Source organism: Diadema antillarum, unplaced genomic scaffold, assembly GCF_040938485.1.
Source record: "Diadema antillarum isolate AM-2024a unplaced genomic scaffold, OU_Dant_1.0 seq00000079_RagTag, whole genome shotgun sequence".
NCBI classification, from domain to species: domain Eukaryota; kingdom Metazoa; phylum Echinodermata; class Echinoidea; order Diadematoida; family Diadematidae; genus Diadema; species Diadema antillarum.
The window spans coordinates 267,106-339,194 of NW_027271172.1; the positions used below are offsets into that span (position 1 = coordinate 267,106).

The following is a 72,089-nucleotide window of genomic DNA, read 5'->3' on the forward strand; positions in this document are numbered from 1 at the left end:
ACGCCCCTCCTAAATGGTAATGAATAATGCTTGGAACATTGTTTTTATCTGTGTGTGTTTTGTTTTTTCATGAAGAAACTTTCAAACCTGCAGAGGGCAATTTTTGCGGCCTTTAGCACATTTCTTGTGGTATAATGATACTCACTTCACATGCAACATACACTATTATTGTATTAAACATTTTACAAACTCTTTGTGTTCTGAGCTCTTACAATACACATTTACTCATATCAGGCCCTAAAGTTTACAGCAAGGAACAGAAAATGTTTTGTGTTTCTTTGATTTGACTTTGAAATTACCTCAAGCTCTTTAATCCTCTTGGGAGAGATTACTAGAAGACCCAAATTCATTCAAGAAGTAATTGTCAAAATGGACCAAATGCAGAATTATTCTATGCAATTTCACATTTGTGACTTTTTCAAAGAATTTGGGGAAATTACTGACCAGATTTTATCAATAAGAAAGTCTTGCCTCTTGAATTGTTATCTTTCACAAATTGAGAAGAAACTCGACATCCATGAATTCTGCTCTTTACACGTAGATATTAAATTTTACTTTGTAGCTCCCAAAGACAAAATCAGTTTGTACAGTTAGAACATGAGATGCAATCCCATAGATATGGCTTCTACTAAACGAGTTGAGCATCAAAGGGGTCTTTAGATGGAGACTAAGTATTTCACCTTGCTTCAATCCAAGAGATGCTTCACGTACAATAGATACCCCTGCACCTAGGCAGACTCAGAAGTGGGTGCTATTGTTTGGGGAAGCATGAGGAGTGATTTGTAGGACTACACATATCCATGTGGATTTGGTGATCCAAAGGGCCATACTTTTTCTACCCTACTTCAAAGATATTACCACGGATACACCGGCAGGTATATGTAGAATGAGTGGGTACTGTTGGAAGCTGTAATATCTTATATATCGCTATCAAACACACAGACATACAGACAGACAAGCAGACACTACACACACCAACTTCAAGAAAAAAAAAGTTTTGAAAAAGGGGCATGATCAGACAGATACCAGCCATCTGTTTACAGACTTAACATGGAATAGAATGACATGGGCAGATTTAAAGTCATGCAACATAGAACCCAGGCTCAATTTTTCTTTCAATCATGTTTTTTTTTTTTGCTTGTTTTTGTTTTTACTGGTAAGCAAAACCTGAATTCTACTGTACATTCAAAGGTTTGTTGTTATGTTTGTTTGTTTGTTTGTTTGTTTTGGTTTGGTTTGGTTTGGTTTTCAGTTTAAGTGCTGATTTAAGCATCAGTGTAGCCTTACGTTTACATCATGCTCATCCCCAGTCCATACTTTCTTTGCGACCATACCATGAACAATAGCCATTCATGCAGCACCTACACATAGATTTTAGTTCAGATCAACAATCAGTTTGCCTTTTGCTGTTGATCTAACAATACGCTCTCATTAAAAGGGCAGTCACCTCTGACAAAAGGATGTAATAGCTTCTTTATCAGATATGGCAAGGCTCTTCAAAGCAGGAATTTCTCATACCTATTTTGAAGCTACAATTACTGTGAAAAAAAAATAACAGAAGTCCTGTTATTCACACAAAACATTATACTCACAATGCATGGCAGATGATAATCAATCTGTTTCATGCACAGGTTTTGTCACAACTGGTGACTTGACTAATGTCAATGAAGCAGAAAATGTGATTTCTGCAAAAAGAAATGATCAATTCAACTACAGACATGAGGAGATATTGCTCCTAAATTTGTTTATATTTTTTCCCAACATTCTGAAATATCAAAGGCAATGCGACCTGCACAGAGTACAGTGTACAACGTAAGAGATATTTTGTAAGGCATTACTTTTCATACAATCTAAAGACAGATTGTAATCTTGTGCTGTACAAAATCTGGAGCTGGTCTTGGCAATTCCTGTTTTAACAGTTTTACAAACAAAGGAAAAGCTACAACATTTGCCTGGGACAATCCCAGTTTTTATAATCAGTATCAATCTGTAATACTATGGCCTGGTTTAAAGAGTAAATTGCCTAAGAGAGGAACAATTAAAACCCTCTTGCAATGAACTTGAACTAGAGGGCTGGCTGAAAGCAACAGTAAAAAACAAAACAAAACAAAAACAAATGACTTCAATAAAACAGCTATTAGAAGAGTTACATCAGTTTGAATGACAGGAAGTCACCTAGAATTGACATCCGATGCAGCCTTTAATATAGCTTTAGTGGTCAGTTGGCTTTGACACCACATGCATAAGGCCCTACATTATTACCTATATTGTCAATTTGCATCAGCAATAACTCTTTCCCATCAAAAAGTATAAAGCCTATAACACATATTTTACTTAGCCTCATAATTCATTAATTCTTTCCCCATCAGTTTGAACACAAAAACTACAAATAAAATCATATTTTGGGTCAATTACGATTACACAACGGCAACCAATTTCTCTCTGAAGTCACTGCCACTTGGATACTGTAGGCAAGAGATCTATGTGATTTACAGTGAAGGATTCATATTCTTTTACTTTCTAATACTAGGTCTGACTTTAACTTGGTAAAAACAAATAAAATGGGCAGGGTTTTTGCAATATTGTAGGCCCCTACTTGTTTCAATTTTTAACCTTTCACAAACCTTCATCTCCTGTTTCACAGCATTTATTATCAATCAGTCAATCACTCCCTAAGGGTCATTGTCCTTTTATTGTCACACAATACTGAAGAAGGATACTGCATCAAGTTCACACCAATACCTGACAGTACTAGTCTATTGCACATTGTACAGATGTACGTGTACTAGGAATCTGAAAATAGTCCAGCACACTCCCAGTGTGTTCTTGTGTACATATCATGTGCGTGTGTGTGTGTGTTAGTGTGTGTGTGTGTGTGTGTGTGTGTGTGTGTGTGTGTGTGTGTGTGTGTTATATTAGTAAACAGGATAAAGTATGTGTACATGTGTGTCAGCAGAAGAAAAAAAGAGAGAGCACATTCATGCAATTGTACCATCCATGCAAGAAAAATGACCAGTAATGTATGCAGTGTTGGACAATGACATTGCAACCCCAACATGCAACAGAGGGGCCTGGCTGAATGATTTTTTGATTGGCTTTGTTATTTCTGTATACATGTAGGCCCTACAGGCCCAGCAGCATGGCCTAGAAAGTTCTGCTATACACAGCACAGATAGCAAGACAGATCCACAAAATACGAAAGACATGATTCGCAAATTGAATTGGCAAGGCAGTGATTAAAAAAAAAATACTTACGTTGTATTCAAAAACAAATCATAATACACTGTAGATTAAGCAGCCGCTGTATTTCTATTTGTGGGTTATATTACATTATCATGTACAGTTGTATAATGCAACTGTACAAATCGCATCACTGAGATATTACTCTAATGGGATCTGTTCCCTACCCTGCAAGCGTTAGACAAAGGCCACCAACTCAAGTTCTATGGCTGATAGACAGAGCAAAGACAGCTGTGCAATATTCCCAAGAAATGATAAGGGAAACAACAAAACAAAACCCAACGGCATCACACATTTGACATCGGCGACCAAAGTACACATATCAACCATCCAATAGCAAATATGCCATCTAGACCTCTTTGTCGTGCCATCAACCTGCATATCGAGAAGAAATTGCCCACTGCCGGTTAATGGATACCAATTAATTTTTCTTCATCCTCTCTTGCGAGTTTGCCCGGTGATGGGGGGAAAATATTTGTGCTGTGGGGCTCACAAAGTTTGCATAATCATCTACGCTTTGGTTATATCAAATGGTGAAAGTGTAGATTTTACAGCACCTTCATTGCAATGGTGTCAACTTTGCATCGCATACATTGTATATCATCCTCATCTCCAGAATGACAGACATTGATGACAATATACCAAAGGTACTTTATGACATTGCTCTTCTCTCCCCCCACCCCTCCACATTTTTAAGACTTCTGCAACAAGCATCTAAATATGCCATTGTCATTACATACAAGCAGGTAGCCAGTAGTAATGAAAGAGTTAACTAAGTTTAAGAGAGGTGTACAGGTTTCCTGGCCCTCGGTATGGTGGGAAAGCAGACACATGTGCAAATATTGAACTACCGGCTCCATTCCTAAAAGCATTTTTATGAATGCATACTAAATGATGCCAAAGCAACAATACAGTACATTTGTCTACACACCTCTCCTATGGAAGCACAGAACTTGTGTATCAACGTATTTCTGTTTTATTTTGTTTGTCCCATACACACGTATTAAACAAGATATGACAACTGGTAAAGCTTGGTGCAAACTCAAAATCAATTCAGCAGTAAATGACAGCCAGTTTAATACATTGACATCACTTGTTAAAAGGCACTTCATAATCAAGTACCGGTATGCACTTGATAAGTCTACGTGTAGTAGAGTACATGTACTTACACTTTTCAAGTTTAACCAGCATCTATTTAAAGATATGCCTCATTCTATATGAACAGAACTTTCTTTAAATATCATTTTCAACTATGGTCAAGCACTCTGTTTTGTGAGTTGAAATTTGAGAGTCAAATATTACATTACATAGATTACCATCTCTCTGGGATATGGCTTACTCATCAATCCACATTGACTATTTAAAAATGGAAGTGTCAAGATTGGTTAAATACAAAATGTATGTATGTCAACCTGAACTTAGAAAGTGAACTGGAAACAAAAACAAAGCACAGGTTTACTGATCTCCTTGCACTTCCATCAGATGATTGAACATCAGCTCATTTCCTCTAGACAGGTGTAAAGAATGCATCACAGTTTTAAGCAGTTTGTTTTACATATTTATGCAAAGGAAAGGTGACAGAACCTTTGCAACCGACAATGATCACTCAACACTGTCAAAAATGATGCATACTGCCTGTCTGCTCTGCAAGTCTCCCTCTCACTCCCCCTGCCCCTCCCCCATCAAGTTTGGGACATTAACAATCCTCCCTTTCTAACTGAGATGTTTACATGCAGAGCATCAGAGTGTGACATTAAAACAATCTCCACTGACTGGCTGCACTCTGACTAGGGTGCCTACCCCCTTGATGTCAGGCACGCGACACAGCTTGATGTCGCCCTTACATGCCGTGAGAAATGGTTATGGTGACAGGTGAATGACAAATGGGTAATTTGGGAGAGAGGGCTGGGCACACAATCTAAATTTCCTTGTTTCTCGAATCAAGCACTGGATGGTGCAAGGAATATTCTAAACGCAGACTGATCATCTGAATCAGTCATTACACTTAGAAAAGTAGAGGAGATACAGAACTTAAAGGATGAAGAGAATTTTACCTTAAAGAAAACATCAGATCTGATCTCACAATGAAGTCAAGGTTTTAGACAATCACACTTTCTCTTAATAGAATGGAAACAGGTCTAGCAAATCCTCCTCAGTGATACTAATACTTTTCTTTATGATCTCCATAATATTCTGCGTAATATCATCTACAGGACAAATTGCAACAACAGTATAATTTGTGATTACTGCCCTCATGTAAAATTGTATGCTTGCAACAAAATCAAATACAATATCTTTGTTTAAGCCCCTCTTATGAAGGGTTTCTTCTAATTAAAGTAGAAAATGCATTGTCTGATATTCAGTGCATTAATAGATGATAAATTGAATGAAATATCTAGTATCAGCTACACCTGGCAAGGCCGAGGTTATTCGGAAAAAAAAAATGCCCACTGTCATATATCTACGATATCCTCAGGCTTTTATCAATTAGTCATGAACCAATCGATGTCAGGACATTGAATAGAAGGGTATTTCTTGATGAAATGACATGTCTGTCTGTCTGTCAATTACAATAAATCAATCTAATTAGCACTTTAATAATGGAGAGTGTTAACTGAAACAGAATATTATCATCAAATGAACAATGGCTTGCAAGCAATTGAATATTTTCAAAGCATCATCCCATCTTATTGCCCATATCGGACATGTCAGTGTATTATATACTATACTTTAGTTTTCAATTCAATTCAGTTCAATTCATATTTATTTCATTTTGCGATGAGAACATGGACATTTCTCTTTCTTTGGTTTGGTCAGAGAATAAGGTATTAAACTAAGCAAAACAAAGCATAACTGGACCCTTATTACTTTGATATTTATAATATGGACATTGCATTAAATAAAATCAGTCACCTCAATGAGTTCATGGACTGCAATATTAATATCATGCAGAGTCAGTAATTAGGAATGAGACATAAATGCTGTGTTTGTGCTCTTACAGTCACAAACCATCTAAATAAAGCATTGACTGCCTTGCCTTTGGATAGAAATGGAGCATTGCAGCTTTGCAGAAAATTTCAAAGTGACAACTGAGCACACTGTCAAGGCTAAACTGAAAGAATACAATATAACTAGAGTCTACCAGGTGATGCCTACAGCCCTAAAGGCACAGCTCCTTATAACAGCTGCCATGTATCCTGTGTATTTTAAAGTGTCCTTTGTCATAAATGATGTCATCTAACATTAACAATGATTTCTTGTTTCCTTCAGTGAGGGGAGTGTGTGCTTAAATATCAATTCAATGCTTTACTGGTACTTCAATTCGGCTAATTGTGTGTTGAACATATCACAGGTGAACTACTGTAAAACGAGGAATTTTCGCGTGCACTTTAATTTCGCAAATTTCGCGAGCGCCAAGATTCGCGAAATTAAAATGGACGCGAAAGTTCTTGTTTACACTATATGCATTGAACGCCAGTGGCACTTCGCGAAAATTTCATGCCACGAAAAAGGCTGTCAGCTCCCATTCGCGAAAATTTCATGCCGCGAATATATCATTTCTTACAGTTTATTGTTCATTAGTTTACATCTAGAGTCTTGGTAGGCCTACGATCTTGTCATTGAAGTGACCAATACGGGTATTCCCTCTTTGTTTTGGTACTTATGAGTACTTTCTGTACCGGGTATGTGTGTGTGTGTGTGATCCAGTACGGCAGTTTGTGTAACGTTACATCTTCATTTACTGCAGCAGCGACCCCATACAGACAAATACGTACCGTAGTTATGGGTAAACTCGGCCTAGCGGGTAAAGTCGGCTGCCAGCGCGCACAGTACAATTTTATGTACTGTGCGCGCTGGCGGCCGACTTTACCCACTAGGCCGAGTTTACCCATAACTACGGTACGGTAATTTATATGAAGATGTAACCCCGTCGCGGGGCGCTGTAACACAGTACCGTAGTTATGGGTAAACTCGGCCTAGTGGGTAAAGTCGGCCGCCAGCGCGCACAGTACATAAAATTGTACTGTGCGCGCTGGCAGCCGACTTTACCCGCTAGGCCGAGTTTACCCATAACTACGGTACTCAAAAGAATATAATCTGATACGAAATGATGAGATTCTTCATTCTTCATATATAGGCCTACATGTACTATAGAGAGAAAACATCAGAACATTTCCGTCAAGGTTCACAGTACTGTAAGTTAGGAATATTATTAGAATTTCCTTAAATTCTAGTCTAGCCACCCTACTACTAGACCTATTCAAACGTTAGGGGCTAGTTCGGTGCGAGATCTTTTAACCATCGTCGCCTCGATTAACCTGATTCCCTGGATGTTCACCTCGACCGCCCTTTAAAAGCTTTATAGTTTGTTTAACAATAACAAAAGTTACCTGTTCTTTGGATGGGCACTGTGAATCTTCGTTTTTATGGTCGTCTGGAGCTTTATTGTCGCCAGTATTTCCAAGAGGATTAGTTACAGCTACACCGGCAGTCTGAACGGAGTTCGATAAGGGCTCCTGATCCTGGACATTGTCTCCGCCGACATCTCGGCGCGAATTATTGTTGCTCTCGCTCCCAACTTTTCCGGCATTCACAGACGAAAATTTGTCTCCCGTTATCGCAACTCTATCCCGTATTTCACCATCGATGATAACTATATTTCCGATTTCCGTTGCCATCTTCATTGAAAATATAGTCCAAATGAGTAAGGCAGATCACACAAGGAGCAAACAAATTTTGCCTTTCCGAAAACAGTCCCGCAAGCACGTCAGTGTTGACAAAGATTACCGTTTGGTCCGAGGTCCGTGTATCAACAATCACAGGAGTGTCAGAGCTTCTGGATGGAAATCACTTTCATTCATCCAAGGAGAAAACATCGCAAGAATCGGAAACTTTTAAGTGGGTTTCAAGCATGCATGCAAAATGCGATCCTTCTATAGTAGCTATCCTCTCAGTTGTCTTTATTTTCCTCGATCCTAAAAGTTTACGATGAACTCAAGAAAAACAACTCATTAACCTCGTAATGAAAGTGCATCCTGGAGAACGGACTAGCGGCACGTACTCTAGTAATGTGTGTGTGTTCGCGTATCACTAACGATGGATTGTGGTTGTCGGTGATTGGTCGTGTGTTCAGCGAGCCCATGGCCATTCACTGAGAAGGGAAAACGTTATGTGCTTTGCCGACTTGGTGGAAAGTTACATGTCGCCCTCTATGTTTACGTACCATACAGGGAACAGCTGCAGGTGACAATCACGGGTCGACATTATTGTAATATTAGTACTCGAGTATTCAGGAGAAACAATATGCATTTTGTATATGGTGCAATGCAGCAGCTATGGTTGTACACATTATAAGTTTGTTTTGTTCTTACTTTTATCTACTTGCTTCCTACTTGATCTCTTTAGAATCTGTATTATCATCACTGATAGAGTAGCGCTTGTTGAAGGCCAGACAGTTGAAAATTGTTGTTTCACAAATTCACACTATATCCTGGTATTGTTTTTGTTTTTTTAATCCTTAGATTATTCTTGCTTTTTTTTTAATACTACCTGGCAAAATGTAGTGATTTTTTAAAAACTAAAAAAAAAAAGTTTCCCAAACTCCCAAATCAGTGTAAAATAAATTACCTAATGTGAATGTATTCCATACCAAGAAGATTGAATACTTTGTTTTATTTTTACTGGATTTACAGGTAAAGTCTTTACTCATTGTTGACTTAACATTTTTGTCTCTCCTTTTTTTTTGGGGGGGGGGAGGTCTCTCTCTCTCTCTCTCTCTCTCTCTCTCTCTCACTCTCACTCTCTCTCCCTTAAAATAAAAATATATGGAAGATTTGCTTCAAACTGGATGTAATATGCCCGTTAGTTAATACATTCAAAAATTGATTTGGGAATTGGCTACCGATCCTACCTGTGGAAACAGTGATTTAAAACATTTTCAAGATATGGCATTTAGTGCATGGGCCCTATGTGTAGGTCTTTTGTACCACAAAACATCCTATCAAGGGCATATACAATTTTCGCGATAAAGCCTATTTATTTATAGAACACAAGGAGATATCTGTATTTTCTCAGTATAAACCACCGTAAATGTAGATGGTTTATAGTCTGGAAACATTTTTATAATAACTATTGTTCATATTTTGTATAGTTAACAATACTCAACATCGATTTTACAGATTCAAATTTTGACAGTGGTTTTTCTATCCCTAACTCACATTTTAGAACTATTTTAAAGCACTAATGCTGAGTTTTTGGTCTCATCTACAAATGGTAAATTCTGCCTTTAATGTACGCCCTAATCGGAATACATACGTACATGTGATTTATATAGCGCTATTTTCCATTTCACTGCTCAATGCGCTTAAAGGGGATGGCTAGTAACTGATCAGTGGGAATCAGTGGGAATGATTGAGGATGATTGTTCTAATCCTTGTGGGATTCATTTAAGAGTACATTATATATCTATTGTTGTGTGAAAATTATTTTCTTCAGAATGGTCTCATATTCAAGTAATGTGCAGTTTAATGTTTCGAGGTTAGCGTGCCTGGTCAGTGACGGGACATTAATCTGCACATTACTTGAATATGAGACCATTCTGAAGCAAATAATTTTCACACAATTGTAGATATAATTATGATGTACTCTTAAATGAATCCCACAAGGATTGGAACAATCATCCCTCAGCATTCCCACTTATTCACACTGATCGGTTACTAGCCATCCCCTTTAACACCGAAAAAAAAAACCAGACCGAGAGTATAACAATAAAAGAAGAAGAGGAAGAAGAAGAAGGAGGAGGAGGAGGAGGAGGAGGAGGAGGAACAGGAGACGAAAAACACGTCCTTTAGTTATATTGCTACTTTGCACGCGCTTCAATAATATCAAACACTGAACAAAATCTCGCTGTTAGTTTGCAGCCACGTTGTGATGCAATGCCCGTCAAGGCCTGGGCAAGTTTATTTTCTTTAATAAACCACCAACAACTTCGCTCTAAGGACCCCATGAAGAAGCAAGACGTTGATCTTGTTTCAGAGAGTTTCCTCGTTCTAGTTTATACTATATACGCCACGTTTAATATGTAAGAACCAATGAATTAAGAAAAAAACACAATTGTCTGACTGGTACTGGATCCATTTCACTCTGTCAAGAACAAAATTTTATCTGCCGCGACCACAAAAAAAAAAAAAAAAGGTTTCATAAATAAAGGGGGAAAAAAAAGATCATTGGTCGCATCAAGCATACTCCAATGAAAAATACAGTATTTTTTGTATTATAAGAACTTATTGTGAAGATACCGTATTTATTTCTAATTGAGTATCCAGAAGGGTCTAGCTATAAGGATCCTCTTCTTCTGGTTATTTAAAGTCTGCCTCCTTCAATGAGCTGAAGATTTTTCCAGGCTGTGTTATTTACATTATGATACAATTTATTTACAGCATTATTTACAATACATAACAAATATTAAGAACAAAGACTAGCCGCTGTAATCAACCGTTAGTCGGTTATGGAATACACCTACAGATGGCGCTACAACTATTTCCGAGGAGAGGGAATTCCAGCTCCCTACTGTTCTCGGGAAGAACAAATGGCGATGTGATTCAATCTCGCTACAATCATATCTGCCAGGAATGTGGTGAGATAACTCTCGTCAACTGAGTAACCTGTTTGGTATTATAGTTCTATGCCGAAAACGAGTAAGATTGATATTGTGTATTTTGTACATCATGGTTAGCCTGTCATTTTCTCTGCGCTGTTTTAGAGCGGTTCAATCAAGTTCTTGCAGCATTTTGGTGATCATAGTTGAGATATTGTGGTAGCGATTCAGAGTAAATCTCGCAGCTCTTCTGTGGACCATTATTTTCACTCTGTGGTTCACGGCACTTTTTGTGGAGAGGTGAGTGAACTTTATGTGGAGCGAGAGGGTGTGTCACATCCTCGCCATATTAAATGAATAAGAAATGAGACTAATGTACAGCTTTAGGATCTTCAATCTGCATCTCGATCGTAAGATATCCATATATGGAAAACATATCTCACTAACGCGTAAGTTCATTTGCATATCATGTACAATATATTGTAGAAGATAATTCAATGCGGAAAATGTGATAATGAAAAAGAGTCAAATTAGGAATGAAATAAAGGTTTCTCATGTGTTCTAAACGCCATCTTTTTTGAAATTTTTAATCAAATTCTTGTTGAGAATTGAAAATGCAGAGTGTTTGTGCTTTCTTTCTTTCTTTCTTTTTTGTCTGTCCCCTTAAAAAATGGTAGATTCTATTCGCATCAAGGAGCATAGCGCGCATCGTATCAGTAGCGAGCGGCATGCTTAGTATTACGTGCACGTGGCGACCTTGCCACAAATGCTTTATCGATGCGCGCAGTGCTTTTGCCCTGCGCTGCCTCCGTACGTGGGCAATTGGGGCCACGAAATGGTCTAGTTTTATACATAGCATGCATGTATGCATGCATTCGATTGCAGGAAAGATCCTGCACACACACTCTATAATGTATACTGTACATGTACATTATTATTGCAGTTGTTGCAATCAAGGCAATAAGATTGAAGCAGGGCCTACAGCTTTGCTTGATCCTTAGAATCGCTTAGATAAAGATTAATTAGAATCTATATATAGGTCCACCGTTAATCTTTTGAATACGAGTAGTGCATGCTGGAAAGTACTTGGAAACCAGGAAACGTGATTTTTAGCGTCGATTCAATTGTGTACTAACTGTTAGAACTCATCCGATCAAAATGTATGACGAAGAGGTGGCCGCTTTGGTTGTTGACAATGGATCAGGAATGTGCAAGGCAGGATTCGCCGGTGACGATGCTCCGAGAGCAGTGTTTCCATCGATAGTTGGAAAACCAAGGCATCAGGTTAGAGGTCCACTTTCCTAAAATGTTATTTGAGGCCTAGCTAGTTACGTCTAAACGTTAACGATTTGTGTCGTTAGATAGGAATTCTAAGAATCACGTCTACAAACATTTTTCTTTTTTTTTTTTTTTTTTTAACCAACATCGCTGCCCACCGGTCGAGAAGAGGAGTTTAAACAAATTAACGACTAAATGATAGTATTAACGTTAGACCTACGTGTCCGAGATAAAGTCTACAAATTTACATTTCTAAAGTTCCATACTATAGGCTTGAGGCCTAGATCAAGTTAGACCATGATGAACTCCTGATAGTAGTAGCCCTAACGTGACACTTTTTACAGTTTGTAGGCCTAACCTGTTTCTCGTACTGTCGTAGACGTAGTCGTTCTTGAGTCATAGCTTATATCATGGGCTAGACTCGAGCTCTACTAACGTCAACGTTCAATGTTTATACCGTTTAAGTTAGGCGTGTGCTTGCGGGGGGGGGGGGGGACTCGAAGGTAAAAAATGGTGTGTGCGAAAGTAAAACATGGAAGACTAAGTAGATCTAACACGGTTAGGCTTTGTGAACCTAGAACTAGATCTACGTGAGTAGGCGGCTAGGCCTATTTTTTATTGTCTAGACATTAGAACTCCAGAACCCAACCGAGGTGATCTCTCTACTATAACGGTTAGAAACTCCTGTTCTACTGCCTAGTCCTACTAAATACTATACAATCTAGTATAACTAGTTAGAAGATCTAGTCCTAGTATTATTAGAGAGCAAGTGAAAGTCTCAATTTCCCGCTTCCTCTTCTTCCTTTTCTCTTTTTTTTCTTCAAACAAAGCATGTTTGTTTGATTTCTTCTTTTTGTTTCAGGGAGTGATGGTAGGCATGGGGCAGAAGGACAGCTACGTCGGTGACGAGGCCCAGAGCAAGAGGGGTATCCTGACCCTCAAATACCCAATCGAACACGGCATCATCACCAACTGGGACGACATGGAGAAGATCTGGCACCACACCTTCTATAACGAGCTCCGTGTCGCACCCGAGGAGCATCCCGTCCTGCTCACCGAGGCACCGCTTAACCCAAAGGCCAACCGAGAGAAAATGACACAAGTAATCGATGACACAATTTTCATAACATAAACACAACATTAACATAACTAACCCTACATGGATAATATTATATTCTGGACTGTTCAAACATGTTATAGTGGAAACGTATTGCAAACGTGAAGTGTTTGCGAACTGAAAAAAAAACAAACACACAAGCAGCCAAACAATCTAGGGAGGGGTCCACCTCCCTGAATTAAAACAACAACAACAAACAAACACACAAACAAACTTAAACAAACAGACTCAGTTATAGTATTACTAAAAACTTTTGCAATAATAAAAAAATATAATATTGATATAAATGATTCATAGAAATAATCAGCGAAATCATTCTTGTTTAATGAAATTGAAAAAAAAAACAATTTGTAATTCAAATCATGGCATATAAATGTATTATGTATTTCTATCTAGATAGTAGTAAAACTTGTAGATCTGACAGAACAAAACAAAACAAAAACAACCGACAATCAGAATGTTACTGAACTGTGTGCCTGCAACCTGTAAGCGATGCATGCTTTTATGTGATTTTATTGGAAGTTGCAATGATTCTTCGAATTTCAATGTCAACTCACAAAATTACCAGGGGTAAACATTAGATTTTGTTTGCATCGAGTTGTCAGCCCAAAGCATACATACGCTCGACATAAGATAACCCGAAATTTTATGCTTTACCTTGTCATAAATTAACTTGCCTAATATGACGTCATATCTATCCCCCTCCTTGCCAGCTTATGTTCGAGACGTTCAACGTGCCCGCCATGTATGTGGGCATTCAGGCTGTGCTCTCGCTCTACGCCTCGGGCCGTACCACGGGGATCGTTCTCGACTCCGGTGATGGCGTGTCGCACACGGTACCCATCTACGAGGGGTACGCCCTGCCCCACGCCATCCTCCGCTTGGACCTGGCTGGACGCGATCTCACGGACTATCTCATGAAGATATTAACCGAGAGGGGCTACTCTTTCTCCACCAGTGGTCAGTGATAAATCGGCTTTAAGTTTTGATTCAAAAGTATGTTCCCCCCTTCTTTGCTGTGTTTTGTTTTTCGTAATTCACGACAGGTAGGCCTACTGGGATATCGTCCATGAAAAAAAAAAAATTAATTGTAAGGCATGCAATTAGAATGTGCATTACGGCACATGAACTGGTACCAGAACAAAAACAAACTCACAGTGAGAAATAAAGAGTGCCCGATGCAAGATATTTCTGGTAGCTAAGTGATCGAGTTGAGTTTCAAGGGTACTACTAAAAGCTATTTGTCTCTAAAGATGTTATAAAAAAATATAAACATTATTGCGTTTTCTCGTAGATGGCATCTGCTTTTGTTTTAGGTCAGTTGCAGATCGGGCCTACGCAGTTATACCTAAACTCGAATGGGAAGTAGGCCTATCAAGTAGACATGTAAGAATACATTAATTTACGTTTCGTGAAATATGTAAACAAACCTTTCCCAAAGAAGATTTATTAAGGTTGTAACTTATCAAAACAATATTGATGAAAAAAATACCGGTTGTTTTATCTCTCTCACACACACATAGACACACAAGCACACTCACTTCTAATATGCCGATTTTAAACAATGCCTGTATGCCGTTTGTCACACAGCTGAGCGCGAAATCGTTCGCGACATCAAGGAAAAACTCTGCTACGTCGCTCTTGATTTCGAGCAGGAGATGGTGACTGCGGCTACGTCATCCGCATTGGAGAAGAGTTACGAACTCCCCGACGGCCAGATCATCACCATTGGCAACGAGCGCTTCCGTTGTCCGGAGGTCGTGTTCCAACCAGCGTTCATCGGTGAGGGTTTGGGGTTTATTGCGACGAACAAGATGTCTACGCTTTTGTGTAACCTACTGCTAGTTGCGTTTGACTTATGTTGTTAATTGTTTTGGTTTTTGTTTGTTTGTTTCAATTGTTGAAGTTTCAACTTTATCCCAACAGACACAAATAACAACATTGTCTAGTAACAACGGACTTTTGTTACATGACTCCAGTGTGGCGATTAGGACTTCAAACTGAATCACGTGACTTGTCTTACGAAGACATGCAACACGTGATTTTTCACATGAATTAACTATGCGGTCTGCCCGTAGTATTAATCGTACGGAAAGAAGTAGCAGAAGTGTGAGGCACGAAATGTCCGTGATAATCACGGAGAAATAATGAAAAAAAAAATGAATAACGGGCAGCGTAATTCCAGTATTGTGCGATAAATCAGGTGTGATTTCAAGTCTGTCATTCATGGAAAATGTGAAGATTTATTGAAAAATCTTTTTAAAAAACTCGACAAATCTTCCAACAGGAATGGAGTCGAGCGGCCTTCACGAGACTACCTACAACAGCATCATGAAGTGCGACGTCGACATCCGGCGCGATCTCTACGCCAACACCGTGCTCTCTGGCGGCAGCACCATGTACCCCGGCATCGCCGACCGCATGCAGAAGGAGATCACAGCGCTGGCCCCCAGCACCATGAAGATCAAGATCATTGCTCCTCCGGAGAGGAAGTACTCCGTGTGGATCGGCGGTTCGATCCTCGCCTCCCTCTCCACCTTCCAGCAGATGTGGATCAGCAAGCAGGAGTACGATGAGGCGGGACCCAGCATCGTCCATCGCAAGTGTTTCTAGTTGGAAATGGAGAAATACAAGAAAGAATAAAAGAAAAGAAGAAGAAATGATCTCTTCTCAGTTGTGTGCGAGTAGTTAATTCTTTGGTCCAGTCGTTTTCATTTGTTTCTGTGATTTGGTTTTGTTTGTGTTTTTATTTTTTTCCGACTCCTGAATGTGACTATGCTATTTCTCATTTAGGCAAATTGTAACATTTTCTTTCCCTTGCCTATTGCAAGACAGCTTCCAAATAAGCGATGACTTTAGAGGAAAATAAATTTCCTGCAACACACTTTGTTGGCTAAAGATTTGGTACTGACCAAACATATTGACGTAATCTAAATGCATTGTCATGATAGCAGTTATCTTCCTAAGGTCTCGAAGTTAGTGCAAACAACAGATGTACCACATTACAGCTGTTCCAAACCTCGTACCATGACGGCCATTTTCTTTCTTCGTTGGCTTCATGTGTAATTACGTCTCGATCTTGCACTTGTTCCGTGATTTTACATGTTGTCTTTGCATCTGGATAAGTATGATGACGCCAAAGTGAAATATCGTACACATAAAAACAAACAACGATCGACAAAGGTCTTTTTGTTTAAAGGAAAATACAAAAGAAAAAATGAAGGAACTTCCAAGGATAATGATGATAATGACGACGATGATGGTGATGATGACAAAGACGAAAACGACGTGAAGAAGGATTAGGAGTAGGAGAAGGAGGAAAAGATGAAGAAGAAGAAGAAGATGAAGAAGAAGAAGAAGAAGAAGAAGAAAATGAAAATGACACCAACAGACCTCGGCCATATTTCTTTATTATTGTTAACGAAAAAGTGCTGAAATTGGATTAAAGAGAGCACATAGCCACTTACATTTAGGATTTCCGTTGTTGCTTTGTTTCTTCTTTGTTTCTTTTTTTTTCGTGGTCATAAATTGGAGTTTTACCAGGCTAATCATCGTATGTTACGGCTGTCAAGTATACACGTTTTGTGTCGCACACTTTGAAAACTTCTTAGATACAGATTTTACTGGGACTCTGTATGTTTGATTGTATGCCTCATGAAATTTTGTTAATGTTGGAGTAAATCCCGTCATTTCGGAAGCATTTTGAATAAATTCTCAACTTCATAGAATATTGTGTCGATTGTTTTCATTTCATCTTTTTCCTTTTCTTTGCTAATCTTTTTCATTGCCATTTACTCGTAAACTAAGAAATCGTTGAACGTCAAGCAATGTGGGCAAAAATGTATAATACAATGTATCACATACAAACAAATGGAAGGGTTTACATACACAAATGTGTGTGTGCGAGGGAATTAATATAAGTCCTACTTGTATCCGTTTTACACAAAGAAACAAAAATCGGGCAGTATTGATTAGTACTTTATGTATCTTGCAAGGTAACAATGGTATGATAAGTAGTCCTTCGGCTATCTTAATCTTAATTCCTTTAAAAATTGCTAACCTCTGACCTGCACACATAATTATCTTTCCCTGAGAACACTTGTCATAAATATTGCACTGACAACCAATCACGATTAATGCAAGCCTTGTTACTCCTTGTTAGTTTTTCTTTTCCCTGTACAGTTTCCTCCTAATGAGAGCAAATTCTAGGAGCACTTGTGTTGATTTTACTATGAATGGCCTCATTCTACCATTTTGTCTTCAAGCGTTGATACAAGCAAACGTTTCATTTCCTGTAATCTGTAATGAGATGTTAGTGATAGCATTATATCGTAATCATAATAACTCTATCAAAATGAACACAAATTCCTGTCTTCAACTTTAGTCTTTATATACAAATCACAAAGTACAATTTGAAAACTATCATTTGGGTGGAAAAAAAACCACACACACTCTTAAATAATCCATTTTCTTATCTGTCATTGAAATAAATAAATGATATGGATTAATTACAATATCAGCACGTTATTACTCAAACGATTTTGATAGTGTGTATAAAAAGACAAGGCACCCCTACATACATAACAATTTTTTTTTTGATAATCTATTATTTTGCTTTCATTTTCCGTATCAAACGCTCATCTTGAATGTCTGCAAAGAATTAACAATGATCAATCAAACGAAAAGACATAATCAATGGGGTGACCCGGAGATCATAACATACATTACATCTCAAATTTGATATGCACAAACTTACACCTACACAAACACACACACACACACACACACACACAATTACCCTTGCCTTATCCCCACCCCTTCCCCCCTCCGGCAGTTCTGGGGTTCCCACTCACACTCTCACTCTCACACTTCCTTAAATTATCATTATAATGATTACATTTCACACACACACATAATAATACACACACATGTACACACATAATACGAGAGACATACATTTTTATAGAACAGCATGAGCAATTTCTTTTCTTGTATATCAAATCTAACATCATAATTCAATTCATCAAACAGTTTGTATAGAAGCTATATGTATAAATTCACTTGATTTGAGGACAAACGACGTTTTAGTAAGATTCACATATGATGGGCGGGCTTTTGCATTTTGTTGTTGTTGTTGCTTTGGTTGGACAAAACGAAAGTACATTGTCATGTTGTATAATATTCCTATAAAGTATTCATCCAAACTAGTAATGATTTAGATACCTATGACATTTTATAAAACTTTTATACTTTTTCCAAAGTGCGCAAAACTGATGGGTACAATCATAATTTCATCCTTATTGATGTAATGCTTACGGTTGGTTTGACAAACAAAACAACAACAAATAACAAAACAAACAACACAAATCAAACAAACAAACAAACCTAAGAGTCAAGTCAAATACTTTTATTTTACGTTTATTTTCTTCCTCTGGTAAGAGGGGAAATTCTCAACTAATCTGGTATTTTTGTTTGCTTGTTAAATGTGAAAATCAAAGTGAACACGATTTATCAAACAGTTGTAGACAGCGAATTACGGAATACCCAGGGGGTCCGTTCAATGAAGATATCTCATAAAATCTTTACATAATAAATCTCTAGTCTTGTACATGTAACACCAAAGAAAATAATTTCCCCCGGTGGTGGGGAGGAGATAATCTTTGTGTACGTGGGGTATGTATTTGTAAACACTTAGCAGGTTGCCAGCAGCAGCCGTAGATGGCGCTTTCTTGATAAACAGCATGGCAGCCCCTATTGCTATTCGGCGTGAAGTTGGTGGCTTCAAAAGTAAGTCTATTTTTTATTATATTCCTTCATTAATACGTCTTTGTACTATTATTTCATAAATACGTCGCCGATATAGTTGTCACCAAACATTTGGTTTCGTATGTTTGGTTGCATTGTAAGCCGTAATGGGGTCGTGTTCATGTGACCTGGTGCAGCGTTTGACAATAGTCCCGTATGATAGTTTTTTTGTAACTTGCAGACGCAGATGAGACTTCACTTCAGTTAAAGTGAAAACTAAGTTTCGGTAAGTGCTTGAGAACCCGTCTAGCACCATTTCATTTTTGCTTGCAATATATCGAAAGAGTCCACTAAGAAACTTACCTGGCTGACGCGGTTTGCCGGAATGATGAGTCGGTTTGGAGTATTTTGAGAAAAATAATAATAGTAGGAAAACCGACATTTATTCCAGCAGAAGGCTCCAGACTAACTCGCTCTCGGGGAAAAATTCGACCCTACTTCAGACAATTCACACGCAGTAAGTGATCGCCACATTCTACTGGCCACTGCATAATACCAAATGAGGCCTAACTGAATGGACAGGAAAGTGCGTGCTAACGTAATCTAGGCTGTACAAAAGTCCAAAACAAAACAAAAATGACAGCGCGCGGTCCTCAGTTGCTGAGACGCGCGGTCTTTGAAGTTTGTGTTGTTATCAAGCGCCTTTGATTGTTTTAGAGGTGCTTGATAGATGCACACTAATTTTGCATGCGCGCAAAAGAGGTTTTTGATGCGCGCGTTGTAACAACTCGGACCATTACTGCGAGTAGCCTGAACACGAAGCGCTAGTTTATACAGGCCGCTCCCATAGGACAACAATGTACAATCAGAGGACAACCATTACAACTCATCCCGCCGTCAAAGCAAAGCCGAGTTATCCCCGAGTCCGAGTCTAGCCTGACCCCGTTCGGGTAAGTTCTGAGACTGAACGTTTTTGGTTAATATTTCCCATTTTCGTCGTTACCCATCGAATATCTTGTTATTACAGCGTTATTCCGCACATTTCCTGGGCATATGTTCACATTTTGGAGCAAAATTTGACAACTTTTGCAGGCGTACCAGAACTTTGTTTGGGCTTTAAGTTTTTCAGTTTCAAGCAAATTCGCAAACGTAGCTGCTCAATTTTGGGGCTAACAATACATGTGGAATTGATATTTAGTGACGAACAAGAGATCATCAATTTTCAATCTGAATTAGGTACTCTGAGCTCTGCATCATTGTCAATCAGCCCCATCAGGCATCATTCAGAGTCCAGACGAACTTCACGAAGTTTGGTGGCAAGCTACGTCACGTGTATGCAGTGTAGACCTACGGTGTAGACTGCTAATATGGACTTTTACTCGCACCCTCACATATTTTATACAACTGCACAGTCCCACAACCAAGCACAGCACACACAGCATGAATCATGCCTGTAATAATCATTAAGTCTGAAGGACGCCATAGGGCTACCAGAAGAAGAAGAATACAACTAAATTTTGTGTGAAATGAAGGCTACCAATTCTATTGATGTATTATTGACCATAAAGCGCGTTGCCCATGAATGATTTGATACCAACTGAACTGTCTGAAATTCATGTATGAAGCATGCAAATTTAAGTGCAGGCTACAGCGTATTTGCATTGTATTTCCATAAATAATGTTGATGAAGGGTAGCGCCCTTGATAGATTTTCTGGATAGATTGCTAAGCTAGCAACTACATTGGCTTTTGATCATTTTAAGCGATATGTCCTTTGTATGAGGACTGACTCTAAATGTCGTCATGACGTCAGATGAGACATTCTGGCATGGCTCAGGTTTCACAAGGGAATAACTTGTGTGATATTATTAATCATGCTTGAGTTTTTATCCCTAACTTTAAAAGTCTTGTAAAGATAGAATAGCACAATACTACAGTCTACAGAGTTTACATTGTACAACATTCTGTTGTTCGTTTGTTTCTTTTTTATGTGTCAGTGTGTGTGTTTGTGTGTGTACGTATGTGTGAAACTTCACTTCATGCTATGCACATACTGTATATTGGTTTTACTTTCTTTTTTCGTTTGTTTCTTTCTGCAGTTGTACCAGTAAAGTTCAATGAAAAGAGTAAAGCTGGCCATTTGATGTACTGCAAGGAGCACTTGGTGAAAGAAAGTGATGATATCAAACCATCCCACAGAACTTTGTTTGTGGTGAACGTGCCACCATATTGCAACAAGGTTAGTGCTGTCAATTGTCACATAAACCATGTCAGTAGACATGTAGGTTGTAGTTCACTTTGCCTTTATTAAGGTAAAATGCAGATTATGTAATTCCCATTTGTCTTGTGTTTATCTTACCTTCTTGTATGTTTTAGACTGTAAGTACAAACTGTACTTTGTAAATATTTTGCTGTCTTCAAACATCTCTAAATTTTGTTGGCAGTATTAGACCTTGTTTTAATTGCAAACAGTGCATTGCTTGTAATGTTCATTGACTGTGTTATGTCAGTTGATATCATACAGATGAACATTAGACTTCACTCCACACATACAAGATGCTACTGTACATACAATTGCCTGGGCAAGTGAAAAATTAAAGTCGGGCAAGTGTTTTAGAACAATGAGAAAAGATGCACAAATTGGGCAAGCAAAAATGTTTTGATGCCACTTTTCTTCTTCTTTTTTCACTCTCACTCTCTCTTTCCCCTACAAACCCATGAAGCCAACCATGGAGAAGCCCAAAGATAATAAATTGTATCTGTTTAGTGATGCAACACATTGTGATTTCATTTCAGCAACTTTTCAAAGACAAAGACACCTTTAACCTTGTAGTGTAATGAGCATTGTCATTGCCCTATATCATCTTTGACTGGAATAATAAAATAGTTGCCTGTAAAATTACTGATGGGATAACCTAGATAGCCATCAATATATATGATAGCTGGTAGACTGATACTCATAAGGGCCATTGTTAGATGCAGCAAGCAACTTGACATAAAAATAGCTGTTGTATATTTGAAGTAATCATCAGTCACACATGCTAGTCAAGTTGTGTGTCAGTGCTTCCAAGGGAGTTAATTGTTTCTTTATTTAGATACAATTTGTACCTCCTAGATATTCCTGTAAAATCTACATGTACCCTTCTTAGTATTAGTAATCCTTCTTATCCTACAAAAACAGGAATGCATGGAGCGACTCTTTGGTGTTGGTGGACCAGTGGAGTCCGTCAGCCTCCAAACGAAACCGGGCAAAGATGAGGATGAAGTCCTGGAAAAAATTTACCCCATGAAAAGTACCAAGGTAGCTGTCTATTCCCAAGGGGACAATGCCATTCACAATGTGGATTAAATATCTCTTTGTGAATGCAAGAAAAAGACATGTGATACTGGGTATATACAGTGTATGTTACAATAAATCTTACTCCTGTCTCATAAAAGTAGATCCCAATAAAGAGTAAACTGTACTCCCCCAATGATAATAATAATAATAATAAAGGGCATTTATATTGCGCCGCTACTATAATAATATACTCTACTGCACATTACAAAGTAATAATCACAACATACATAAGTCAATAATACAATGAACAGTCTAATACGCAACCCGATGGATGCAAGGACAGCAAAGGTCTCGTGTGAGATATTTTATAGAAATATCTTTATATCGTCGGGTGCCCGTGCATTGGCCGCTAACGCAATACAAATTGTATTGCGTTAGCGGCCAATGCACAGGCACCCGACGATATGTAATTCCCTCTTGTTTTACATTTTGATTCTAAACATTTGTATCTGAGATATAGTTAAATCCTCAGATTTAATACTTTTGGCAACTAGTTTCCATTTATAAGCAATGAGCTATGGACTGGTCATGTATACCAGAATCACTTTGCTGAAAAAACAACAACAACAACAACAACCATGAAAAACATTGTGCTTTCATCTGATTGCATGATAAAGTGTTATTTTTGTAAGTTATGACCACCATTATAATGCAAAGCTGCCAGGTCTCCCTGATTCTACAGGAGGCTCCCTGAAACAAATCCAATACTCCTCATTTCCTGAAAAGAGAATATAAATGCCTCTTTGATTTGTGATTGTATTTTGAGTTTGTGTTTGTTTTTTCCACCTGTTGAGATGCAAGTATCTCCTTGACTGTTCTTTGGCACCTCCCCAACTTTCTAATGTGTGAACGCTTGATTTCTTTCCAAGGGTTTCAAAGTGGCCTATATTGTCTTCAAGCATGCATCGTCCTTGAGAAAAGCTCTGAAGCACCACTACACATCTCCATTTGTCTTGTCACCAGAGGGAGAGAGCTCTATACTGACGGGTTATAAGAGTGAGTTCATCCTTAGGAAATTTTAATTTGCAAAGGAGTAATGTGCATCCCTTTTTTGGGGGGGAGGGGGAAGGGGGAGGTTTGCAAATCTCATGAGTCAGGTGCTATTCGTGAATATTGAAACTTATGAAAATACTAGCTTTGATCCCAACATGAATGTGACATATATACACACATGTATGTCACTGTCCATTTCTGTACTCCATGCTCATGAATTTAATATCTTGCAAAATTGCTGAGACGTATCAATTTTCACACACAAAAAAATTAGACTCACTAAATATATGGTATATACATTACTTAAGTTTGAAAAATTATATAGGGTATCTTTTGTAAATTACATACAATGAAAGCGTACAAAGAAAATATTCCTATGGCATAGAAGTCATGAGCATGTTTTAAAAAAGAGGAGGGAAAAAAAAGGCAAGTGATGATTTTATGTTTATGAAAATTGTAAGGAGCAATGTTTTGAAACACCCTACCCTATGCCTACATCCCACCTAGAGCCCATCACTGAAATATTCTCTTTTAAAGTAGGGCAGTTGTGGGAAACCTCTGGCAGATACCTCTATCTACAATTTTGAAGCATCTTTCTCTACACATCATAAATAACTCTGGAAGAGTTTTGTTGTCAGAAGTTTCCAAAATGGCTTTACTGTAAAAGTGGAAATTTTCATGGTGTTGAAATTTTCACGCATTTTGCGCAACCAGAAACTAGCATGGAAATAAAAGCACGCAAATATTTTTGCTTGCCATATGTTCCTGTGCGTGATGTGTTGATTCCGCGGAATTAAAAACATGAATAAATTCATTCATTCTTTTAAATGATTTACAGAATGTGCATGATTGAGCAAGGTAATAAATGTATAATCAAGAGACTTTATTTACAACAGGCTTTAGTTACAACAATAAACTCCATGGGCCCGGTAAATTCATGTTCATCAGAATTTTGTTGTGTCAGGTTTGGAGGGCAACCAGATACAAAATGGAGCATTCAGAGACTCCAACTCTCCTGTTTCGACGGGAGATCTCCCGCCGAAAACCCATTTTTGCAAAATCTCCCGTTCTCCCATTTGAGATTTAATTTCTCCCGCCCTGGCTTAATATCTCCCGTTGGAAAGGATTTCTTACTTATTGCTATCGTATGTTGCAAAAATAAGCCTTAGATAGCACCAGAGAGCATCTATAACCCTAGGAACTTCGCACACATAAACTTGGAGTCTCCCGTTTGCTAGGGGTTTCAGGCAGGAGAATCTCCAGATCAGAAGGTGCTTGGGGTTGGAGTCTCTAAGCATTGAAGCTTACAGAAAGATTCTATGTTCTCTCTTTCTCTCTCTCTCTCTCTCTCTCTCTCTCTTCCATAATGAATAATTTGTTATATCAGTTGCCTTTGTAACCAGGTGCCACTTCATGTATTTTCCTTTCTTGTCTTTTTTTTTTTTTTTTTTTTGGTGGTGGTGGTGGTGGTATAGAATGGTGCCAAGAATATGCAGCCATGTGGTCCGACCCTTTAAAACTTCAAAAGAAAGTTGATGACTTCATGGTAGAGTTTGACAAGAAGAAACAGGAGGTAAGAGGATTGTATATGTGGACTTCTCTGTCATTCACTGATGAATACTGTGTACAATTTTTTTTTCCTTTTTGCAGTGCTTTTATTTCCTTGAATTTCGTGAATAGGTTATGAATTGCGAAAGTGAAGACGCAAAATTGTTGAGGAGAATGGAATTACAGTTGTAAGTCGCACATGTTATGACAAGTCTTATTCTGGTGCTAACATATTTGTATGCGCCTGCTGAAGCTTTGGCCCCATGCTCAAATCGTTGAAATACTCATAATTCTTTTCTGAGAGATTTGATATCATTTCAAGCAATATTTTAATGAAATGGCGTGTTTGAGAAGTCACACTTTCTTCTGTATATTTGAGTTATGTGGATTTCTTTCCCAGTAATCATGATGATAAGAAGACCAGAAGGCATGAAATTAACAGCTTGCAGAAATATTGATCAACTGTCATTCACTGAAATATCAGTATGTATAGCATACAAATGATGCTCATTACACAGGGAGTTAGTAAGCATTTTCCACTTGATGGTAACTTCAAAACAGTCCCAAACACACAAGGAGCAGTGTGATTCGGATTGTTTCAGGGTTATGGAGGGTGGATAATTTTGTTAACACATGCTTGACAAATGTACAGTATTTGTTTTGTAAAATGTGGCATTAAAGACTGGTGACATGATAGTTCTTGGCCAATCATTTGATTATGATCCATATCACCATTTTTATAAATTATGTCAATGCTATGACAACTGCAATTTTCAATTCAATCCGAGATGTTTTTTACATACATATCTTTTCAAACGATCACAAAATGTGTGAATGCCCTGTGGGTTATTTCTCTACCTTTGGAGGTGCAAGCTTGTTGCTACTTTTCGACTTAAACCTCATCACTTGAGTTCCAAAATCCCATTAAATTTCAGCATCAGTATGCCTACTTTCTTAATTTGATATACTGTATGTGTCATACATTTCACTGTGTTTTTGTTCCCTCGAATTTTGCAACTGGACTAATTATTTGCAAAATTGATAACTCATGAAAATATCACCTCAGATAACAGAAATTAGCATATTATAATTACTATCTCCAAGTTGTAGAGTTGTTAAGTTGTCTCGTAAAGGGATGATACGTATTTGCTTATTCATTCTTGATTGCAATTTCAACACTAGTAAAACTGTCTTGCAACTTCCAATTTGTGAAATGTACAATATCTTGCATACAGTAGATGTTAATGCTTGTGTAGGTGTACCTAGACATGTCTCATTCCTTCTGTCTCTCCATTCGATCAGGAGGAGGAGCAGGCAAAGGAGGAGGAAGGGGTACCTGACGAGGATGGCTGGATCACGGTGACCAAGAGGAGCGCCAAGCCAGTGGTGGCCCGGACGGAGCGGCAGCAGCGCCGACTGCAGGCAGGGAGAAGCGGAAGCGGGCGGAGAAGGAGCTCATGAACTTCTATACCTTCCAGACCTGGGAGTCCAAGCGAGAACGTTAGTTTTACCAGCAATCATTTCCTGAAGCAGCAGTCCTTCAAGCATCATAAATTTGCCCCTATTTTTGTTTCTTGTTATTTCTTTTTGGATAACATTTCTAGATTTAAGTTTACGATGGATTGTGTCATCAGTAAAGTGAATTAAAAAGACTTAAAATACTGCCACATACAATTTCGCTATTACCTTAAAAAATGTTGCATTTAACTGCACACTGTGGACATTCTACTTATAACTTTACTACTATCTTATGAATTTTGCTGTTTTTATTTTTGCATTGATGAATTTGAGCTCTTGTACTTCAAAGGAAGTTCTGTTGAAGTCAATGGAGGTAAATCTTTCAGGTACCCAGGGAAGATCAAGGTTGCCACATATTTCAACATGATTTGCTTCTTTGTACGATGATGTTGATATTTTGCTGAATACAGTATTCATCGCATAATCGGGACAGGTTGGGAGTAGCAAAAACGGCCCCTTTAAGCGAGGTGCCCGATTTCGCGATGAGTACTCACCATACACTAACGGCATACGACATGTACATGTAGTGCACACACACACACACACACACACACACATGCATACTGACGTACTGTACATGTACATGAATACACAACACGCTACCCCCCTCGGCGCGACCCTCCAGCTCTCCCTGCATTCTCGCAATGATGTAGAGTAATCGCAACCGGGTTCGATTCTTCTGTCAAACACGCGTGTACACGTAATCAATGTCAGCTCATAGTCTAGATTCATAAAACGTTACGTATTCGCACATAAATTGAACCCTTCTCATCTTTCACGCTCTCCCTCCCACTCTCTCCCCCATTTCACTGAATACGTAACTGTTCATAGCCCTCATTTCAATCATGTAACTTTTGCCCGGTCACAACTGAGGAAGATTGTGACGTACACACAGATCACAGTGTACAGCGGTATTGAAAGTTGAAACCAAAGACAGTAGATAACAAGATACGAAGGCGCGCGATAACAATGGACTTTGCCCTCAGAGTGTATGACTGAGATTAAACAACGCACACAGCCTGGGCTGTATGAGCGAGGCATGTTTTTTATTGGATGTGAGTCGAGTAGGAATTGCAAGCGAGCACATGGCTTTGCTTATGTAGGGGAGAAGAATGTTCGCGAAGGCATGTGCTTTGCAATGGCATGGATACTTATACACGGCGCTTTCGCTGCTATGCATGTACATGTACTGGATGGACGGAGGTCAAAACACACCAATCCGAAGCTTGCTTTGTAAGTTTGTTGTAAAGGACAACTGATACGGAATCTTTGAAATATTGTTGTGGTATTTTGGTAGATTTTTTGTGTAAAATATTAACAAAATCAAAGATCGCTTGAAGAAAAATTGTCCCGTTTATCAGAGGTCCCCGCCCGATTATCCAGTGAAAATAACGTGCGTTGGAAATGTTTCTGGGAAGCGTATATCATTTAAGCGAGGATCCCGATTATCAGATGCCCGATTATGCGATGAATACTGTATTGTGATTGTTTTTTATTTGTTGTTTTATTTTTATTTTTTGCAATTTTTTCATTTCCTCCATCTTTGTTGATAAGTTTACAGTCATCATAATGTGTGATGAATGAATTGGTTGTACTGTCAGATTGACATTAAAAAGAATTGTGTCCAGGGCTTGACACTAACTATTTTTCTGTGGGGGACCGTGTGAGCCACTAAAATCTTTAGATCCCAAATTTTGGTGTCCCGAAAAAGAAATGTAGGGGCCCAAAATACCTTTTACAGAAACATAAGCATCCATTTTGAATCTTGTGAACCTGTTATAGACGGGCTGATTTTGTTACAATGCACATTTCTCATAGACCCCTGCTCGAGTACACTTGGGACTCATCCTTAAAGGGTTAAGTGCCTGACTGGGCCATAAAATGATAACCTTTTTGGAAATTTGGTGGCACAGTGTAAATTTTTAGTTGTCCCCAGGGCCACTAAGCTACTGCTAATGTCAAGTCCTGGTGTCTGCCTAGCCTCTTCCCCATTTGCTGTAATCATGCATTGTGTTTTATTCCTGTTACATTGTACACAGTGGCAGTTCCAGCTTGCCCTGTAATGCCAACATTTATTTTTTGTTTGACTTTCCACAGACATAGCTGAGCTGAGGAAGAAGTTTGAAGAAGACAAGCAAAGGATATCTCAAATGAAGGCAGCGAGAAAATTTAAACCGTACTGAGAGAAATCGAACCATATTGAGAGAAACCAAGCCCAAGAAGTGGAGGGGAGCCTACCCATGTGGACTTTGGAATAGTGCCCTGAGAGTTCTAAAACGATTTGAGATTTGTTGAACATTTCACAAGGTTCTCTTGTAACAAATCATGTTGGTCAACATCCTTGGGTGCTTTTAGAATGTTATGTCTACATTCAAATGTCCAAGCGGTGTCATTACAGTGTTATTTTAAAGATCTGAAACATTGTGATATGTTCGGTGCTGTACTCACAGATATTTAGAGAATCCATATAGACAGTACATCAGTTAGTCTTCACATCCCTTCTGCTAGAGAGAAATCTTCCACTATGTGTCTGTGGGAGACATGTGGTGTTCTTTGTTCTGGCTAGCTGAAGCTGTTTGGAAGCTGATATTCTCCTGTACAACCTTCGAGTTCATTTGAAAATTGATTTTGTAATGAAATCTTGCAAAGAGATACTGTACTTTCTTGAGAGAACTTTCTTGAGAGACCAAAACAACCACTGTATCAAAACAACTATCCTGTTATTTGGTTTTACTATTAAAGTCGCTGTACTGCAACTGAATTTCATTTGCTTGCATTGAAGATTCTTGTTATGCAAATACATTTTGTTAGCCACTAGGTTGTGCCACCAGTAGGAAACCCGTATTCTTTTTATTAAAACACAAAAGAAAGAAAGAAAGAAAAATGTCTTGTAGTGGGGTGGGTGGAGAAATTATTCAATTTACTGTCAGATCACTGAGGAGCGAGTCAGTCCGTATGTGCCAGTACAATATAATCATTTAAAGATTGACCATGGAAGCTGAATGACAAGATGAACACAGTATATACAGTGTATGCACAGAAGTGCTTTTCTTTTCTGGTCCGACCACAGCATGATGCGCCATGTAATGTATGCAGCCAGCGTATTCTTCTGTGCTCGTGATCTTACAGTTTTTGTACAGTAAGATTAACCATCTCTGTCATCTGCGTTTGGTATCTTGCAGCATGTCAAGAGCTCTTCACTGGCCTCCTTTCTATGGTCTCGTGCATCTTTTCGGCCTGCCACCTGTTATCTGGGTCTTCCTGGATTTTGTTTTCCATGGATAAGAGATTTCACATTGTTTACCCGTATGTTTGATGGACTGGTTGGTGATGTTAAATTCCTCCTTGTCAGCCTGTGACTTTCCTGATGGTTCACAGTAGCAGTCAGTACCCCTGACTCCCATCGCCTCTGGGCTCCAAAACTTGTCAGGTCGACTGGCTTGTTAATCTGCATAACTCTTCTTGTGTGCATGAGTTCCTGAGGCGACAGTTTGAACACGATCGATCCATCCTATTGGAGTATGACGAGCTGTATACAGTGCACTCCCGTTACAACAAACTCGATTATAACAAAATTTTGTTTTAACGAGTAAACTTTTGGTCCCAGAATTATTGCCATTAAAGTCTGTGGTAAAAAATTTGCTTATAACAAACACAGTTATAGCGAAATTTTCATTATGACAAAGTCTTTTCCTAACACCAGCGACAAAGAAAAACAAAAGAAATGTGCTCAGTTATAACAAAATGCGGATCACTTTTGTAAATATGTAGCGGAACAATTCATAGCATTTCTAGCGTCTCTGCATGGGCGAACGCTTTAATCACTGTGTGTTCACTTCGTGTGTCACGCACAGTTTTTGAGTAAACTTGCATTATTGTAATACAATAACCAGAAATTGAATAAGGTTAATCGTTTTTTTGTTCCGAAGGTTCTTATTACAAAACGCACAGATTCTGACACACCAATGTCCGTTAGTACGGAAATGAAATAGGGTTTGTTATCACGAACATTTTGGTGTTATTCCAAAGGTTCATTATTAATAAGGTTTGTCAGTCCGACAATGAAATATGGTTCTTATTACGACGGTTTGTTAATCCGAAAATGAAAGGAATTCCAAACTTTCATTAATCGCAACATTAAAAAAAATGTTTTGTTAATCCCAAAGAGAAAAAGGTGACTCCACTAACTAAATTTAGGAATTGCAAACCTTGTAATCGTCTTTAAGAAATAAGCAGCCTTTCTCATTTTTGTGATTCACAAACCTCCTTCGGTATACGAACCTTATTTCACTTTTGGATTAAAAAAAAGCCTTTGGAACAACGAACCTTCGGAATAGTGAACCTTTCTCATTTTATAATTTACAAACCTTCGGAATGATGAGCCATATTTCATTGTCAGATCAGCGAACCTTCAGAAAGCAAACAATTTATTATTAATATGTAAATTATGAACTTTCGGAATAACGAATCTTCGGAAGGGCAAAGCTTCAAATGAACAAAGCTTCGGAATCCCGGGAATGAGGAAACCTCGGAATAAGGAGTCTTCGGAGTAACGAACTTTTGTATAGAAATGAACATTTGACATTGCAAATTGTAACTGAATCCTTAACTGTCATTTTCTATACATGTGTGACAATACAAACAACTTTCCATTTTATGTTCTCTTTTAAATGTAATATTCAATGGAATTAAAAAGGTAACATCCCATTTCACATACAAAAGAAAACTGCCAGTCCCAAGCATTTCGTTATACCGCTAGTGCACTGTAATTGCCATACTCTGTCATTTCACCTCCATGTACAATTGTAGAGCCGATATGGATCCTAAATTTTTACTTCATTGTAACTGGAATTTCATTGTAACTGTGTTCGTTAAAACGGGAGTACACTGTGTATCATAACCTCTGAATCGTCAAGGCACCTCTGTCATTATAAAAGTTACCTGTAACATTCATACATGTACTTCTATTTATTTTGGCAAAATATAAAACAATAAACAACTTACAAGATGAAGAATATGATGGGAATCTGCCTTGTAGATTATTTCAATAATTCCCATCAAATGTGGGCATGTTAGCTTTTTTTTTTTCCATCTCCATTCCTCTCTGATAAATCTTCTCTTTCCTCATGTTGGTCAGGTACTTCCCTTGTCTGATATCTTGCTGACTTCATCTCAAGCTGGTGGTTGGGCTAGCTCCATCTCCCGTAGGCCAATTGCTTTCATCATCTTTAATGTTAGCGTGCAGAATGGTTTAAGACTCTGTGCTCACACTGATCTCCGTCCTCCGAGTTCTGACAGTAGTCCTGGTTTGAAATCAGCATATCCAGAAATGATTGCTGGCCTTCATCCAACCTTTCCTCCCCGATCATCATCTTCCAGAGTCAGTTCTTTTGTAGATCCTTGTAAGAGATCACATACTGTTCATATGCCTGCTGTATGTCAACAATTAGCTATAGGAGCTCTATATGACACTTATCAAAACATTCTCCAAGCTGATGAACAAGACTTTAGGTTTTTGTTTTTTTTTCACTTCAGCCATGGATTCCGAGCAGGGTCTGCTGTGGTCTGCTGATTATCTGTCACATAATCCTGTCACTCGTGATCCCAACACAACAATACATTATTATGGAATGAGGGAAACCCTGGTGGCCAACTCGAAGCACACACGAAAACATAACACACTTATTGAAACTGAGCCATTATAGACAGACAATATATTGTTATACTGTATATATGTATATATATATATATATATATATATATATATATATATATATATATATATATATGTATATATATATATATATATATATATATATATATATATGACAGAGCTGCCAACTAGTACTGATTTTCAGTAATTTCTACTGAAATTGGAGAATACTGAAGGTTACAATCAAATTACTGATTTCAGAAATTAGTGTCTGTGATATATTCTATTGCACTTTTGAGAATTACTGATTTTCACTTAAAAAAGGAGCAAATTACTGATTTTCAGCCATCAAAGTACTGAAAGGCTTGTGCAAAAAGTCGGCAGCTCTGATATGAGATTAAAACCTAAAATGGCATTAAAACGCTTTATCCTGGCGAGGAAATTAAGCGCATGTTTAAAGCGTTTTAATGCCATTTTAGGTTTTAATCTCATATATATATATATATATATATATATATATATATATACATATATATGTTGATAAGGTAGTCCACGTGTTGGCAAGATAAAAAGATAAGTAACAAAGCTGCAACAAAGTTCATGCTGTATTCACCAACGGTTTATTTCTTCACACAAATTTTCGGGCGTCTCGCCGCCCTTTCTCAAGTGTTGATACTGAGAGAACAATAACAAAATATATTTTGTATATATTTTGTTATTGTTCTCTCAGTATCAACACTTGAGAAAGGGCGGCGAGACGCCCGAAAATTTGTGTGAAGAAATAAACCGTTGGTGAATACAGCATGAACTTTGTTGCAGCTTTGTTACTTATATACATATATATATATACATATATATATACACATATATATATATATATGTATATATATATATTTATATATGTATGTATATATATATATACATATGTATGTATATATATATATATATATATATATATATATATATATATACATAATGTACCCCATCACAATTTGATACACTAAATGAGCGTTTGCAATTATCACAAGAACTATAAGCATGGGTGATTTTGTAGAAATATCCTGCCTGTCAGTGTTCATTAATGTAAGTATATATATGATTAACTGAGATTATAAAATACATGTATAACTGCAGAGATAAATCATCTGTCTCCACAGAAAAACAAAAACAGAAGAGTCAATACAATCACATTATCGAGTGATTCAATCTGACCCCAGATGTTGAAACTTATATCTACTTACTTTGCAATTGCCTGTGTGGATGAAATTCTAGGTGAAAAGAACTTTTAAACGAATATGGTGTGTGTGAGGAGGCCAACTCAGATTTCTAATCTGTTTAAATTGTGGTAACCGCACAGAGGATATGCAGGAATAGAAATTGATACATAATCAAGGTTCTTCCTAAATTCATTATCATGTCTTTCTTTTTCTTAACATTCAAGTAAAGGTATACAAGTAGTGAGTTCCACCACTGGACAAATCAATCGATTTCTGAGATGTAACTACAGGTGTATTGATTGTATTGACATTGTCTTGAAGTCAAGTACCCCAAGGTCACTGTATCATCTGCATGCATTGTGATAGCAAGACACTCCCCTTTACCACCGTTAAATTCATTAGTATACATTAAATTGTACAAAGAGAATGAGACGGAAGATTGATGAGCATCAAAGGTTGTTTGATCAAACTTGACAATCTGTGTTATGTTCAAACAAACAAACAAACAAACAAATCATGAATCAACAACGTGATGTAAGGATTGAAACCCATCTTGTCAAATTTCTAAGTTTACAAAATACTGAAATACAGTTCGTGTATTGTGTTCAAGGCACTAGAAATATCGAGAACGTTGATCTGTCCTTTGATCCATTTGTAAATATAAGTACATTGTAAAGCGAAAGTACTACAAAAACTGTGCATGAAACTTGTATTTTATCTGATAAGTCTGTCAATATACATGGATGGGGTCCGGGACAAAGGAATTCAAAAGCAAGCACTCTGTGTGTGAGGAGGCCAAAGTCTGACTGTGTCGTATATGACCATGTCTGGCACCCCCCCCCCCCCCCCCCTAACTACTGAAACACAGATTTTGGTCCAGTAAAATGTTAAAGGTGACTCAGCATTCATGTGGGGGGGGGGGAGGGATGAAAATCGTTCCAACAGCCTTTCATTGCCTCTGCCGTCACTAGTACCGTCTACTCAAAGCAAAGAAACATCCGGACAACATGCTTGTTGGCAGCTCTTTTATATAACATCACAACTATTTTGCGAACCAAAACCTATACTGATTTTAGTGATTCCTGCACTCATTATGTGCGATATTTGTTCATTATATGTCGTGTCACAAATGTGGCTGTTTCATGATTTACTTCAGGCATCCTTGAAGAATAAATCACACAGAGATCTGTTATGTACTGAACGGAGTTGAATGTGCACTTATGCGATGTTGGTAACACAATTGAGTCATGATTCGTCATTACAGCTTGTATGTGTGTATAAGCAGATGTAATTAATGTGTGTGTTTGTGCCAAGTAGGAATACAAACCTTAGGACAAAGTCATGACTGTAATAAACCTTACACCCTATATTCTCCCATATTGGTTACTTATTGGGACCTTGAGTTGCATTATGACAATCTTGATCAAGATCGATTCAAATGCAATGTCATATTCGAGGCGGAAGAGGATAGCTACTGCAGTACTTTTATTGTCTAGTCCACCGGCGCGTTTCGATTATGGCTCATAATTTTTGATGCCTATATCCGTTTGTGACCAAACTTGGCTGGGAGTTTAAAGTCACCACAATGTCTAAGCTCATATAGGTGGGGTCAGTGAAGTTCCGGGATTTAGAAAAAACATAAATTTCTTCTACGCGAATGGGCAAGACACATTTTGGCATTTGCCTTGTTTCGTAAATTCATGGTTGCCATGTTCCGTGCCGATACCTTAAGGAAAACTTGCAGCAATTAATCATATCAGTATGCGATGCGTGTGTTTGAAGTGTTTTATTTATTTATTTCTTTTTCTTTAACAAGCAAAATGATCACAGTAAACAGTGCGTCAGCAAGGAACTTCATACGTGTATATACTGTATAACGTTTTGTTGTTCTCTCTTGTTGTTCAGGGGAAGAATCTCCGGTTGAATAATCTGTTGTGATTTTTCATTCCCCCCCCCCTTTTTTTTTTTAAGTTGCAAAAGTGTGTGGAGGTGGTGCTGCCTTGCAGCTCCCCTCCCCTTCCCCGTTCCGCGGCCAGTGGCAAGGAGTGGAAGGCAAGAGTAAAGCCAGGCTGACACTTGCACGATTCTGTGGCACGCATTGGCACGACTCGAGTCGTGCCAGTGCGCAAACTAGTCGTAAACTGACGTGAACTGTGCGTAGACCCGTTGTGACCTGCGTGCCATGTCCGGACGAGAATTTTGAATTGTTCAAAATTTTGGTCACGACTTGCCAAGACAAAATCGTGGCCAAAAGTCGTGCAAGTGCAAGCCTGGCTATACAACAAGATGACAATAAAGTGTAGGACTTTCCCTAACAGAGGAATTATCATAATACATACATTTGTAGTGCACTCAATTTTTTAATACGATACACTTATAACAAACACACATTGGACTTTACCCGAGTCAACATCAGTGACACTCGTGACTTACACTACTGTAAACGTGGAAATTTTCGCGGATTTCGCGCTACGTTCGGCTAGCGCGAATTCAAAAACGCGCGAATATATCTTCACAATTTTCTATGCACATTTTGGACGGGATGAATTGTGTGCGCTTCATCGATGATACTGCTATATACGTAGTACAATGTACAGGCATGTTTACGCTACTAGTACTGTGCGAAGAGACGATAGATTGCTGTGTACTGTAGCATGCATGTGTGCACCGCACGCACCGATGCTACATTCCCCCTTGACTACGCGTACTACAGTCACAGCTGTACTACGTAGTTGAGTGCTTGTACTCGCAGTCGAGCCGCTCGCTACGTCGCTTGTCGTACGCTGGCATAGCAAGCTATGTACCAGAGGCTTTGGATGAAAGTAGTGAATGTGTACTACAGTAAAGTAACCTGCTGCGGAGCGCGAATTTAAGAACCCGCGAATACGTTTTCGAGCCGCTCAGCGCGAAAAATTAATCGCGCGAAAATATTGACGTTTACAGTATACGTCTTGGGGAGTTCGAAGACCAGAGATAAGAACAGTAACAAATATCCCGTCGTTGGTAGTAGAACTGACATTGCCATGTTGCCGAATCGACACCTCACGACATCGCCTTATAAGGTAAAACAAATCCCCGTATTTCTTTCTTTTTTTTGTTTGCATTAGGGAATTAACATAAATCTTACACTAACGATTCATTGACCGAGATTTTGTTAGCAACACCGTATAATCAGTTTTACTTGTCTACGTCTGTTTATATCCACCGTTAGAATGGCATGCTTTCATTTCGAATTTATAAAATGACTGAAACGGTAAAGCCAATTAAATTCAACTGATCTTCGAGACGAATTTAACTTTGTTGCTCATTTTCTCTGTGATATTGCGTTCGTTGGTAGTCATGATGTCATCAGTTGCATCAACTACTGTGCCCTACTAATAATTTTTTACCTGTAAGTTCATCTTTATATTCATACGGACTACATTTTACCTTTACCTGTATCACAGACTACACTACCTCAAACAGTGTTTAGAAATGATAGAAATATTGTGTTTGGCTCTCAGTAGCCCTGCTCCACGGTCCAATGGGGACCGCGTGTTCTTTTCGAATGACTTCGCATTCCTTCACATTAGAATGACATTAGCTCATATCTTTTTGTTAAGTCTTCTTTAAAAGCAGGGTAGTCCCATTCAGTGCCACAAAGGCCTGCTTTACAAGGGAGCCCTGCGTTGATATACCTTACATTACATGTGCACACAATAAAAAACAAGCACAAAACGAACATAGATATGATACAGCTAAAGAACAATCGGTTCGTAAGAACATAAAACACCTAAGAAAGATCATAAAACGAGCGGAGAAATAGATATCTGAATAATTCATAGCTAGTGCAAAGGGTTTATGGTAGAGATTCATGTTGGCCTACACGATTCTTAAATGTTTGCAATGAGGAGGCTGTCTGAATAAAAATGGGTGTCTCATTAAATGATTTGCTTAGTGCAGCATAATGTGCATGAAGGAGCATTTCTTATAGTCAGTTCTAGATTTGGGTATATGTATTTGGCAAGAAAGTGCATATCGAGTGCAGGGCCGGCGCAGCCGTGGGGGCCGTGGGGGCTAGGGCCCCCACACTTTTTGTGCACCATACAAAGGAATACATAAGGTGTCATCACTTTGTTGGCTCATGAAACCCGGAAGTGGGCCCCCACACTTTTGAAAACACTGCGCCGTTCCTGGAGTGGTACAGTAGGACGTTTGGTCACAAGTTTGACTATGTACGGTGGGGCTAAATTGTGTAACAATTTGTACACCAGGACACAGTAATGATATTGAATTCTTTATTCAACTGACTGCCATTGAGAGCATGAGTAAAAGCTTGCGCTGACATGTAATATCAGTCTCAACTGAAGGAAAGATTTTCGAAAAATTGGCGGAAGAGTATAATGCCCTTTATGGACTTGAAATTATCATGAAAGTCTTTGTAGAGTAGGCTTACTTTATTTACATGGTATGGAACTTTTGCCAAATTATAACTTCATTTCACTTCTTCTTTATTCACCGCACACACACACAAAATCAGTTATAATCTTCGTGCTGAACAGCTAAAGCGATTCTAAAGCACAAATTCATATGAAAAAGTGTGCAATATACACAAAACAAAACCTGCGATATATATATGAAGAGCTGGATGTCGGAGTGTAAAAAATCACACCCTCGCCGGGGTCATATTCTCTAAAAAATCGAGTGAAAATATTCACTTTTGAAGGAGTGAATACAAAAAGAGTGAATTTACAGTGAAATTGAAGTGAATTTTAAGTGAAAATGTTGATTTTCACTCATTTTGGAGTGACCTCCTGTATCACTCGAAGATTTTGAAGTGATCCCTGAGGTCACTCTTAAACGAGTGAAAATGAACTTTTTCACTCAAAATTTACTCCTTTCTGTTATTCACTCCTTCAAGAGTGAACATTTTCACGCGATTTTTTTAGAGAGTATATAACTACATAATTATACAGTGTAGTTTCTTTTTTCTTTTCTTTTTTTATCACATAGGCATACCCCAAATCGCCTGGCCTCATCTTCTATCCGTTTTCCGTTTCTTTGTCACAAACACTGATTACTTGGGGCTTACAGCCATATTAAGAAAACGAAACTAAACATATCAGTGTCTGCGATAGCGTGATTCCATTACGCTTGGAGATAGAGCAGGAAAGGAACGATGGCGAGATAAGGAATGTGCGAGAGAGAGAGGGAAAGAGAGAGAGAGAGAGAGAGAGAGAATGTAAAGAGGGAGGGAGACCAGAGAGAAGAGGGATGGGGTGGGCGGAAAGGAGAAAGGGGGAGGAAAAGAAATGATCGTTCATTATTGTGTGACATAATGCTAAATATATAACATAAGTTCTTTTTTCTTTTTTTCAATCACTATAGGCATACCCCGCTTTTCTTATTTGGTACCATTAATTTAATCGCCTGATCTTTATATTCTATCCGTTGTCCTATCTATTATTCCTGTTGTAATATTCATAAGTGAGAAATATGAAAATAAATGATTTGAATTGAATTGAATTGAATTGAATTGAATTGAATTGTGTGTAACAACACATCCTAATGAGAAATCAAACTTTACTATTCATGTACCTCCATATAGACCTCAGATATTTCAGCGATGACCCTGGCTCAGTACAATATTTTCAAAACACAAAACCAAGTTACTTTCATGGCGGAATTTATAGTTGGAGTTATACAGTGCTATTCAGAATGGACCTTGCTAGCTAATCAACCTGTCTTGTGAGGTGCCCTTTAAATGCTAAATGATGACGAACTTTGAGAGCAATGCAGAGAGCCTGACAGAAAAGTAACAGTGCTGTTGAGACGAGTTCCTGCTTGGCTAAGTTTGCTTCATGAGTTTGACCTTCCGTTTGCTCTATTCTGAATGTATAGGCCTATACTCTTCTTGTTGAGGCGTCCATTTCATCATTTCTATCGGTCGTCACGTGGTCACCTATACAAAAAAAAAAGATATACAAACGATATTAAAAATATAAAAATAGTTAAGCAAGAGATATCGAAAGGATGTATCAAAATGACACGATTGTGTCTCACGATTACAAACTCGATTTTACAAAACCCTGAAAACATCATACTTTCTAAACGATTATGTAACATTGCACTCTTATCACGAATTTGTCGGTTTTTGACACGACTATAAATGAGCAATCTGCGTTTCTTTACGTCAATTTAGGGCAACCTGCCAATTAATGCAATGCTTGTTTAGATCGCACATTATTCTGACTTGAAGCTTGTTTATGTTCTCCTATATCAACAATTATATGCCAAAGTATGAAGCTTTTCCCGTCCTGCACCTGAATGTATAATGCTATTGGTTGTTCAGTCGGATGTGCCAAAAGAGAAATTTGATCTGGATTTATTAGCTCCTTTACCAAGCTCCGTTTCCCATAGTGCAATGTGCGTGACTTCACTTCACGGACGTGGATGTGAGAGGAAAGCGCAGCAACATTTTTCACTTGTAATAGTGAGTTATAACTCTTTCCCCTACTTCGTTTTTCCATGTCCTTTTATTCTCTTTAATTCTAAAGAGGATGGCATAATAACTATGCTCACCCAGGATCACTTCGATATCGATGATTTGATTGCAAGTCAGGCCTGATAGGGCCTATTTGTGCGTACATTGTTATGATGAGGAATTCCAAAGCCTTAAATTACAATTTAAACATCAGACCAAGTTATCTTAAAGTTTGAATGAACTATTTTTATACTTACCATTAATCAATATACAGTCTCCAAATTGATTCATTGCTTCTCCAAGTTATGCATTGAGAAGACTCGTTACCCTAAGCGGGTAAAAAAGATACAGTATTATATCATGACTAATGATTAATAACATATATATAGTCACATAATAAAATTGCACAAAATCTCGTCTCCAAACAATATACATGTAGCTTCAACAGAACATTCCAGTGCTTGCAGTAAACCTCTCGTAAGTCTACCCATACATGCATTAGCTCCTATTATCACACAGATACTAGTAATTAATTTGGTCCTGACAAGTGGTCGTCTTCTGATTCATTAAAAAAGAAGGCTCATATCTCGCATATCATCAAGAGAGGTGGATTTGATCCGGAGGAATCGAGAAATTACAGGCCGATTGCTCATCTGAAATCCCTTGGCAAGAAAATTGACAGCATCGTGGTCCATCACTGTAACAATAAACAATTTGTATGTCATGACTCAATCCGCCTATAGACAATACAATCGTATTGTCGTGAGACTGCCCTTGAAAGTTGTCAATGTAAACTTCCTTTATCATAAGGCAGCATTTGACATGTTTGCACGTCAAACACTCGCTTGTGCAATGCAAACGATGCTGTTTGCACAAGATAACAGCTCTTGAACTTACACACGAGTCATAATAAATATTATTACTAGCCTCCTATCAAAACATCATAGTGAGAATAGATTACACAAAGTGGCTATATAATTGATAACTGTATGTAAATATAGGATGTTAAGTTCATATTAAATCCTCCGTCGGGGTTACATAAGGGTCAGTTTTTGACTCTTTTGCTTTCAGCATCTAATTTGGCCCTATTGTATGATATCATCAGTATAAGCAGGCGTTGATTGACATAATGACGTCATATGCTGACGATACCAACGATACACAAGTTTGCATTTTGGTATAGAAGGGTAATCAGTCTGAAGCAATTTTGCAACTCCAGGCATTTATGGCCGACATATAAGATAAAAACATGGTCAATTCATAATGGTGTCATGCTCAATAAAGATAAGACAGAGGTTCTTCATTTCACAAGTACATTAATCAGGCAGTGTGGTAGGATTTATAACATCTAATTTACTAACACTCTGATACAGACTGATAACTCTGTCAGGAACCTAGGTGTGGGACTGGATAAGTATTTGACGTTGTCTACTCATGTGAATCAATCTTTTTTTCAAATGGCCTTGTTTGCCTTGCACAGGATTGGAATGATTTGTCTATTCCTTTCTAAAAAGTTGACAGAGAGACTCGTGTATGCTCACATAATGTCTCGTCTTGTATTGTCTACCGAACATTGAAATCTAAAAGTCGCAAAGAATACAAAACTCGGGAGTTAGATTGCTTACTCATACCCGAACCAATTAGCATAATAAATAAGTCAAATTTTAAGACATCTGTGTTGGCTGCCAGTTAACGGATTGACTTCAAGCTGTGCATCATGGTATTTATGATTTCTCTGACGTGTGTGCAAGAACTATAGATATAACTTATCTATGACAGTTCATATTTAACAAAATATCACCCGGCAGGAAACCTTCGCTCAACTTAACCTAATCAACACACACACGCACACACACACACACACACACACACAACACACACACACACACACACACACACACACACACTATATCTTATGTATGTGATAAAAGCACGATTACCTCAATAGACCAGAAAAGAATGACCAAGGCTACGAATAATACAGTTCCGAATGGGGCCTTTTCCAACATCTCCACAACTGAAGTCCACGATTTTCCCCGTCTTCAAACTTGCAGATGATTTCCAAATGAGAACTAGAGATTGTAATTTGTCATTACTGACAAATTAAGGTGATCCGATTTTTTTTTTTCATCAATGATTCGAGTCCTGATCGCAATAGGCATGACCATACAGGTTTCGTCTGTTGTTAAAAACGTTGGCCGTGTGATGTTTGAATTCTCGTTTAGAAAAGGGAGTCATATCTGCCATCTTTGGTACCAAATTCCGTATACACTAGATAACGAAGATACAACAACAAATACATATGACCTTTGACCCACCTTTACACTCCCAAGATGGCATCTCAGGAGAAAGTGGTTATTTTGTGAAATGATTCTTGCGACATCGTCTATACGTGTGCAAAATATGGGAAAGATAGGACAGGTAGACAGGTATTCGCCAAGATACAAGATGAAACATTTATGACCTTTGACCCTAATTTACATACCCAAGATGTTGTCCGATCAAGTAGTTGTTATTTTATGAAATAATGTACGTGACATGAACTAAACATGTGCAGAATATGGGGGTGATAGGGCGTGTTTTTCTTGAGTTATTGCAAAGAAAGTTGCAGAAAGAAAGAAATATCTCAATACATAGAAGATAAGCTTTAATTTCAAACAAGTTTTTTATCGTGATCCCGACATCGTATGAAAAAACAAAATCAAATTTTACGATAGCGCAAAGTCTCAGCTACAACATATTAAAATCTGGGAGAAATTCACCGAAGGGTAAGTGAGCTAGTGCTCGATAAAGACAATCATGTCAATTTTCACATTAAAAAAAATTCCCTCCCATAGAGATAACACGTCATAACGAAGATACAAAAAGAAGTACATATGACCTTTAACCTCAATTTGCACAGACAAGATGGCATCTGAGTAAAAAGTGGTTATTTTGTGAAATGATCCTTGTAACATGGTCTTTGCGTTCGCAAAATATGGGAAAGATAGGACATGTATTCACTAAGATACAGGATGAAACACTTATGACCTTTGACCCTAATTTACATACCCAAGCTGTTGTCCGATCAAGTAATTGTTATCTTATGAAATAATGTACGTGACATGAACTAAACATATGCAAAATATAGAAGTGATAGGGCGTGTTTTTCTTGAGTTATTGCAAAGAAAGTTGCAGAAAGAAAGAAATATCTCAATACATCGAAGATAAGCCTGAATTTCAACCAAAATTTTTGACGTGATCCCGACATCGTATGAAAAAACGAAGGGCACATTTACGGTAGCGTAAAGTCTCAGCTACAACATATCGAAATCTGGGAGAAATTTACTGAAGGGTAAGTGAGCTAGTGCTCGATAAAGATAGTCATGTCAATTTTCATTTCCAGAAAAACTGCACTCCCATAGAGATAACACGTAAACTGGTCAAATTTGACAAGGTTACTTTCAATCCATTTTTACGAGGTGATACCGTTATCCAATCAAAATTTTGTTATGTTATGTTTGAAAGAACATTAAATAAGCTACAACATACTGAAATCTGGGTGAAAATTGACAAAGGACTAGTGAGATACGCTCGAATGAACTTGAAATTTGATGACGTCATTTTGAAAATTTACTTTTTTTACTTTATTAAGAAATTTGCTATCTTTTAATCATTTTGTCAGCATTGCCACCCCATGAAATGACATGTACAACTCATCAGCTTTCAGAATATGTAAAGAAAATGGGGGGTCATTGTCCATCCTGACGAGTAAAATCGAATTTAAAATTAGCAGTTTTTTGGCATAGTTGCACTGTATATCGCCATTGACGCGCGCGCGGAATTTCAACTTTGACGGGCCCGTATGACGTCATATTGAGTCGCATTGATTTGAAACTTGGTATAAATATTCCTTAACATTTCAGACATCCGATCAAAGTGAAAAAACTGGAAATTTCAATTGCACATGAGCTGTGCGTGCGTATATGCGCGCGCGCGTACGCGTCCGTCCGATTTTTTCAATTTTTCAAAAAATGCTCTAAATGGTCTGAAACGTGTGCAAAAAAAAATTGAGCTCGATTGGAGCATACAAATATTTCAACGGGCGCGTACGCGCACGTTTTAAGAGAAAATATGAATTTTGAGAACATGAGTAGAATGCGCATAATTTGAAATATATGTGACGTAAATTTCATTGAAAAATTTAATTCCATTAATGAGATATGATTGAGAATGTGTTTTCATATAATGACGTCATAGTGACGTCACGGTCGACTGATCACAATGATACATTAGATTTGTCGTCTTTGGGACATGATGCATACATGGTATAATTTTGAAATTGATAGGCAGCGGACTTTCTGAGCTAACCTCTGCACAACTTTTGCGGAGAAATAAAGAAACAAAGAAGAAGAAAGAATCCGTACAGATACAGAAGGTGATCCGAAGGATACTCGGATCACCTAATTAGCAAATCAAACCATACACTGTAAACTTGTGAGCAGTTTTGTGGCGTCCTTTCAACACCCTCCGAAAGTCATGGATAGAATCGGGTTGTGTGTCGTGCTCTACATTCGCAATACAATGTGTTCACCATGTGTTGTGGGTGTGGCTCGGCTATGACCAATGATCGCATACTGCGTGTGCACGCGTAATCGTGACGCGCTGAAGATCTCAGTGCACTGTTTCTGATTATGTCTACATTCCTCTCTTATCTCTGCCTTTTGAAAAAAAAAAAAATCAATTGAGTATTTCCTTTGTTATGCAGTTGACTGTCATGACTGATGACATTATAGAGGGAAGCGGAAAACGAAATACACGTACCCAAATGAATTGTCAGTTTTGTTTCTACCATGTAATAACATAAGACCGTAAAGGGCATTGTTCCTTTAGAGTTCATAATGAAAACTATAACTGTTGTTCGTATAATAGACTGACTTGTGGACATCAGTGTGCTGCGTGTACTCTATATTGCCGAACAAAAATCAGCCATCGGTTTAATAACATTCTTAGAAATTTATATGTTTTGCCTTTAAATGTGACTAAAAGGAGAAATATACCTGAATAAAGGATCAGACAGCACCTAAACCCCACTTTTTTTTTAATCCTGAAGAGTGGTATGTGGAGCGTGGTATCTTTGTCATTTCATACGCATTGACGATACAACCATTGAATATGGTTGGATTTACAGCGGTAACTTCAATATCGTACCATTACTTATCGATAATGGTCTCCTCCACCTGTACATACCTCATACAATGGAATGTACTTCTACAGCTTACATGTATATCATGTACGTATAAGCATTATTTCTTCTGAGTACTGTTGTTTATGATTTGGTGTGAACATTGTTCATTTTGTCGAAATGGTTTCACTTGTATATACAAGTGGAGAAATAAGACAAAGTGAAACAATATAATTTGGGACGAATATTGTTGGCATATACAGGGATGCTTATTTCTGCTTTTTAACATATTGCTTTCTTAAACATTTTAGATACATGTATAAAGTGCAAACGGAAGAAGAGTGTTGAATTCTTCGGCTCTCATAGGTTGGTAGCCCACTATCTGTTCTATCATATGTCATTAGAAATAATGAACAGAAAAGATTTTGCGACAGGTCTATACATCAGAAAAAAAGCCTGATTATTTATCTTTAAAATGACACCTCACATGGGTACTTCTGGAATGCATAAAATAGCCGAGTATGGGGACAGATCAAAAGTGAAAAGTCTCAACAACTCTGCCATTCATTGGTAATTTTATTAGACTTGATTTATTGGTTTCTGCATTATCATTGTACATGTACACATTGTTACGCATAATGTTGTTCACACAATGTTGTATAACAAAGTGTATGCATGGTGCAATAAAGCATAGCTTATATTTGCTTTGCCTGCAGCCCTTACACACGTACAGAGAGAGAGAAAAAAAAAAGGGCGAATGCATAGAGAGACACATTATATAGAATATGAGAAAGGGGAGTAGGAGAGGAGAGATTTGACAGCTTGCTTCAGAAAGGATTTGCCTACTAAGTATTTGCTCTCATAAATCATTTTGCTTTTCACCCAAGTGCAGATGGACAGTTTGGAATGCCAGGTTATTGTCAGCCATAGTAAAGATAGCTACAAGAGATCAAGTGCGGTTATATCTACAAGTATAGGAAGCTTATATACAGCACACATGCATCAACATATTAAAGAATCAATGATGATATGGAGAGCAGCATTGTTTTCACTGCTTTCTTAACATACAGTAATACATGTACTTGAACTTAATATTTTGAATATCGCAAGGAAAAGAGTTCCAGAAATCGGGTCCAGTGTGTCTGATAGATTTCAGAGACATTGCTGTCTGATATAAACGAAAATTTCAGATTGGCTTGTAGGATAAAAGTATGTCCTTGTTCAACTGAAATAATGAGATTAAGAAGCTAGCAACTGACCGTTATTGAGTTGGAACATAATAAATTAATTTTGCAAAAAAGTTTATGTCATTTACCTCGAGTATTTTGTATTCTGCAAATAAGAGATCTTAATGCTCCTGAAAACTTTAGCTAGTGCATATACGTATGTCCCTTTTTTTTGTAAGAATAAGATGCTATCATTAAAAATTTCTGAGGTTGCACTGTTTTAATGATAAAAAAGGCCACTGGAATAAGCAATACTGAAATGTCAGCACTTTCAAAAAAACCCATTTCCTAGACATAAGAAGATTATTTGGTCAACCTGTATGTTTAATTTCAATCTGCACATATACTACTGCAATGTTAAGTCATGGATGAAGCCTGGAATCTAATGATAATCTCACAATGCATTCATTTCAAGCACATACCTTCCCTGAAAAGACATATCAAATGGAGATTATACTGTCTGACATAACATGTTTGCTTCATTTTTCAACATATCACGTTTGAAATTTCCTCATACCCAGTCGTACTCTGCATTCTGGGAATGCATAATGTAAACAAATAAGTTGTCCATGTAAAGAAAATTACTCAGGATTTCTTATGATGTCACATTTAAATGAAATGATGTAGTTTTAAGGGAAATAATATCTTTTGCCTTTTCTTTTGCAAAAGGGACACTCTATCCGACAAATTTTGGTGAGTGTTGCCCCAAACTAAAACTCCATAATTAAGGTTAGGTATTATCAATGACGAGCATAACACAAGTAATTTTTGAGGAAAACACAGTTTCAGTCTATTGATAACGCCTATATTATAACAACAACAACAACTCTGATACCACCAATCACTGTTATATAATGCTTTTCAATTTAAGTACAATAATGTCACGTAACACAACAAATATATATATTGTATTTCTACATTTCCTATATCTAAACAAAGGCCTCACCGATACTCTCCAAGGTACATTAAACAAATACACTCTTCTGAGCTGTAGCAAATCTAAGATTCCTATATACGAATATAATGTGCTAGCGGAATAATATGGACCTACTTCATAATGATAAATGTACATTGAATGCCCAACGTGATTTCTCAGCCAGCAAATACGACGTTACCATAAACCACTGCCGAATGTATTCCCCTTTCAGTTAGTGTTATCATATAGTAACCATCGATATTCCAACATCGACTAAATATATTTTCATGATCTGAGAAATGGCTAAACTCTTGTTGCAGTATGTCTACTCTGACGCCATATATTCAGGATGCCATTTAAACAATTATTCCAGAAAGCAGCCCATAATCAGTTGGAACAATACAATTATAAAGGAATCCCCATGTCCCTTCTATGATTTGAAAACAACTTCTTTCATTTGTGTAATTACATTATTATTACATACTCACAGCCAACGTTGCACTCTCCAGAGCTGACAATAATTGAAATGGTAGCTCTCCAAAGTTTGATTACTGTTTATATACACGAACTGTAAAGTGCGAAAGGAAGACCAGACAACGATATGGCGCCTTTCGCACTGTACGGTGAGTGCCTTCTGTTTCCCGCTGTACATCTTGGGATACTTATACAATTTCTCTTCTGTGACTCACGTTGTTTACAGTCATGACAGTAGCATTTTTTTTTCGTATTTACCGGGACAAGGGTAGGGGTATATACTTTAGTAGGGGGACGATGAACTTAGTACGCGTAGTTACTTAAAATTCTTATTCTCGCTTGCAATTGGTGTCCATGGTCCAACTTTCAAACAGGGCTAAATCACAATTCGCGACACTCCGAAGTGTTCTTTCTTGACGACGGGGTGCTAATAGGTAGGGTGTATAGGAACGAGAGAAGGGGGCATCCGCAGTGATGGATCTTCAGCTAGGTGGGACATCTGCTGTTGGCTCTCTTCTTCGCTCGGGGCTGGAACTGCTGCAACAACGGGAATGGCAGGATGGGGCTCCTTGGGTGTCGGCTTGTCAACGGGGGTTTGGTTGCTGGTTCACTGTGTGTTATTGCAATCGCTGCCTTTGGACACTTAAGATATGTCACTGATGTTTTTACACAGCTGATTCCAGAATGATGCGTTGGACTTATTCTCCTCTGAGCAAAATAGTTCGTTGCAGGCAATGAAGTGACTTACTAGGTCGACTCTGGATACAGTTTTAGCTTATGTGTTTGTTACGGGGACTTGCGATGAATTTGTCTTTTCTGCAGACACTTCACAATTTTGAGTTGAATTCACCAAACAATGACTCGATGAACAGGAAACAAGTTGGGACAGTGGATAATTGATAATGGCTGTTTCTGGATAATATCACAGTAGTTTAAGCCTGTCCATCCTAGCTAACGACTGGACTGTCGAGGGTCAAAAGCCGGTTTGCAAGAAGCTGGTCTTGCAAGTTCAATGTACATTGCAGCGGAATAATGGGGAACTAGTCTACAAATTCAGACTCAAGAGGTGGACATTTGTCCGTCGCCTGATGTCACCCTGCTGTAGTCAACGAATTATGAGCAGAAAACTCAGGACCATGCAAAGAATCTCAGTCACATTGATGGAGGCATGGACTGGTGTCGCTGCATTCGTGACGTTTGGGGAAGCGTCCCGTTGGTCTGTACTAAGAGCAGGTGTCCTGGTTGTCGATTTGCGAATCTCTTCACTGGCATTGAAGTCATCTACACAGAAGTTAACAAATAAGATAACAAACAAAGTGTTAGGCAAGAGATTTGGAAGGGGGATTTTCAGTGACAGGAAAGTCTCCGACTACTACAATTGTATCACACATGCAATTTTGAATTCACATCATTCAGATACTGCAGAGACTACGTATTGTAACCTGTGGAAGGCACCATCCAAGTTTCCAACATACGTAAATATGTACTTGTCCGGATTGCATGCGTAATCTACAGCTCATAGCCTCAGATTTCACATAGAGTATGACAGTTTTATTTCAAAATGCCGATGGAGAGGAACGTGATAATGAAAGTGAATGACTACGACTAATAGCAGCCTCGGAGTGACAGAAAATATAAAACAAGCTTTTCTTTGCTCATTATTTCGAAATATAAATCTCACTTTATTGAATGACTTACTAGTCCTTGTTCCATCCGTTATTGGGACGCAGACTTCAAATGCATTCCTCTTTTCGCCGAGTGGGCAATCCGAGTTCAATTGAGCCTATCAAGGAGTTTAAGAAGACGATACGTCACAAGAAAAACACACACGGAGCACACACATACACACACACACACACACACACACACACACACACATAAGTACCATATCTATATGTTTAGGTTATAGATAAATACATACATGTTTATAAGAAAAATTAAACGAATAACATGTCGACTTTAAATCGTGTGAAAGAGGACACTTCCTAACATATTTATGAATGTCATACACCGTGAGGGAAAAAAATGGGCTAAGAATTCTGCCTTGAGGCAGTCACCTATATTGTTTGCCCATTGCCTTGTTGACCTACTGCCATTCACCACAGTTAGATGCTTTCTTGTGAAAATAATCTTCGAACCCTCTTACAACTGAAGTGTCAAAACCAAAAAAAAAAAAAACGCCTTTTCCAAATCAAGTGTGACTATCGCTACGACATGACAGTTACAGTATATTCGTGTTTCGAAACGTTATCGATCAGTGAAGTACGTGCAGCTTAAGTAGGATAGCCTGGACGAATTACGTGCTGACTATTATTCAAATGGTTATTTCCGGAAAGATAAGCATATGAGATTGACTTCTCTATTACGTTAGAGAGGACAGGCACAATGGAAATCGGTCTATAATTAGACGGATTGGAAGTATCTCGTTGGGGTCACACGGACCCGTTTATGTTTGAAAGAATTTGATTATGTTGGTGTTATGTTGGTGATAGGTTCAGCGATATATTTTATTGAATCGTTCAAAACGACAGTTGGAATTCCGTCAGGACCAATTGCCTCGTTTCTATTAGGAATATCATTAACAAACTTCTAAAAATTATGTCTTTTGTGACATTTCCTTGAAACAAATTGTCCATTTAACTCGGGACATAATATCTCTTCATGTTGTTACTTTTGTTTCTTGCGCAGCTAAACTCACAAAAGAGATTGTTGAGAATCAAACATTCTTTAGACCTGCAATTTCTGTCGCACCAACCATCATTTTTTTTATAGTTCTCGAATGGAATGAACATTCTTTGGTACGATACGCCTCATCGATTCCACACTGTCGTGGAATTTCCTTTGTTGAAAAAATACTTTCTGATACATAAAAGAGTTTTTCTGTCAGTACCGCGTCTGTGACCTAATTTCTAAATCTGTTGTGATATCCATTATTATGATTTGGACGTGATTGCTAGTCTTCATAATGTATCCACGAATCTCTTGTGAAAGGAGTCTTGCTTTCTAACAATATCACTTGTAGGTAAAGCATATAGTCAGTTCAATATACGCACATATTTATTCCAACACGTTTTTTTTTTTTTCGTATTACTTATAATTCCAATCAAAACGAATGATTACATGTATACCAGGCAAATGCCAGGGGCATGATTTGAGCATAAAAAAAAGTGTAGACATACTGATATATCGAGGAAACTTCTTCATCTTATGCTCATTGTAAAGCCAAAATAAAGAGGGTGTAAAATTCCCTTTTTTTACCTGAATAGGCACGACAATAAGTGCAAAAGCTATCACAGCTCGAAGATGGGCCTTTTCAAACATCCCTGGATCTTTTTGAAGTTCAGGTGTCCAGAATTCCAAGAAGCGGATAAGGCAACTATTTTGAAATGAGGAGGATAAACACATTAATTGATAGCGTTTAGTTGAATTGGAAGTTAAATTCCGCTTAATTTGCACCTCCTTTTTTATTTTTAAAGAGACATAACTAGTTAACGAAAACATGATACTGTATATCCTTTGCAAACAAAGTTTATGTTTAACACTGATTACAAATCACTCAAGTGAGTGATACAGACAGCCCTAGAAAATTATTTGGGTTTTCACACGATGAGTGTTTTTATGCTTATTAAGATTTCATTCAAATCATAATGCAACCATTAGTACAATGATATTCACTGTCATAAGTTCACCTTGATATGAAAACAGAGTTCACAGATACAAATTACACATGAGACCTACTTGAAAAACTACATCATTCTGAAAAAAAAAAAAAATCTGACAACACATAATCATTATATCCTTATATATTTTCGTTTCCGTAACTGTCTTTTCAAGTGATATTTTATTAACTAAAACCTCAGCACGTTATAGCACCAATGATTTTAATGAAATTCTTGATTTTTCTTCTCTTTTAACGCACCAATATTTTACAAGTGTGCATATACATAGTATGCATGCATTCATCTTTTTTTAGAATTCTTTATTCGAATTTTGATCAATATCACAAAATTCACATTCACAAAAACAAAACATTATACAAAGATTCATACACTCATACACACACACGCACACACACACACACACACACACACACACACACACACAGTTTGACAGCGACATGTGTAACTGATCGAGGGCCAAGAGCGTGTGCGAAGCCGTGATCTGCTGTCGACTGTCTGGGATTTCTGACGACTTTGGAACTGCTACATGAACAATGGCAGATGCGCTACTCTGGTTTACCAGGGAGGCCCACCTCCCTGGGTTTACAGACCGCTTACCAACTTTACAGTCCCCCAACCAAACGCGTCATCCACGGCGGCGAAGTAACCGCCTTTGCCGTCGGCGGAGGCAGAGGCAGAGAGGCAGAGGCGGCAAAGTCACCGCGAGGGTGCATTTGTTGAAGGGTCTAAAGTTGGCAAAGAGTCTGGTAACCAACCCATAGTTCTAGTAACGTCTGCTGAAAACATATCATGCGGAACTTGAAGCCTACAATTTTGAAGGTGCTCATCAACGATGAGGATCATACGGTATGTGGAAATGGACGGGGAATGAAACGAAATTGCAGATTGTTGTTGTTGTTTTAAGCAACTCAACTCTTAATACCCCACACAAGCAACAGAGCCAGTTCAGTACTAAAATACTGTTTTATAGTCAACAGTTGTACAGAGCAACAGTTTCGTAAACTTTTTCATAATTACTAAACGGTATAAGAAATGTTATGTAAAAATTGGCACCCTTCTCCGTCTCCGCAAATTCATGAACTACACAACATCAAAAGGGGGTCGGGCTAACTCGGCCCACGGGACATCTCGTCCCACCCGTCGAAGGTGGGCCGAGTTGTCTCACCCGTTGGTATCGATAGTGATCAGTGAGCGCTTGTCTGTGTTTGAGTTTATTTTGTCTTTATGACGTTTTTTCTAACTGTAATTTTTATGGAAATGTGTTCAGTGGTTTCTTTAAAGAATATTTTCCAACTTTTGGGGGATACAACGACGTAAAAATGAAATTTCAGACGTTTTTATCGCGGTTTGCGATTCCCATAGGCGCACGTTCATTTCTGCGCGGTGGGCTAACTCGGCCCACTAAGCCACTAAGTTTTAGTTGCGTTTTGTCAATTTTATCATGTATGAAGGTGTATTCAGGGTACCTTCAACTAATTTCATCTTCGAGGGAGTTTAATTTTGCGCATGTTTGGTGAAATGTTTGATATTTGTTCGCATGATTTCATCTTTGCAGGGGCGTCACCAGCTTTTTTTCAAGGGGGGTGCGTTTTGACATTAAATGTTTACGAGATTTTTTGGACAGACATTTGGAATATAGGAAGCTCTCAATCCCTAGACTTTTACTGTTTTTTTTAGGGAAACCAAGCGGGGAAAGGGCACCGGCGTAGCTAGGATTTCATCGGGGGGGGGGGGGGGGGGGTGTTAGTATGCGAGGGAGCGGGCAAGGGTGGGGGGGGGGGGGGGGGATGGTGTGGAAGTGCCGGAGGGGGTTGTACCCCCTATAAATGGATTACGCAATGACGGTGTGATACGACAAATTACTGGCAGCGATATCAGGAGAATGGCATAATGACTTGTATGATGCGAGCGAGCGGAGCGAGCGAGCTTGAAAATTTTGACATTTTACAGTCCAAAGACTGCCGTTTGTAGCCATATTTTTTTTGCTTTGTAAATTAAGGGGGGGGGGGGGCGCACCGGGTGCAATTGCTGGCAATTACTGGCAGCAACATCAGGTGAATGGTATAATAATTAAACGCGAGCGAGCGAAGAGAGCGAGCTTGAAAATTTTGACATTTTACAGTCCAAAAACTACCGTTTGTAGCCATATTTTTTCACTTTGGAAATAAAGGAGGGGGGGGGGGCGCAACGGGCGCAACTGCCGGTAATCACTGGCAGAAATAACATCAGGTGAATGGCATAATAATTAAATGCGAGCGAGCGAAGAGAGCGAGCTTGGAAATTTTGACATTTTGTAGTCAAAAAACTGCCATTTGGAGCCATATTTTTCGCTTTGGAAATAAAGGAGGGGTGGGGGCGCAACGGGCGCAACTGCCGGTAATTACTGGCAGCAATAACATCAGGAGAATTGCATAACAATTATAATGCGGGGGGGGGGGGGGCGCACCGGGCGCAACTGCTGGCAATTACTGGCAGCAACATCAGGTGAATGGCATAATACTAGCAATTAAATGCGAGCGAGCGAAGAGAGCGAGCTTGGAAATTTTGACATTTTACAGTCCTAAAACTGCCATTTAGAGCCATATTTTTCGCTTTGGAAATAAAGGAGGAGTGGGGAGCGCAACGGGCGCAACTGCCGGTAATTACAGGCAGCAATAACATCAGGAGAATTACATAACAATTAAATGCGAGCGAGCGAGCGAGCGAGCTTGAAAATTTTGACATTCTACAGTCCAAAAACTGCCGTTTGTAGCCATATTTTTTTTTGCTTTGGAAATTACGGGGGGGGGGGGGGGGGGGCGCACCGGGCGCAACTGCTGGCAATTACTGGCAGCAACATCAGGTGAATTGCATAACGATTAAATGCGAGCAAGCTTGAAAATTTTGACATTTTACAGTCCAAAAACTGCCATTTGAAGCTATAACTTTTTTGCTTTCGAAATTAAGGGGGCGTATCTGGCGCAACTGCTGGCAATTACTGGCAGCAATATCAGGAGAATTTAAATACGAGCGAGCGGAGCAAGCGAGCTTGAAAATGTTGGCATTCTCACAGTCCAAAAACTGCCGATTGTAGCTATATTTTTTCGCTTTGAAAATTAAGGGGGGGGGGGGCGCACCAGGTTCAACTGCCGGCAATTACTGGCAGCAACTTCAGGAAAATGGCATTATGACTAAATGCGAGCGAGCGGAGCGAGTGAGCTTGAAAATTTTGACATTTTACTGTCCAGAAACTGCCGTTTGAAGCTACATCATCTTTTTTTTTCACTTTGGAAATTAAAGGGGGGGGGGGGACGCCCGGTGCGCCCATCCCCCTGGATCCGCAACTGGTAGTCAAGGGTGTGGGTTTATGTTTATGACTGGGGGAGGTATGACCAGCGAGGTGGCGTCGAAGTGACCAAGCGGGGGAATGATGTCCAAAATCTGCACTTTAGAGCATCCCCTAAACTAATTGTGCGTGTTTGTTTGTGTGTGTGTGTATTATATACATGCGTGGAAAAGTTAGGAATTAGCCCAGGTCAAGTCTTTTTATTGGCAATGCAAGACATTTTTATATAGACTAGTATGCAAAGCAACACTGCAAAATCAATGATCTAGCTTTGATATAACGAAGCGTAAGGTACAAAGGTGTACATTCTACATCACATTGCGCAACAGCGAGCGACTCTTCGTTCGGATGTACTGAGTATACACTGCGCACTGTACATCCTGCATGCAGAATGCCAACCAGGAATCACGCTGAATCACAATCTTTTGTCGGGTCCGGGGTTTTTGAACAATGTTTCACACTATATACCTATTTAATTATGGTTAAAAGAAATCATAGAAAAATATCTTATTTCTTGATCACCCTTTCATTCAAAAGCAGTTTACTAACACTTGAATTACCATTTCGGTAGGTCTTTTTTTTAACCAGCGGATTGGGAGGGGGCGCACCCCCCCCCCCCCCCCGTAGCTTTTGGCTTTGGCTTTTAGCCCCTCCCTGCTTTTGGGTGATATAATTGGACAGATTGCTTGAATTCTAACAAAAAAAGCAAGAAAATCTTTTCATAGCGAGAATTATGATTATGTGGGGTGGGACAAATGGTGCGCTTGCCTTCCAATATTTTTATGGGGGCAACATTATTGTTTTCTTTCAAAAGCAAGAAAATCTTCTCATTTCGGGAATTATTAATTATGGGGGGGGGGCAAAATTGAAATATGCTTGCCCCTCCAATATTTTTATGGGGGTAAGTTTTTGTTTTTCTGTCCAAAAAAAAAAAAAAAGATAAGAAAATCTTCCCGTCTCTGGAATTATGGAGGGGGGGGGGGGGGGGTGGGTAAAATGATATGCTTGCCCGTCCATTTTTTTTTTCATTTTTTTTTTTTTTTTAATGAGGCTAAGGCTCGCTCTTGGGCTGGCAATATGGATTGGTCAGAAGTAACGTACATAGACCCTACATACTTGTAAGTAGCACACGTACATAGCTGCAAACGTGTATAAGTGCTCCGTATCATACGGATGTACAGTACGGTCGATAAATAGTAAACACTGTAGAATACTAGATATGTATAAAATCAGTGCTGCCAGAACCAGGGATGCGAATTGTTTTTGCCGACGATCTTTTTTTTTTTTTGTCCCTGGTGCAAAATATATAAAAAAAAGAAAAGAATTATTTAAAAATTCATTCAAATAATTATTAATTATTAATTATTTAGCGACCGGCGTTGAGGTCGCTCGCAGACTGATCTTTTTTTTTTTTTTTTTTTTTCTGAAGGGGGGTTGCGTTCGCACCCAACGCACCCCCCCCCCCCCCACCCCCCCCTGGTGACGCCCATGTCTTTGCCGTATCCGCACCGCACTGGTCTCGCCACTGCAGCTCGCGCTCGCTCAAACACACAGTGGCAGAGCTGAGCAAGCAGCGCAATGCCCACTCTCGGGGAGGCGCAGCGGGGCAAGAACGGCAGAGGAAGAAGCCGGCCACTGCACTCCGTAAACGTCGATACGGATACGGGCGGGTGGTTGAAATTGGAGGAAAAGGCGTCATTTGCTGCACTTCCCAATTTTCTCGCGTGAGTAAATGCTATGCAGTAGTCATTTGGCATTTTCCTATCCAAAGTCTTGAACAATCTGAGAGAGAGGGAGCAACTTATTTTACTCACAACTCAACTGTGTTTTGCAGCAACGTCGCGTGTACTGGGCTGTGTAGTGAGCTACCGCCAGCCAATGCCAAGGGCCAGGGATTCTGCTGGTGATGGGGGTTCTGATCTTTTTGTGTGTCTTTAATATTTTTTCTGATTTTTTTCCCCCAAGATGACTCAATAATATGTATTATAATCCTAGTGCAGTTTGTATAGTTGTCATTTTGCTCTGTTTTTCTGTCTTTCCCCCTGCTGCCATTAATGATTGATACTGAATTAAACACACACACACACACACACAAAAAACAATTTGGATGCATGCTGTAGCGTTGGCAATTATCATGTGGATCGGATGACACTATTCATTATGTTTGGACACTGCTCCTTAATTTATGAATATTTCAACATTTGTGAACAATACCACTGACTACATTGTCACCTTGTAAAACTTCATTTATTACACACTTATGGGGCGGTAACGTTTCAGAAAAAAAAAAAAAACCTCCTTGGTTCATTCCAATAATTAGGCCCATGATGAACATAATGCACACTGTAGTTTTTGGGTTTTGTTTTGTTTTGTTTTGTTGTTTTTTTTTGCGTAAATTGTTTCGGGTATACATGGAAGGTGATATGCATCACTTTGACATGTTGGATATTGGTCCTATATATAGTTAATTCAAATATTTTAAGTTTATGTATATATGTTTATGTTGAGTTTTGCTGAGGGCAAGTCAGCCTGCAAATAAACCAGTGCTCATCAGGAATTGAAGCATGCAGGACTAATGTTGGAGTAGCTATCCATGTGCAAATTCATAGAGCAGAAATCAACAAAACACTGATGTGTACCCGTTACCTCCAACTTCATAATCAATGGGATCTGCCTTCTACACTGTGTAATAGCTATTATGGAGTAAGTTCCTGTTGGTTTGTGGGGCTGTCTCTGGTGTGCTTTGGATATCCCTTCTGTCTTTTATATGTTTTGTAAATTCCCGTGGCCATGCCTCAATCTTGTAAGCTGCTCTTTTCAAAAATCTTTACTGTAATTCTTATTTTGACCATTTATAATCATTTTGATTTATGGTTATTTGTCGTATAAGTACTGCATTGCAATCAGTGGAAAACCAATAAATACAAAAAAGATCAACAAAACACCTAACAATAATGTTGGAGCATTAATGTGACCAGGAACTATTTTTTTGTGTAACTTTAGTTTGTTGTTGTTGTTGGTCTTTTGTTTAACTTTCCATATTTTTAGTTTACTTTTCGAACATACCCCTAATGAATTCTCCACATTTAGTTTTCCACATTCCACACCTACAAAATGTACGTCCTCATGACTCTTTTGATCTGTTTCCATTCATGTTCAACTTCACCTCATGATCACCTGGTACCTTCATTTTCCATCGGTTCCTTCGGTCCTAAGTTGAAACTATTTTCCTCCTTGCGTTTTGGTTGTTTTGTTTATCTTATGATTTGAATATGTAAATCAACTATACCCTGGGAAAAGTAAGTGGGTAGAATTAAGAAAGAGTCTACCACAGGAACTGACCGAGAACAGATCTGCTTTATTCAGCCCCTACAGCTATGGTGAATATTCAGTTTTGAGAGCACATTGTCTGGTTTTGTTGAGTGACTGAGCATAATGTTGGACACCAGGATGATTGTTACAATAATGCAACATTTCATAAAGTGTATCTGGATTGACATATGATGTACAACAATCTCATTTCCTGCGATGCACCTCTCCTGGGGCAGAGTTCATCACTTGGCAACTATCTGGTAAATTACATGTATGTCGTACAGGCGTATAGGTCAAAAGGTTGAAAATATAGAAGAATGCAAACTATCAACTGAAGTAGGCATAACTGAATAGGCCTATCCTGAAGTCAGTGTCGTAATGGTTCCATGACATTTGCTCCTGCGACAATTGTTCACTTGAAAATTCTGCATGCTTTGTAAAGCCAAACATAAATTCTGCGAAGAAACGTTACTCTAACCCTACTCCTCACATCAAGCTTAACCTACTTGTCACGACCCTATCACAATCCTAACCTTGATCCCAAGTCCTTGGAGAAAATAATACCGGAGCAATTGTTACGGGGTCACAGGAACAGTTGTGTTACCGTTATAACACACTATAAAATGTGTTGGAATCAAATTCACATTTTATGAATGCACACTATTCACTCTAGATGAAGAGTGATGGCTCTAAAATGATGTTTTTGTCACATTTATTTTTTAATCCATAGTACAGCACTACTTGAGATTTTTTTTTATTAAAGATATCAAATTTGTGTACATTGTACATCAGTGTAGATATGCACACACTAGTTGTTCTATGTAAATATGAATTCGAAAAAAAAAAAACAAATACTGGTGTGCAATTCACATGAAGTATGCAGTATTTCAAATCAAATCTAATTTGACACTTGACAAACACATTCATCACGCATAAGAGTGGGTTGATGGAAGAGAGAAAGAGAGACGGGGAAAGGAAGCAGAAATATTGGCAGTAGGCGATCTATAGAGCCAGACGAGGAAGAATCATAACAAAATACAGAACTTTAAATTCAGTTGTGGAAAGAAAGCTTTGTACACAGATGATACTTGGTAATGTGATAATTGAAAATGAAAGTATTATTTCAAGTCAAATGAGAATGTTCTGTTATTCAAGAAAAATAGAGAAAATAATAGCTGTTAAAATGACCAAAAAAAAAAAATCCTACTTTACATGCTCACATTAATATTATTCAAAATTTGCTGTGATCTTGCAGTCTTGGAAAGAGCAGTATACATTGTAATCAAGGGCAGGGCAACAGTCGAAAGGATGCAATGGCCACAAAACAACAGATTCTTCCGTGAAGGAAGATGAGAGTTTATATGCATGACCTTATTGCCAATGCCTACCAGTGCATGTTGTAATGTTTCTTTTGTGACCCTGCATGACTGCAAATCATGTAACACTTTGAGTACACGGTACCGTACTTGAGTAGGAAGACCATTTGAGAAGCTATTCATCTTTGCTGCTTGTAAAAAAAAAAGAAAAAAAGAATGTGCATGAATTCAACAGTATGAGTGCAGGACAAGCAAGGATTTGAGAATTTTATAATCAGCCTTATTTTGTACAAATAAATAAATATTTAAAAGATTAACACATATAATAGGGCTAAGGCATGGAAAAGATTAAGATATGAAGTCCAAGTTTGGTCCAATAGATCATCACAGTATACATAACATAGCTAGATGGAGGGAGAGATATACACTGTATATATATATATATATATATATATATATATATATATATAAAGATAACTACAAAAAAAAAAAGAAAACGAAAAAACTTGACGGTTGGCCATTATCGTGCAGGTACAGGTGGCAGAGGATTTTTCTCTTGAATTAGGGTAAGGATTCCCATGGCAAAAATGGCAATGTCATCAAAACAAAAACAATTCCTTTTTATTTTTGAAAGTACACACAAGAGGTATTATTATAAACAAGGCAAATCTAGCTAGCACTATATTTCATTACTGGTTTCATGATATTAACCATTCAACCAAACCATCCATATCTACAGCCACAGCTGTGTGTGTATGTGAGCGAGCGCGAGTTGCAGTGGCAAAACCAGTGCGGTGCGGATACGGCAAAGATGAAACCATGCGAACAAATATCAAACATTTCACCAAACATGCGCAAAATTAAACTCCCTCGAAGATGAAATTAGTTGAAGGTACCCTGAATACACCTTCATACATGATAAAATTGACAGTTTTACGGAGATTTTTTGACAAAACGCAACTAAAACTTAGTGGGCCGAGTTAGCTCACCGCGCAGAAATGAACGTGCGCCTATATGGGGATCGCGAACCGTGATAAAAACGTCTGAAATGTCATTTTTACGTCGTTGTATCCCCCAAAAGTTGGAAAATATTCTTTAAAGAAACCACTGAATACAATTCCATAAAAATTACGGTTAGAAAAGACGTCATAAAGACAAAATAAACTCAAACGCAGACAAGCGCTCACGATCACTATCGATACCAACGGGTGGGCCGAGTTAGCCCGGATCCATCAAAAGATACATGCCACGAACGTCCAGAGAGTGAAAAGCCTCGAGGCAATGTAGCTGATGGTGGGGCTAATGCAGAGTCATGTTCAAGCAAATACAGGGAGATTGCACAACTATCATCTCAATATTCCACGAACAAGCTTCCATGCAACATATATCCAATCATTCATGAATTGTGAATGAGAATAGTAATTTAACTTGAGTAATAGTATGTCGCACTATAGGAAATTCTTTCCACTAGGCAAACGTAATGCGTACTAGTACTTCATAAAACGTATATCCTTTCAACACTTTCTTTGCTGCTCACGTTTATTCACTTCTAAACCTACGAAAAAGCTCCTACCTCTATTAAAATTTCAGCGGCGACCGACCAGTTTTCACTCGCTGCCCAAAATACGCTCGGTGTCCGAGCGGGAACCGCCCAGGCACTGACCTAATCGAGCGGTCGCTGCCGAGCGATTTGGGAAACAAAAATGATAGAGACAAATATGACAACAGCACAGAAGAAAACCAAGAGAATAAATCGAGCGGTCGCCGTCGAGCGATTTAGGGACTAAAAATGTTAAGATAAAAATGACAGAAGCACTGAAGGAAACCAGGAACTAGATGGAGAAGATAATCTAGCGCAATTTTAAAGAAGCAGGAGGAGGGATAAGAGGCAAGGAAACCCCACCAACATCTCAGCATCTCAACATCTCGGCAACCAACATGAGGGACATGGAAGTCAGAGGCAACCACTTTTGGGCAAAAGAGATGAAAGCTAAAAGTATAGTGTTGATATGTTGACGTAGTAAAATATGATTTGGTTACCTTATCATTCATTAAAGCCCTACTGACTGAAGAAGAAAATGAATGACAAGAGATGGGGGAAATTAAAATATGAAATTAGATAGGAATAGAAAAGTACTGTAAAATATAGAAGCAAACAAGATATTTTGGAAAAAATCTAATCCATTCTTATCTTTGTTCCATCTTGGGTGTTCCTCCTTTTTGTTTTATTTCCTAATTTCCATTTATCTGTGGTATCACAAAGCTGAGGTTTGTTAGTTGATAATTTAACTCTTAGATCTTTTTTCCTCGAGTTTTATCTTAATTAATTATTAACACATCACAATTTAATCACATACGTACATTGATAACCACGTAGCTCGTAAGAAATTTCCGGCAGAGACCGGGGGTGGCCGTCGGTACGCCTACGGGTCACCGGTTTGACCTATCGATCACTCGTCGGTCGCTGAGCGATTTCGTAAAAATCGGCCGGTGGCCGGTGGCCGGTGGGAGATCGTCCAGTTGCCGATGGGGCATCTCTCGGTGACTGCTCGGACTCTGCGCGTTGCAGATGTCCATATTTACTGCAAATCTATCGGTGACCGACGGGAAATCGACAGGACACTGCTTGGCCATCGCTAGGGTTTTAAAGCCTGCTCCGCATCTCAAAAAACTGCTGAGCGGCGCCAAAATTTCAGCAGCGACCGAGCAGGCTACAAATCGGTCGGTCGCCGCTCTTAGTTGTGACCGTAGCCTTAGAGCGGGAAATGTTGATGAGGTGAACGATGGAGGGGGGAAAATGTTCTAGGTATGGATTATGTACAGACATTGATTAGGTATAGAATATGTAGGCACTACTTTGCTTGACCGCTTTTAAATAATTGATCCCATCATTTGATGATTATTGCTGTGGCAAGTATTAATATGGGTGCAACCAATGCGTATCATATTTTTTGTATTATGTACAATCATTAGAAATTTGACACAATGACAGTCCACTCCCATAATTCATTTTGTAATATGCTAATCTATATTATGGTGTTTGAAATGTCACGCATAATCTATAAGAGCACACAACGGAAGTTCAATTTGTACTCGATTATGGATGATAGAATCAAAATAAAAAAAAAACACCTAGGAATAACTCTTTATTTAACACAGTATCACTATAAATTTCCTCTCTCCCTTGCTATCCTTTTCTTACTTTGCACATTTCTTTTCTCCTGCTTTCACATAGTGATTTTATTTTCGTCTTCTAACCTATAGAAATGATATCAATACCGACAATAGCGTGGACGTCTTAGCATCTACTACAAATATATTACGTATTGAATTCTAATGTTTTTAGTTATGAAATGAGCGTCATAAAGAATGTCTGTACATTGATAATCCGGATGTTTTCCTTCATTTTTTTTTTGCGTTGTTTATACTGAAGATCAGTGCCAATATAATAGGTACGTTGAAATAACGATCTAATGTATAGCCTTGCCTTCGTTAATCAATTTAGGTTATTTGCCTGTCCAATTCCTTTCCCCTCCGTCTCTCCCCCTCCGTCCCTCTCCATCCCCCCTCCATCTCTTCCCCTCCCTCCTCCCTCCCGCCCTCTCCTCCTCCTCTCTTTCTCTCTCTCTCTCTCTCGCTCTCTCATTCTTTCGCCCTCCGTCCTTTTTTGTTCCCGTTCCACCTCATTACGGTACATTGATGACATATTTATTCAACGGCCACAATCACTGTTTTGTGCATGTAACCATGTAGGATCTACCGTTTCATGCAATCTCTCTCCTCCCTCTCTTCCTCGCTGTTTTCTCCCTCTCTTCTCTCACGCTCTCATAATGTGATTACATTGTCTTTTTCCTTTCCTTGCCCATCCACCAGTGTTGGCAACTGTGTGACAGTCTGAATTTGTGATTTTTGACATCATTGTAAAGTAAACAGCAAGTCAGCCTATTTGCTGCTATGCTTTATACTGTATACATGTTGTTGTTTTTTTGCTATTACATGTATTACTGTCAATACACCACTTCAATTCAGTTCAGTTCAACAGTTAAATTTGCATTTCCTAATTCCGCTCAAAACCATATTACAAGTAAATGCACATAATTCAAGCCTCTCATAGAAGTAAGTGCAAAACTAATATATCGATGATAGTTCTTCATTTTATGCATGCTCATTATGGTTAAGCCAACACAAAGAGGGTACAAAATTATACTTCTTATCTGAATAGGTACGAAAATAAGAGCAAAAGTTACCACAGCACGCAGATGGGCCTTTTCAAACATCCATGGGGCTACACGAAGTCCAGGTGTCCAGAATTCCAAGAAGCAGATAGGGCATCATTCAAAATGAGGAGGATAAACACATTACTTAGCGTCTAGTTGAAATGGAATATAAATTCCTGTTAATTTGCATTTCCATTTTACATTTTCACAAATACATAACTGGTTTACGGCTTTTACATATTACATCCTTTGCAAACAAACACTGGTTACAGATCACTCAGGCAAGTGATACAAAGAACACTACAGAATTATATGGGTTTACATGATATGAGTTTTTGTTTTTAATGCTTAGTGAGATTTTATTCAAACCATAATGCAACCATCAGTATAGCGATATTCACTGTCATGTGTTCACCTTCATGAAAATTAAGTTCGTAGATTTAAATCACACAGGAGACCTACTTGAAAAACTACATCATTCTAAAAAGCAACAATAACACATATTATATTTAAAGACATTTTCGTTTCCGTAACTGTCATTTAAACTGATTTTGTTATTAACTAAAATCTCAGCACGTTTTAGCACAGACAATCTTAATGAAATTCTTGATTTTTGTACAACCACGAAAACAAACACAAAAGCGCACCTACATATACATGTGCAAGGCGATATAGCTGACTGTGGGGTCAATGCAGAGTCGTGTCCAAGCAAATACCGGGAGATTGCCCAATTATCATCTCAATATTCCACGAACAAGCTTCCATGCAACATGTATCCAATCATTCATGAATAAATGTGAATTAGAACAGTATATCGCACATTAGGAAGTTCTTTATATACACTGGGCAAAGAAATGCGTACTTCGTAAAATGTATTTCCTTTCAATACTTTAATTACTTCTAAACATATGAAAAGGATCTTACCTCTAAGTTGTCGTAATTAGTCTTCGAGTGATCAGAGAAGAAGTGATGTTACGTCTGTCCGCTTCGGAATCTAGAAGTGATATGGCACACTTAGCAGTAATCTGGTTTCCAGACCCTTTGCCAACTGACTCCGCGGCGACTTTGCCGAAGTCTGGGCAAAAAGAACGTTGCATAGATGGCGGTGTCAATTGCACATTTCATAAACCTTCCCTAATTTTTTTCATGTCATTTCCTCATGCAAATATTTTGTTGTAGATATCACATTACTTGTATGCATATTTCATGAGTCATCTCATTAACCATGAATGATTTACCTGCGATATATTCAAATGTAGAGATCTCACCCCCCCCCCCGACTTTGTAACAAATGAATTGAATCACTTGTTCCACCTGAACACATTTTAAGCACTTACACATTTTGAACATGTATAGGTGTTGCTATGTGTGGCAAGCCTTTGGCGAGCTCCATTGCTGATGAGAAACAAGGTCACACCAGGATCCAATATGTTGCAATTTAATCTCAAGTAGAAAGTATTTTGCGGCGAAAAAAAAACCACATAAGTTTTAATTTCTTACCCTTGTATGACATTGTTAAGGAGTATACTTGAACTTGAGCCAGTTTTCATTGTTTCAGCAATTTTGCTAATCCACTGGATTTGAGACGAGGCCCAAAATTGCAGCCTCAGTCCCTCATAGAGTACAACCAGTTTCTTTCAACATGGATTTGGATGGTCAAGTGCTAGGCCACTATATCATTTTCACTTGGTGTTTCATCCCGTCAAGCATCACTGAGAAACTACCCCCCCCCCCCCTTCCCAGTCTGAAACCCCTTTCAGTGTATTGCACCTAATCACATTTTCTCCTGGAGTAGCTAATAGCAATTTTAAAAAAAAAGAAAGGAAAAGAAGAGGGGCAGATTCTACGTTATTGTTATTACGAGCCGACTGCACCCCCAGTCTAGCCCCCTCTCACATTTTCCCACTTTCTTCAATGGCACAGTGGTTGCCTCGTGGCACGCGACACGGAGGATAAAGCGTGGCACGCGACACGGAGGATAAAGCCCGAGAAAAATCAATACCACCTATTTATCAAGCTCCGCTCCGTTTTCAGATTATCAGACAGACGTCTGTCAGTCGCTAGTCGCAATTCGAGACTCTTTTTTTTTTTAATTCCTCAATAGGCCGGTAGAGCGAAGCATTTGTACCTTCTGTGATCCTGTATCTTTTCATTCTGTTAAGGGCTGAGTTGAAAGACGTGGTAGAATTGGTCCCCATAGAGTACAAGTGGATAGGGTCCATGGTGCAATTAACCCAGTCATCCTGTAATGTATCTTTACAAGATGTAAAGTGCTGGTACAGAAAGGCACACAAAGTTGGTGTTTAGGATGCTGGATAGGTGCATATTAGAACACGGATGTATTTCTTACACCCTGATATCAGGGAGGTGGTTGCTGCAAAATCTTGTTCATAATGTGAAGGGATATATGGGTACATGCAAAAATCTGGTTAGGTGTCATATTATAAAGTATTAGAGTATTTCTGTCATCTCCCATATCATTTTCACATTATGTGAAGGGCAGAAATTGAGAAACCTGCAAGATTAGTGTCCAGAATGCAGGGTAAGTTTTATTCTAATACATTGATGTAAACCATGTTAACTTGGAATACTTTTTTTTCATTATTTATGAAGAGCTGAAATCGGAAAAAAATAAATATTTTGTGACCAGTATACAAGATATGTGTCTTGTTAGAATATTGAGATAATACTAGCATCATAGTTGGCAAAATGATGCTGACATAGGCTGAAACTCAAAGGTATGCAGTTTCAGTGACCAATAGTATTGAAAGTTTGAACTGGAAGAAGTGGATTGTGCGCAACCAGAAAACTTACTAGGTGTAATATAGTATATAAACAAACTGAGAAAACAGGGTTCTTTATAATATGTACTCAGTATTTCATAATAGGCTGAGCTAGAAGATATGCATGTTGCTTATTGGCTTCTGGATACTTAATTGGTGCATTCTGGAAACATAATGTGCCCATAAAACTAGATTGGTGCCTGTTGAACATGGGAAGAAACCTGTCTTCTTGTATTTGCATATGGATATATCTCAGGCAAATTTGGTGCATCGGGTTCTGTATGGTGTCTTTTTAAACAGTAAGACAAGTCTGCAATCCTTCAATGATGTAGGAATACAGACTTAAACAAAATACATGTAGATGAGGCTAACTGCATTGCCTTATAGTTAGCATATCGTTATCATCTGATTTCTATTTTGCTTCTCCAACTCCCTTCTGTCTCCCTCTCTCCCTCTCATTCTTTCGCCCTCTGTTGTTGTTTTTTTTTTTCACACAGCCTCATCGTTCATACGGTACATTTATGTCGTATTCAACGGCCACAATCAAAGTTTGTGCATGTGTTTGTGCATGTAACAATGCAGGATCTACCGTTTCATGCGATCTCTCTCTCCCTCCCTCGCTGTTTTTCCCGCGCTGTGTTCATTGTTGTTTGCCCTCGCTGTTTTCTCTGCGATCGCTATATAGTGCATTGGTTTTGATTTTAATTTTCAAGGTTTTTGATATCAATGTCAAAGATGAATACTATATGCATTGGCATTTCTTTTAATTTCCTTTCGCATGCATTGTTTACTAATGCCGTGACACAAACTGGAGATAGTAGCCAACGCAATTTGTGTGTTGAAACCAGGATGTAGCATCTATAACCTTACCTTCGCTTGTGGATTCAGGTTATTCCCCATTTTTTCTCCCCCCTCCCTCTCACACTTTTTTCTTTTATTGTTTTCTCTGTCTGTCTGCCTGTCTCTCTCACTCTCCCACCCCTCTCTGTATATCTCTTCATCTCTCTCTCCCTTTCTCTCTTCTCTTAATATATCTCTCTCTTTGGAGAGGAAAAAATATCTACTGCGGAATTACTCACGAGGTTGGATTTAGCTAAACAGAATCTGTTGGTTATTATGTTGTATGTGTATGAAACACACACAGGGGAGGAAAACTATCTCTTACTTGGCTGAGAGTAAAGGACTAAATTCATGAGTCAGGTGAACGGACTGAGATGGTCATGATTGCAAACACATAGTACAGTGGAAACTCGATACAAAGATATCTGATATAACAATACCTGATAAAACAACTAATATTTCTCTGGTTCCAATGAATTTATTTTCATATGTTTTTTATTCTTTGTTGACTGCTGATATAACAAAATATCTGATATAAAGAACAAAATTGTCTTTGTGCAAAAGCTTTCATTATACTGAGTTTTCACTGTAGTGCAATGTTTTTCTTATTTTATATCTCAGAGGTACGTTGTTATTCCAGCACAAATCTATCATAAATTACGCTCAACAGGCCTACTGCAGTCATTATTGGTTTCAAATTTGTAGACAGAGAACACAGCCTTTGATGTGAGGAAAGACCTCAAAGGGCAAATCAGGAATGAAATTGCAACATGTTTTGATTTGGATGATGCTGCTATTGGGAAGAATGATTTTTTTTTTTATGATGTGCTATTAGGTACATAGACAATCATGTGCCTTTGGAAACAAAACCAATGCGGAAGAAGTACTCCCGTTGGTTTGTGATTCAATCTATAATTAATGAAATAGAGACAGTACTAAAAAAAATATTGCATGGACATACAATAGCTTAGGAAAAGATACAGGCGGTTGAGAAACAGTCACTTCAGTTTTAAACGGTACACTTGTATTGTGTGTGTGTGTGTTGGTAGAAATCATATGTGATGTACATTACCGGACAAGAACACATGATTAGATATCTCTTGTGATGATTCATACAGTTTAATGCTTGGGTATTTATTGCACAATTTTCAAATGTGCGACCACAGATCTGCTGAATAAACAGCATAAGTATGATAAAGTGTATGTGACTGGTAATGGTGCAGAAACCTATACCGTTGCATTGTGTTTGGTAAATTGCAATTTCTGTTGTCACATTAAATTTGTATTATGGAATAATTTTTGTTTCTAGAGCGCATTGAAATTCTTTTCAAGTGTAAAATGCGCTATATAACAATTTATTATTGTTGCTATTGTCATTGGGTAATTTTTATATGATAAAACCAACATTGGTGTAAATTTTGTGTATTATGGGAATATGCTAATAAGGAATTTACAGCTATTTTCAGAACAATGTTAAGGTCAAAAGATCTGGAGATGACCAACTCTTGAAATACACAAATATTATCTTGTAGCTTGGAATAGAATAACAATGGAACATGATTTGCAGTTTTCAGCTTAAAGTCACCATTAACACAGTTTCATAGCACGCAACTACAAACCGATGTAACCAACTTTAACACGATTATGGATACGGAAAATAATTGACCGATTTATTGTTTTTATGATTTCCAGCTGCATTTTCAAGGTCATTGCCAATAAGACAAAAAGATTTGTGATGTTGATACATTGATTTTTGGGTGCTTACAACCATCTTCGAATGCATAAACCAGCTATTAAACATTTCGGTCACAAAAGTTTTTTAGGTAACCCATGAAAATATAAAATTGATCGTTTTCACTTTCACTTTGGCCCGCGCAATCACTCGCTCCGAGGAAAAAATGAGCTCTCCATCTCATCCTTTTAATGACACTTTCAATTTTCTCGATTAGGCATTTGATGTAATCTGTCCTCGGCGGAATTGGTATGTTTTTTCCGGAATAATCCACATGAAACCGATCCATTGCGCCACACAGAACACTAGGTGAATCCTCAGCAGAAGAGTGCTCGACCGGACAGGGGAGCGAAAATATCCGTTGGGTATATATCCGTCGGGAATACAGCTGTATATGGTTTGTTGAGGGTCGAAAAGTGCTCAATGCTGTAAAGCAGAGCATATTAGGCGTACCTGTGTTTTGGTGCCTTGTCTGCTACCGGCGGTTTCACGCTGTCGCGATCTTCAGGCAGACTGACAAAGTGGTGTGTTTCTGTGCTCATGTGGCGCGGTGGATCGGTTTGACGCATGGATGGTTTTTCTTTTCCGGTGTCTGCATTTGGATATAAGTTCGGACCTTTTGTTGAGTGCTTTTTTGTTTATGATGATGATGGCCTTCTCATCGAGGCAGAGGTTGCACATGCCACTCCTTCTTAGAGTTAAGTTTGACTTTTTTTGGATGTCCCATGTCAGTGTGAAGTTTGCGCGTTTGTCTTTCAAGCTCCAGATGTATTTTGAGAGTTGGGTTTCGTTTTTGTATTTCTCGTTCTTGATGGATTTCACATGGTTCCTATATCTGTCCTTGAAGGTACCCCCCGCCAGTCCGTAGTAGCACTTTTCCTCATTGTCATGCTTGACGGTTGCTTTATACACAAGAGCCGTTTCCATGCATCTTCCTCTCAACGGGCATTGATCTTTTTGGCGGCAGTTGCATTTGGGTTTGGGATCGGTGTCGTGTGACTTGGATTTTCCGATAATTCTTTGGTTGTGGGATTTTATGACTGCATCCATGTTTTTCATGCAGCTGTAGCTCACTTTTACCGTGTTCTTATTGAATATTGGGTTCAGCTTGTGCCCTTTGGGAAAGTGTTTGTTGATGAGCTTTAGAAATCTACCCCCACATTTGTCTTAGTCGCTGCATTGTAGGGTGGGTTGAACCACGTGATATTCCTGCTCCTGTTTTTCCTTTTTCTTCTCTTTCCCTCTTCACTCGGTTTGGAGTACTTGATATTTTTCTCGTAACCGCTTTTTTTCAGGGCTTCGTGGTACAGTGGCGCTGCGTTGTGGAATATGTCTTTGTTAGAAGATAATGTCGATATGCGTTTTTCAACTGCTAAGGGTATTTGTGTTAGTGTAGAGGGCGGGTGGTTGGAGTTCCTATTGACGTAGAGGGGGGTGTCGTTTGGTTTCCTGTACGGTTGGAAGGTGCCAGTGTCTAGGTTGAGTATGACATCTAGGTAGTCCACTACCTTGAGGTTGGTTTGGACAGTGATGCGCAGACCGAGCTCATCAAAAACTTTAAAGGAATCGTACAGTTTTGGTTGAGACCTAATTTCAAGTTTCTAACTTTTTTGGTGAGATAATGAGAAACCTCTTATGAAATATGAAAGAGCATGTAATTCTACTAGAAATTCAACGTTTATTTGATAAAAATTGGTTTTAAAATGGCTGAGATATCCAAAAAAGAGTGATTCTTATAAAGTGTGGGACCAACACTTTATTACGATCGCTTTGTTTTACTTTGTTTTTGGATGTTTCAGTCATTCCAAACCCGATTTTCATCAAATAAACTTTGAATTTCTTTTGAAATGGTATGCTCTGTACTTTATCATAAGTGTTTTCTTGGTATCTCGCAAAAAGTTAAAAGCCCAATTTTCATCTCCACCAATACTGTACTGTCCCTTTAATGAGTTCTTTTCGCGCCCTATCGGCTCTACTCCCAGAGGCTCTCCTGAGCACTGCCAGCCCATCGTCTCGGTATAGTCCTACGCTGTATGTGTTCAGTTTTTTGTTCAAGAGTGAGAGTGCATATAATCCAACCAGTTCGCATATCTCGGCTCCGTCAAAAGCCCCCATAGAAACATCGAACTGTTTCTGTCCCTTTTGTTTCTCCCATGCTTTGTTGTTGTTCACACTAAGAAAAAAAGGTTCAATAAGGGAGCTAGAAGGGTTCGAAGTCGCGAAAATGGGTGCAAACTACACGATTTGAGAAAATGGTGGAACTTTGCTTCTTATATGGTTCATTTTGGGTTCGATCTTGCCACGGTCATTGACGGTGCAATATTACGCCCCAAACTAGTCTCAAAACAAAGGCCATCCTATGGTGTTGCTCGGCACTAAAATGCAATATTACATATCCTTGTGCTGATATTATGAACATATATTTTTTGATATCAGGAAACTTAAATATCTTTCATATTCTATAATCATTCATCGAGAGTATATTTTCAAATTAAGTTGAGTCCATGATGAAAGGGGTCTACTAAAAAAACAAAAGTAGAATACTTGATTGCTTGTCTGGTATTGACCAATCACATTGTACACATAACCTAGGAGGTTTAACAGATGAAGTTCCAACTGGATGTAATTATTCAAATAGTCGTCAGATTTCTATTGCTGTACAAAACAATTCCACAGGTGCATTTGTGCCTTCGCTGATCGGGATTGGATGCCGCCGTCTCACTGAGCAATCTGAAGATTCATTTTGGACGTTTACATAATTTTGGCTATATTTTGCTTCAAATGAAATCCTAAACTTTAAGATAAAAACATATAAAACAAAAGTCAATTCTGAACAGAAATATTATCGTGCAAAAGTGTTAATCAGAGCTGTTTCATGTGAAAGTGTTTAAACTGTACCCTGGATAGCCGGTTTATTTTATCACTTTTCCTCATGATTCTGACAAAGCAAACTGATATGAATCTTCAAATAGAATTCTCTATCAATAGGAACATCAGATTACTGCCCAGGCATGCCTATTAGAATAATGTTCGTTTTATTTCATTTTTTTGGAGCAATTTCTATTCGTGTATCCCCGTGTCTTTAACATTCACCTAACCTATCTCTTATTGTTAGGGATGTCGAAACGTAATTACCATTACAAAGACATATCTTCCTGTTTGTGGTTCATTCTTGCTGAGGTGCAATATTGAGCCCATAACAAGTCTCAAAGAAAGACCCATATGGTGTTGATTGACACTTGAATACAATATTGCATACCGTCGTGGTGCTACTATGTACATGAATTTTTAAAGACATCATAAAACTTGATGTTCTCCCATAATTTCATAATCATTCATCGGAGCATCTTTAAATGAAGTTGAGTCTTTGATGAAAGGGTCTGCGAACAAGCTAAC

General features: G+C 38.4%; 2 protein-coding genes across 2 annotated transcripts; both read left to right on the top strand.

Moving 5' to 3' along the window:
* The first annotated feature begins 11,995 nt into the window (after positions 1-11,995).
* LOC139726119 (actin, cytoplasmic A3a-like) lies at positions 11,996-15,845 on the top strand. The gene is made up of 5 exons (XM_071637198.1): positions 11,996-12,121; positions 12,978-13,217; positions 13,946-14,192; positions 14,823-15,014; positions 15,520-15,845. Exons 1-5 carry the CDS (start codon positions 11,996-11,998, stop codon positions 15,843-15,845), a joined length of 1,131 nt encoding a protein of 376 aa, XP_071493299.1.
* Positions 15,846-18,973: 3,128 nt separating this feature from the next.
* LOC139726120 (ribosomal RNA-processing protein 7 homolog A-like) lies at positions 18,974-28,558 on the top strand. The gene is given in 8 exon segments (XM_071637199.1): positions 18,974-19,019; positions 21,076-21,215; positions 22,158-22,277; positions 23,186-23,312; positions 24,785-24,882; positions 26,160-26,280; positions 26,283-26,357; positions 28,473-28,558. Coding segments are annotated over 8 exon segments (813 nt in total).
* Positions 28,559-72,089: the final 43,531 nt, after the last annotated feature.

Bases quoted from the DNA above. Each gene is read 5' to 3' on its own strand.
- LOC139726119 (XM_071637198.1), top strand. From the start codon at position 11,996: ATGTATGACGAAGAGGTGGCCGCTTTGGTTGTTGACAATGGATCAGGA. The intron at 13,218-13,945 runs GTAATCGATGAC...CCTCCTTGCCAG, and splicing joins ACCGAGAGAAAATGACACAA to CTTATGTTCGAGACGTTCAA. The intron at 14,193-14,822 runs GTCAGTGATAAA...TTTGTCACACAG, and splicing joins CTACTCTTTCTCCACCAGTG to CTGAGCGCGAAATCGTTCGC.